General features: G+C 35.0%; 5 protein-coding genes and 2 pseudogenes across 6 annotated transcripts; 4 read left to right on the top strand and 3 right to left on the bottom strand.

Moving 5' to 3' along the window:
* Positions 1-4,758: 4,758 nt before the first annotated feature.
* On the bottom strand, positions 4,759-6,466 carry LOC144848972 (protein wntless homolog pseudogene; annotated as a pseudogene).
* Positions 6,467-7,398: 932 nt separating this feature from the next.
* LOC144848971 (uncharacterized) lies at positions 7,399-7,815 on the top strand. The gene has a single exon (XM_078705924.1). It carries the CDS (start codon positions 7,399-7,401, stop codon positions 7,813-7,815), a length of 417 nt encoding a protein of 138 aa, XP_078562050.1.
* Positions 7,816-12,140: 4,325 nt separating this feature from the next.
* On the top strand, positions 12,141-13,111 carry LOC144848038 (uncharacterized). 2 transcript variants are annotated; one of them, XM_078704706.1, is made up of 4 exons: positions 12,141-12,363; positions 12,470-12,729; positions 12,766-12,782; positions 12,868-13,111. In XM_078704706.1, exons 1-4 carry the CDS (start codon positions 12,190-12,192, stop codon positions 13,101-13,103), a joined length of 687 nt encoding a protein of 228 aa, XP_078560832.1. In that variant the 5' UTR covers positions 12,141-12,189; the 3' UTR covers positions 13,104-13,111. The 2 variants fall into 2 exon arrangements, with proteins under 2 accessions (XP_078560832.1, XP_078560830.1); XM_078704704.1 differs by having other exon boundaries at positions 12,470-12,782.
* Positions 13,112-33,820: 20,709 nt separating this feature from the next.
* Positions 33,821-37,372, bottom strand: LOC144848030 (protein wntless homolog). The gene is made up of 3 exons (XM_078704695.1): positions 36,349-37,372; positions 36,027-36,040; positions 33,821-34,689 (listed from the first exon to the last, which is right to left on the bottom strand). The coding sequence occupies exons 1-3, from the start codon at positions 37,333-37,335 to the stop codon at positions 34,020-34,022; spliced, it is 1,671 nt and encodes a 556-aa protein (XP_078560821.1). The 5' UTR covers positions 37,336-37,372; the 3' UTR covers positions 33,821-34,019.
* A 925-nt stretch (positions 37,373-38,297) lies between these two features.
* Positions 38,298-38,933, top strand: LOC144848970 (uncharacterized). The gene has a single exon (XM_078705923.1). The coding sequence runs from the start codon at positions 38,298-38,300 to the stop codon at positions 38,931-38,933; it is 636 nt and encodes a 211-aa protein (XP_078562049.1).
* Positions 38,934-51,923: 12,990 nt separating this feature from the next.
* LOC144848107 (protein wntless homolog pseudogene) lies at positions 51,924-53,772 on the bottom strand (annotated as a pseudogene).
* A 933-nt stretch (positions 53,773-54,705) lies between these two features.
* On the top strand, positions 54,706-55,347 carry LOC144848969 (uncharacterized). Its single transcript, XM_078705921.1, has one exon. It carries the CDS (start codon positions 54,706-54,708, stop codon positions 55,345-55,347), a length of 642 nt encoding a protein of 213 aa, XP_078562047.1.
* Positions 55,348-72,089: the final 16,742 nt, after the last annotated feature.

Genomic DNA, 72,089 nt, shown 5'->3' with positions numbered 1-72,089 from the left:
TAAGATGATTTAAATTTAGTTTGCATAATTGTGGATGAGCTTTCCACAGAGTTTCAGTAATTGATGTTATCTGGGACCCGGAGTCTATTAACGACCTATAGGTGACGCCATTAATTTCTACGATATCCTCATTAGGCTCTCCTATAAGAGAACTACGAAAAGAGGAAACATTATTAGAAGTATTTACCTTGTTAAGGCTTACTCGTGGTGTTGGTCCCGCGGTGCACATCTCCACCGTGGAACATTGTAGTTTAACGGAATTCTGCATCCAACGGCAATATGACCTTCTTGTCCGCACTTTCTGCACCTTATAAGTTCTTGATTTTCATCTTGTTGGGCACTTATGAAATCAGGTCTCGCTTGGGCTTATTGTTATAGACAGCAGTTGTGTAAACTGTTCTTTTAAATCGTTCACTGCTTTTGTTAAATTGTCTAGTTTCGTTTTTTCTGGACGGTCAACTTGATTTGACTGTTGTTGTACAGTTTTTGTAGTCTTGTTCTCCCGTTCCATAAGACGGAGTTCTGCTTTTACCTCTTTGAATATCATAGATCTTGGTCTCATGGGAGGAAGTCTCTGTGTTACATGCGCATCTCCTACTCCCCTCATAAACTGTTGCGTCAGCATAATGGTCGCCATCAACCATTTGATGTTGCACTCTTTCTTCCACCTCTCTCAGAAGTCCTTCTAGCTCTACGGCATATATTGAAGGAGTCTCTGCTGGATATTGGACTCTTTCATAGAATTCAGCAAGCGGATTCCCGGCAAAAAACACCTCACCAAATTGCGCTTTCAATTCCTCAAAGGCGTTCTGTGAGGTCTGTTCCGTTTGCGGAAGATTTAATTTTTTTTACAGTTTTCTTGCCCCTCCCCCTAAATACCGCACTATGGTATTAAATTGTGTCTCTATTGGCATCCGAGTATATAAAAATGGTTAATCCTATAAACAAATAGAGGACCACAGGCATTTCCCGATTACCCTATCGAGAGTAAATGTGGTGTCTATTCACATTTTAAGTCGAAAACAAATCAACACAATACTTAATAGCATTCCAAAATGCTGTAAATCAATTAAAAGTAAAAGAATCAAAAAGCTAAAAGTAATGTATACCACACTAACATAAATATTCTTGTTGGAATGTAACCAAGTACCATCCGAGTGGTAGAGAGGAGTAGATAAACATACTTGGCCCAGGGTTGTCTGTGGAATTGCAGTTGACATTACCATCAGTAGAAAGGGCATAAGCAATTTGTTCAGCCGAATCATGAAAGAGTTGATCCTGTGGATTGACTTAATTTGAATTAACAGGCTTATCCGCGAAAATGTTCTCTACAGTTGAAGCTTGTAGAAACTCAGCAGCAGCATCTGGATTAAAAGGATATATACCAGTTTCAGAAAACCCGCTTATATGTAGCAGCAATACGCATCTTTCAATATTCCGTAAAAGTTTAACCGTGTTTTTTCCTGGATTTTTCTTAAGGAACTTTTCACATGCTTTCTTGTATTCAGATTTCAATGATTGGAAAACAAATTTACCCAAAGGTTACAGATGATTTTTTTGTGTTCGGTGGAAAGGAGCACCAACAAAATACTTTCTAAACCACATGTCAAACAACTCCGTATCAATGAACAGTGATTTGCTGACACCAAAGAAAGAATCGACAGGAGCATTCTGCATTACAGAATCGCTCAGTCGCTGGCCTTTAATAATCAAGGGTGGTAAATAACCCTGCAGCATTTGCACAGGCTAGCACTATTACATTCTCACTCTGTTTCCACTTATTTTACACTGGATAGTTCTCTATCTTGATCTATCTTGAATCTTTGATAGATTGTGCACCAAACTAAGTTTGGTTTCATCGGCATTATATATCTGTGATGGCTTGTTCTTTAAATCCAAAATTTAAATCTTGCGAACTGCATCGGGATTAAATGTATATATACCCGTTGCAGAAAACCCGCTTATAGCAGCATTCGCCATAATGCATGAAACAACATACACGTCTTTCAATATTCTGCAAAAGTTTAACCGTGTTATTACTTTGCCTGGATTGTTTCTTGAAGAACTTTTCGCATGCTTTGTTGTATTCAGATTTCAATGATCGGAAAACAGATTTAGCCAATTACAATTAAATTTAGGTTACAGATAATTTTTTGTGTGCGGTGGGAGGCAATACAAATGTATGTCATTTTCTCTTGCATAATTGATGAGTTGAAGACTAATATGTGATGCATGATCATATAGTACTAGAAGGGGAATGTTCATCGGTGTGAGTAGACCTTCTTTTTGAATTGCTCATCACTTTCAAAGGTATTAGACTTGATTTATCACTTGGTATAAGTAGTGATCCATCGTTAGCAAATAAAGATCTTGGTATGATGGCCAATCCATAGTTTCCTATCGTTGTTTCAAGTTTTGGCAAGAACTCTGGTCGAGAATGCTGTATGACAAGAAATCTTGATAGTTGTCTTTCTTCACTAAGTTTAATGGCCTAATCTCCAACTGAAATCTTTGTTTTATGCATCCATGTACCAAAGCTTTTGAATTTAGCTTTCATTCGGTCTCAAATACTATACTGATGTCAATAGAAAGTCGGTTTTGACAAATTTTTATATAAATCTTCATCGATGAATTTTTCATGATGTCATTTTTTACAGATTATGGTACAACAAGTGAGGAAACTATGTTCTTTAATGGCGTAAGGTTCAAGTGATGGGTTTTTTTTCAACTCTAAAGCGTTCTTAGACACTGAGAGACATGCCTCCCTCTAGTTGGTAATGTTCTTTTGGTGTAATGATGGTGTTTAGGAAAGCCATCTCTCCAATATTTTACCATCTTTGTATGGAGCAGTTGCTATAACTGTCAATGTACTGCTCTAATACTACGTGCGTAGCAATTTCAGGATCTTTCTCCTTTGCACATCTGCTTTCAAATTTCCTGATTTCATTATCAATCGATCCAACAAATCCTGTAAAAGGTTCCAGTTTTCATTGAAAAACAAAGACCAGACTTCACTTTCATCTCGTCAAACAATCCTCCTTTATACGTTTAATAGAATTCGATCCAACTCGGCCCTAAACCGTCTCGGCCAAAGTCAAGTCGGCCCCAAGTCAAGTCGGCCTCAAGCCAACTCATTAAGCATTCTCACTAACAGTAATTCACAAACAATAATTTAAACATACTTTATCTTAAAGTAATCAATTAGTATCGTATATTGATTAATATTGATTACCTTACACATCACTACTCAAGTACAGTACACATCCATATTACATTAGACACAATATTCAATATTAAATTATGAAGCTTCACTGGTCTAACAAGGAATAATTCATAAACTGATATTCAAACGAATTAAAGCACGTATACAAATGAGAAAAATACTTGAGAAAATGCAGAGTGACTGAGTGCATGTTATTTTCAGCTCAATTTGATCAATATATCGATTGGCATACTCAAGGATGACAAACAAACTTACATACAAACATGTAATTATTATTATTTTTTCTAAAATATAAAACTTTATGCGAACAAAAAATGGTGTGCCCATATGGACATGATGGCATCATATTATCACTACCATATTTGGGAACATCACACTTTTTTTATCAAAATTAGTTTGATAGTGTTAGATAGAGCTTTATTAATTTTTCTGATTTGATAGCATGTGATTGACATACTTGCATTTTATCTCTGAGAGAACACGGATATTTGTCACAGTCAAAAACAGCAACATGCCTAATCTACATAAGCCTATACACGATTAGCTTCCGACGGAGAAGCCAGCAAGTAACATGCCTAATGTACCTAAGCCTATACACGATCTGGTTTAATAGAAAACATGGCATAATAATAAAACACAGGTAACCCAGTAACATCCCTAATAATATATAAATTTCACAGAATATAATACGTGAAACATGAAGAATGCACTAATTCATAGAATACCATACTCTGACCTTTATTCCAATCTAATTAATTTTTTGATGTATGCATACAATTTTATTACATTCTTGACACAATGAAAATATATAATACATGTTATATTTCGATTAAACATTTCAACAATAAATTATCATCATGAATAATATTTTATGAGGGCTCAATATTTCACTTGTCTGGCATACAAAGTTGTATCAAATTGTTCTTATAAGACCGGGTGTCTAGTAGGCTTAGGACACAATTGCCTTAGTAATTAATAAAGAATCTATTTGGCCAGCCTTCATGACACAGAAAGGATAAATCCTAAACAAGGCATGTATTTTATTGCTTGGTATATGCATGGACCTAGGTCCATGGTATATGTATACTACTCTGGTAACACGATATCATGTACTATAAATATCAAGTTAGGTTAAGTACACTCAATGTTATCTTAAATAAACGGTATATACAAATATTGGTGGGGGCCTTTAAAGTTACTAACTACAATTATTGAACAGCTTTCACTCAATCAAACTTACATGAAGTTTACAAACTTACATCAAGTTTACAAACTTACATCAAGTTTACAAACTTACAAGTTTATAAATAAAGAAAAATAAATATATTTGGCACTTTTTATTATGATATTTAATACTCAAGTTTTCAAGGAGAAATGTAATTATCAAGTTAGTTTTAGTCTGTGATTTGCATACATGTGTACATAATAAGTTGGACCACTTGTATGAGACACATTATACATTTTATATGGTCTTTGTATAAGAACATACAGTGCACCGTTATGCAATGAACACTCTTTCCTGATTTATTATCAAATTAGTCAATAGCGGTTTTTGTAAGGAGGTTCTTAAGCTCTGATTGGTCGGTTCTTGCTGCTGCTGATGCTGACGGTGGGTCATCAGACCCTGGCGTCGTGGATGTAGATTCCAACTGGAACTCCACATGACTTCCTTCGCTGCTGTCATCATTGTCAGAGGAGACTTGCTTGTGTGAAGGGGCATACAAAAAGATGACAGCGACCACATAGATGTTCCACATGCCATAAACACCGGTGAAGAAGGCGCTGCTAATCTGAAGTGTCTTCTCATGTCCCATTTTATAGTGATCTTCATAAACTTGACTCAAAATGAAGAAGATTACAGTGAGGGCAGCACATAACAAAGTGAACAACATGAAGAATTTGAATCTGAAAATCAAACCTTCATAATGAAGGCGTCTAGCTTTGGCCATGTGTGGAAGCGCCAGACGTTTAATACTGATGTTTCTGAATATTTGCCACACCATGAAACATAGAAACAGGAAGTAAGCACTTAAACAGATCCCAGCCATAACAAGAAATAGCATAGCCAGGTTTTTGCCTGTCTCTGTTGTCCATAAAGTAAAGAATGGATTTGAAATCTGCACTCCTCTTTCGCACATGTCAAAGACAAACATACAAAAACAACAAAAAGCAATTGTCCCGACTTGCTTCCAGTACGCACTCAATCTTGCTCGCTCAACTGTGTCCATGAGATGTTCACCAACAAATATGATCCAAGACGAGAGTAACGTGGCATAAAAGATTCCTTGACGTATGTCACTAATCAGCAACATGTATGGGATGTTGAACCAGAACGTGAACCATTCAATTGGTATATTTAGGAAGGTAATAGAAATTCCCAGAACCATAACAAACTTTTCCATAAGAACTGGCGATCGTTTTAACTTGGAGATTCTTAGCCAGAACCAGATGAGGAAAACAAGTGGAATAGGTGTCATGACAGACTTCATTGTCAGCCATACTAAAGTAAAACCACCAGTTTGATGAATCTCAATGATCCAAATATCAGTGATGCTGCCTAACTTAGTGTTGTACTTCTGTTCATTGGTTTCTTTGTTAAATTCTACCGGTAATCGAATATTGATTAGGTACTGCTTATGATGGCAGGTGCTTAATTCAAAGAACGGTAGAGGCTCACAATTATACGGGTCACCGTCAACTGGTCCTTCGTCTTCATTCGAGTGCAGCAGACATTCAAGTTTTCTTGTTTCTGTTACTCTAGTAAGTTCTTTCCAATCTTCATAATCACTATCTCTGTAACCAACACGCACAATCATTGTAATTTCTTCTGGTGCATCGGGAACAGTTAACTTGTACTGTGTTTCCAATCTGATCATGGTCAGTATGAATTGGAAGCTACGACTCATATTATACGATCTATGTGGCATTCGTAACGAAAAAACGATCTGATTCGCATCAATGTACTTCCTTGCTGCCTCTTCAAAGTTAGCTACTTTGGAACACTCTCCAGGTCCGTTGGGTATAAACCATTTATGAACGTTGTCGGCAGGGTCTACACATTTGGTGGTCAGGTGACTATTGGCATCTGTAGGTTTTGGTGCGATAAGTCCCCCGACCAAGAAACAAATTATCTGAACTATTAGCAGGATTACACAAAAACCGAACAACTTCTTGGTACTGAGATTCTCTAAAATAACACCAGCCATGATTCTAAATGAGAAAAAACAAATAATTTACTGAAAATGTATGGATATCCATAGGTGGTCGTTTTCTGCTTTGTTTAGCGGTTAGATTTAATTACTTTAATGGGCAAACAAAGTTACAGATTGTAGAAGGAAGGAACGTATTTATAACGTAATATTCCTAGATATAATAACGTTAAAATACTTTTTTTAACGTATTTTTTGGTTTTAAAAACGTTATAATATTTCGTTTTTAATACGTGAATTTGTGGAGTTTTGCAAACGTTGAAATAACGTTTTATTTGAACGTTTAAAACACAAATTTTAAACGTATATATATAACGAAATAATGATATTTAAATAACGTTAAAGCAACGTTTTTTGACGTATTGTATGGTTTTAAAAATGCTAATTTTTTGTATTAAAAACGTTAATTTGTCCAGTTTGAAACGTTTTAAATACGGTTTTTACAGGTAAATATAACCTAAAATGTCAGTTTTAAAAACATATTTTGTGTTTTGAGGGGTTTTAAAAACGTTAAAATTACATAAAGATAAGGTAATAATGATATTTAAATTAACGTCAAAATAAAGTTTTTTTGACGTATTGTTTTGGTTTTAAAAACGCTATTTTTCATATTTAAAACGTTAATTTGTAGAGTTTTAAAAACCTAAAATATCAGTTTTTAAAACATATTTCGCTTTTTATGGGGTTTTAAAAACGTTAAAATAACATTATTGTAACCATTTGTGTTATATAACCTTTAATTTTAAAAACATCATAAACACGTTTCCTTTACATTAAATAAATTCATCTGGTTCCAAATAATATTTTTTGTGGATTTTTACTTTTATGTTGAACCAAAGAAACGATAAGGAATAAATTACCTTCGTGACGTTTCGCCGACAATCTGTCAGCTGCTTCAGACTAAAGCCTGGGTTGGAATGGTCTGTCAAGTCAAAAAACAAACCAGAAGAACGCCAAAGAAAAGAAATGGAGAAGATGAAAGCTCACATAGGTATCCCATACATACACGGAATTTCTGAAAAGATTCGATGCACTTTTTCTAAGCACAAAGTGAACACTTTCTTCATTCCAAGTAATAAATTAAAGAATGGACTGGTCCACCCAAAAGATAGAATCAAAACGGAAGACATGTGCGGAGTTATATACGAAGTGAACTGTCTAAACTGTGAGAAAGTATATATAGGAGAGACCGGAAGGGCACTGAATACAAGAATTGGGGAACATAAAAAAGACGTATCAACACACAACCAAGTAGTTAGAACACGTGCAAATAGAAATTCTTCGTCCCAGGTTTTACATAAGTCAGCCATAACTGACCACGCTATAGGGAATGACCATATTCCAAATTGGAAAAAGGAACTGCATAAGAAAAAGACCACATAATATCAACAGAGACATTGGTGGGTATGACCTCCCACATACATATGATAGTTTGCTGGAAAAAGTTGAAGCAGGAGGGGGCCAGCGGAGACGCTCTACCGTCAATACCAACCAGACGGCTGGTGGCGCTGTTCAGCGTCACTTACAAAAAACCAGACCATTCCAACCCAGGCTTTAGTCTGAAGCAGCTGACAGATTGTCGGCGAAACGTCACGAAGGTAATTTATTCCTTATCGTTTCTTTGGTTCAACATAAAAGTAAAAATCCACAAAAAAAACCCGTTTCCTTTACCTTGTCGCTGTAGGCCGCGAGTTTCCTAATACTGTACTACGTTGGTACGCCGCAACGGTCGTTGGTGCCAACGATGATTGTATCAGTGATACAGCTTCTTTATTGAGAGGAGCAGCATCCAGAGAACCTGTGCACACAATACCTAAAAAAAAAATTTCCAAATGTAAATCTGACAAGAAGGAACAATTAACGGAGTGAGGCTAAGGTCAAGAAAAGACTTTAGAGCACGTAAAAACTCCCCTCTTGATAGAAAATCTGCCAAAATATTCTAGACTCCATGAATGTGTGAGGCACGGAAATGTACTGTATAATGTAACGGAGGCAAACCAGAACCAAACGGCGTATAAGTCGTAAAAACAGCAAATCTTTAGCGGATTTCTTATTGATAACAGCAACAACTGCTGAATTATCACAGAAAAACAAGATATAGCGGTTAGCTAATGCCGAGCCCCAAACTTCCATGGCGATAACTATTGGAAATAATTCAGGAACAGCAATATTCAAATCGCCGAACAAATGATTCCATCTAATAAAAAACGGATCACGGGCATTTTAGTTACCGGGTTTTTTTTTAAGGGTTATTCCATTCGAAAAAAAATAGGGGTGCATTTTGCATTAAATCGTGGATTGTATTTGACCAACAGTTGATCCAGAACAGACTGGTGACGTTTCGAATGTTCCACTTTAGCTACGGGGATTCATTATTATACATTGGATTTTTGTAGGCCTACACTTTTTATGTGCAAATATATATTTGAACATTTTATTTATATTGTGTTTTTGTAAAGTCATTTTATGTATACATTTACAATGTATGTAATATTTCATTGCAGAGTTGTAACTTGAGGCTATTGTAGAATCAAACTATAGAAAGAATATAAGAAGCAATATAAATACGTTATTTCAAGTATCAACATCCATATATTATTTTGTTTACATTTAATTTTAAATGTTATATTAGGCCTATGTAATGCGTGCTTGAGACTATGTCTAGCTAGTGCAACTTGGAAAAAAATATAAGAAGCAATAAATAATACGTTATTTCAAGTACAGTAACATCCATATATTATTTTGTTTACATTTAATTTTAACTGTTATATTAGGGCTATGCAATGCGTGCTTGAGACTATGCCTAGCTAGTGCGACTTGGAAAAAATATAAGAAGCAATAATACGTTATTTCATGTACGTAATCCATATATTATTTTATTTACATTTAATTGTACGATGCTATAGAGACTTGGCCAGTCCCAATAAAAACAATGAAAGCCATATTATAACAACAATGGAGACGTAAATGGAAAGCTTTGTCCATTATCTAGCCAATGAGTCATGAATCAACGCCCTATAATTTCTTTAGTAACGTAACCACATCTCTTCTCCTAATGTACACCATTCCCCGAAGTTCTTTACACGTTTTTATCTATTTTTACACCGGAGTCCTTCTTGACAATAATCTATAAATCGTATTTTGGTTTTATTGGTTTCACTGATTACGGAAAACCGCCGCGCAACCGTCGGCATAAATTGACTGAAGTTTTTGATTAATGACAGAGACCCGATCGTTAAAGGTGTGACCCACACGGTGTGTGACCGAAACGGCCGCCGACTGAAACGGCCGCCAACATTTTCTATGGGACGCCAATACCGCCGCAGCTACAACAAGCCAATGCAGTATTATAAACGTACAGTAAAGCCTATGAAACCACGATGGAGAAAAAAAAATAAATGAAACCAACCAATATATGTTTAAGAATAAAATCAAAGAATAAACGTATTTTTTAGTTAAGTTTTTATAAAAATAATGTTTATTATAATAATTCACCATTCTAAGCGCAATATAAATTTATTTAACGTATTCAAACAAATACTGTATCAATTATTGAAGTTGAAATAGGCAAAACAAATACAAACGTACTGTAATAATATTAATATATGTTATGTAGTAAAGCTATTTATATTGTTACTTATTAGGTCTATAGTAAATTCAATAACATATGAAATTGTGGAATAATATTCAAACATTCTAACGTGCAAATAAAGCACTTTAAATGAAGTTGTGTCCTATTGTTTTACTATTGTGTGTATCAACAACACCTTCGCGGGGCTAATTGTTTTGAATTTATGTTAGATGTTAGCGCATTAACCGCGCCTAGTCACATTATCTGTGGAGCTCCGCGTATCGGCGTCATCTAACATTACATAAAGACAATAATCTATTATTTGCACAGAAATGCCACGCACTTTTTGGTGCTTGCGTTTTCCTTTAAAATGGAGTTTTTTCCAATTGAACATTACTTTTTATCAAATTATCAACATGAACGCTTGTATTGAATGCCAACAACCTGTTATCGAGAATCAAGAAGGACTGCTATGTGAGGAGTGTGATAGATGGCAACATCGCGAGTGTGATAGTGGAGTGACGCGAGCAGAGTATTTAAGAGGAGTGGAGAATGGTTATATTGAATGGAGTTGCCGACAATGTTCTGAAAATGATCAACCGATGCCAGATGAAATCGATGTGTTTGCCGCCGACAGTTTGTTGAGCCAGAAGTACATCAGGAAGTCGAGATGGAGAATCCTTATCCACAGCCGAATCCTGTGGCAGGAAATGACGACGAGGGTGACGATATATTATGCATGGCAAAATCAAATTTTTGATAAAGTACACCACGTATATCTGTTCCGAAAACTGTTGAGTTTCTCGAAAACTGTTGAGTTTCTCGACGTTTCGATCAATATAAAACTAAAAAAACATGTTTGCAAATCATGCGCTTTAACTCAAAATGATCGTGAATTAATGATTAATAATGTGTGTATTTCTTTTTCCCTTTCATCTTTACTCTACAGGACGTGGTAAGGTGGCCGTGATCCGTCGTAAGATAAAAGCTACAGCTCTGGAACGACCTTTCGACTCAGCAGCTGAAATCGTGGACACCATAATGCGTGATGACATTTTTCCCTGTACACTTTCATTTTGTTTAAATTACAATGTACATACTTGTTTTATAACATTTTTAAAACTATCTTTACAGGTACTTGGACGTAGTCTGGGCTCCAGACGGAGTTTTGCAAAAATATAAATATTTTTGCACATATGGCGTTTCATACGTGTATTACTTGAGTTTGGATACTCCGTCTGGGGAAACACGCATAAGTCACGTGGTTTGACACCAAGAATTCTTGGTGCATAAATTATCCAGTTGACTAGTTTCAGCCGCATGCCATTGGCTACTCACTCGTACGTCGTTTTAATATTCATATTTCAGAATTTCAACGACTCAACATCTAAGACGATGCGCATGCGCTATGTTACGTTTAGACAATGTGTACTTGAGTACATTGATGAAAGTTTTTGAAGGCTAGAAATGATTTTATATGCCTAGTAAGTAGTAAACATTTGATGAGATTTTTCCCAAGAACATGAAAACTCGTCTTGATATGATAGGCTAGCTTCTCCGCCAAATCAAACATTGAATGGATCATTTATTTAATTCCCACCCAGACCCTGTCCTGTTCTGTGTGGTGGTGTAGCCCTGTTGTGTGCCCGTCGGTGGTGGTATGTACCTTATTGGCGTTTTATTTGGCAGGTCATACGTACAAGTTGAGTAGCCCTACGAAGGAGGCCTAGGCCAGGACTAAACAATCAATAAACAAAACAACTTGGCAACACGATTTTATATTTCAACAGTTGTTCAGTCTCGATCGTACATTCAGCACTGTACGCACTCGATATTTTTCATTTTGAAACAAAATGATCATTGGTTGATTCGAAATCCATATTTACATACCGCCCGCCCCATATAGCCAAATACGGTAAGATAACCTACGTCATTCTTATCGGATGTTTGCGGTCTGCAAATCGATTTCTATACGTGTTTCACAAGTCTGTATTTTCAGACAAAAATCGCGGTCGAAATGAAAACAAATAAATAAAAAAAAAAGACAATAAATACAGACTTGGGGCAAGTCTAACTTGGACGGTACGTTTAAGCTGATCAGAGATCCATTTTACCAGCTCTTCAGTATTCACAGCTTTATCAGGACGGGGACATCGTTGAAGCAAGTACCGCTACTATTTGCTGTGATGTCAGGCAAGAGGAGTGTGGACTACACGGCCGTGTTGCGCTCTGTTATGCGGATGTTGCCGGAAAACAACGTGGTGAAAGTGGTGGCAGACTATGAGGCATCCATATGGCAGTCTATTCGCCAAGTACTACCAAATGTTGAAATTGCTGGATGTCTTTTTCATTACACACAGGTATGTGATGTCTTTTATTTATTGATTTTATTTGTACAACAAATGCGTTGTTCGGCGTTTTTCGTTTAATTTTCTTAACTAACAATTTAATTTTTCTCTCTTACAGGCAATCTTTCGGAAGGTGCAGGATGTCGGTCTGCAGAGAGCGTACCGCCAACAAGCAGCAACACGACTTTTCATCAGACAACTTATGGCTCTCCCGACGCTACCAGTGGAACATGTGGAGGCTGTCTTCAGACGGATGCGACGCAACGCCGGGCAATCGCCTCAACTCCAGGAACTTCTGACTTACATGGACGACTACTGGATTAATGGTGACATCTACAGTCCAATGGATTGGGTGATATTCCGACAGCAAATTCGTACCAACAACGATTTGGAAGGTTACCACCAACGCCTCAATCACAGAGCTAAGCGAGGTAAGTTAGTTTTTTTTCTGTTCTTTGAACATCATTTGTGTTTAGTATAGTTTGTTATTTAACATTGTTTTGTTCTCTTTTACAGCGAACCTTCACTTCTACTTGCTGTGTAAGCTTCTTCACGAGGAGAGTGAGATGGTCGCCATCAATGCAGAGCTCATTTTTAGAGAGGATGAGATCCGAAGACAGTCGCGACATGCCGTCATTGCAACACAACGATTGAACGGATACTGGGACGAGTACGTAAGAGGTGCACGAACTGCAAGATCGTTGCTGTTAGCATCAAGCCGTGTCATCAGCCGAAACGCACGTAATCCTTAGAATACAAATCAAGACTTCACTAATACAACTAGTGTAATATTTAATTAACTTTGCTAATGTACAAACATATTTGATTTAAGATATTTTGAAAAATAAAGTGTAAATCAATTCTCTATAATTACTATCTACTGTATGCAAACTAACTTATTTAAGCAATCTGATTATTTTATTATTATTATTAATAATGATGAAAGTTCGTTTTGATTCATAATACATAAATAAATCAGTTGTTAATAAAGGTTACTAATTGTAATATAATATTTAATGTAATGTGAAATAAAAATAATGATCTGTTTTTAATATTAAAGCCTTGACCACCATTAATTGTAAACAATTTAAAATAACAATAATCTGAATAAAATGTCATCGTTTGTATTTTGAATAAAATCGTGTTGCGTATTGTTTAGCATTTGCTAGTGTCTGTGTGTGTATTGTTTGTAATTAAAGTCGCTATTGTTGCGTTGAATCGATTGTGTTGAGTTTGTGATGTCAACGCCCTAAGTTGTCTTCTTATCTAACGTAATTGTTATTAATTATATGTTATATGATTTAATTGCGAACATGATGATTTTCCGCAACGAAACCGCTACAATTGTTTGAAATAGTGTTACCGGTAAATAAAAAAAAGTAATGTATCTTAAAAAACTAATTCTTAAAAAAAGAATAAAATTTAATAATAAGGATATTTAAACATTTATTGAACTTAACTATATAGGTTTACTACAGTATTAGTACTAGGAAGAATTTAGATTTTAATATAATAATAGTAATTATTTATCATTTATTTTGTCCAATTCCAATTCTTTTCCTTACACTTTTACTGTATAGGCCTACATTTAAAAAATATATAAAAAACTCAATTATGTTTACACAATATTCATTATTATACGATAAACATAATAATACATAAATAATTAAAAAACGTCTAGGCCTATCTGTTAATATTTATTAAGTCACATACGTCTAAAGTCATTTCAATCTGAAAAAAAGTAAAACAATTGTATTAAACCACACGTCGTTTTGTATGACAAACGGCACACGCGGCGTTTCATACATTTAATTGCGGTTTCAATTGGCGGCCGTTTCAGTTGGCGGCCGTTTCGGCTGTAAACCACCCACACAACGGGGATGCCGTTTCAGCATTTGGCTAACTAGCACACGTTGACATTCTACACCAAGCCCAAGGAGATTAACAATGTTTTGGACAATTGAATCGTTTGAACGTTCACCAATATCATTTTCGCAGATGTGAATGTAAACAATGTCTGGTGACGTAGACAAATCGAGGAAAATTGTACACTTTATTGATAGTGTTTTGGATCTAGGCGCATGCCAGAAAATTCCGATTCCTCACAATAAACGACAAACGAATGTCCGCACAGGCTTACCTCACACGTCGTCGTTACCATTCTATTATACTAAGCCAAAGATCAAGAGAACGTACTCACTTACGTCAGGATGTTGAAAGCTTTATCTTGAATATTAAACCAATGTCCTCGTTATGGAAAAAAACCAGTTATTACGTCGATCAAAACACAATCTGCAACTTCGACTCGAGTACAGTATTTGAAAGAATCTCTAAATGTGACTCTTAAATGTGTCCAAAAGACACCCAAGACAAATAGCTGTATGTTAAAATCTGAAGACAACAATCGTTAGACGTGTTACTTCAAATGAGTCCAATGAGAGAAAGAACGCACATGTAGTAAGCACGCTATAAATTACCCACGCTACACAGAATGCAATCGCATAGCACATCCTACACAAATGCCCGCCCTCATGCGATATAATAATAAGATGATTTAAATTTAGTTTGCATAATTGTGGATGAGCTTTCCACAGAGTTTCAGTAATTGATGTTATCTGGGACCCGGAGTCTATTAACGACCTATAGGTGACGCCATTAATTTCTACGATATCCTCATTAGGCTCTCCTATAAGAGAACTACGAAAAGAGGAAACATTATTAGAAGTATTTACCTTGTTAAGGCTTACTCGTGGTGTTGGTCCCGCGGTGCACATCTCCACCGTGGAACATTGTAGTTTAACGGAATTCTGCATCCAACGGCAATATGACCTTCTTGTCCGCACTTTCTGCACCTTATAAGTTCTTGATTTTCATCTTGTTGGGCACTTATGAAATCAGGTCTCGCTTGGGCTTATTGTTATAGACAGCAGTTGTGTAAACTGTTCTTTTAAATCGTTCACTGCTTTTGTTAAATTGTCTAGTTTCGTTTTTTCTGGACGGTCAACTTGATTTGACTGTTGTTGTACAGTTTTTGTAGTCTTGTTCTCCCGTTCCATAAGACGGAGTTCTGCTTTTACCTCTTTGAATATCATAGATCTTGGTCTCATGGGAGGAAGTCTCTGTGGTACATGCGCATCTCCTACTCCCCTCATAAACTGTTGCGTCAGTATAATGGTCGCCATCAACCATTTGATGTTGCACTCTTTCTTCCACCTCTCTCAGAAGTCCTTCTAGCTCTACGGCATATATTGAAGGAGTCTCTGCTGGATATTGGACTCTTTCATAGAATTCAGCAAGCGGATTCCCGGCAAAAAACACCTCACCAAATTGCGCTTTCAATTCCTCAAAGGCGTTCTGTGAGGTCTGTTCCGTTTGCGGAAGATTTAATTTTTTTTACAGTTTTCTTGCCCCTCCCCCTAAATACCGCACTATGGTATTAAATTGTGTCTCTATTGGCATCCGAGTATATAAAAATGGTTAATCCTATAAACAAATAGAGGACCACAGGCATTTCCCGATTACCCTATCGAGAGTAAATGTGGTGTCTATTCACATTTTAAGTCGAAAACAAATCAACACAATACTTAATAGCATTCCAAAATGCTGTAAATCAATTAAAAGTAAAAGAATCAAAAAGCTAAAAGTAATGTATACCACACTAACATAAATATTCTTGTTGGAATGTAACCAAGTACCATCCGAGTGGTAGAGAGGAGTAGATAAACATACTTGGCCCAGGGTTGTCTGTGGAATTGCAGTTGACATTACCATCAGTAGAAAGGGCATAAGCAATTTGTTCAGCCGAATCATGAAAGAGTTGATCCTGTGGATTGACTTAATTTGATTTAACAGGCTTATCCGCGAAAATGTTCTCTACAGTTGAAGCTTGTAGAAACTCAGCAGCAGCATCTGGATTAAAAGGATATATACCAGTTTCAGAAAACCCGCTTATATGTAGCAGCAATACGCATCTTTCAATATTCCGTAAAAGTTTAACCGTGTTTTTTCCTGGATTTTTCTTAAGGAACATTTCACATGCTTTCTTGTATTCAGATTTCAATGATTGGAAAACAAATTTACCCAAAGGTTACAGATGATTTTTTGTGTTCGGTGGAAAGGAGCACCAACAAAAAACTTTCTAAACCACATGTCAAACAACTCCGTATCAATGAACAGTGATTTGCTGACACAAAAGAAAGAATCGACAGGAGCATTCTGCATTACAGAATCGCTCAGTCGCTGGCCTTTAATAATCAAGGGTGGTAAATAACCCTGCAGCATTTGCACAGGCTAGCACTATTACATTCTCACTCTGTTTCCACTTATTTTACACTGGATAGTTCTCTATCTTGATCTATCTTGAATCTTTGATAGATTGTGCACCAAACTAAGTTTGGTTTCATCGGCATTATATATCTGTGATGGCTTGTTCTTTAAATCCAAAATTTAAATCTTGCGAACTGCATCGGGATTAAATGTATATATACCCGTTGCAGAAAACCCGCTTATAGCAGCATTCGCCATAATGCATGAAACAACATACACGTCTTTCAATATTCTGCAAAAGTTTAACCGTGTTATTACTTTGCCTGGATTGTTTCTTGAAGAACTTTTCGCATGCTTTGTTGTATTCAGATTTCAATGATCGGAAAACAGATTTAGCCAATTACAATTAAATTTAGGTTACAGATAATTTGTTGTGTGCGGTGGGAGGCAATACAAATGTATGTCATTTTCTCTTGCATAATTGATGAGTTGAAGACTAATATGTGATGCATGATCATATAGTACTAGAAGGGGAATGTTCATCGGTATGAGTAGACCTTCTTTTTGAATTGCTCATCACTTTCAAAGGTATTAGACTTGATTTATCACTTGGTATAAGTAGTGATCCATCGTTAGCAAATAAAGATCTTGGTATGATGGCCAATCCATAGTTTCCTATCGTTGTTTCAAGTTTTGGCAAGAACTCTGGTCGAGAATGCTGTATGACAAGAAATCTTGATAGTTGTCTTTCTTCACTAAGTTTAATGGCCTAATCTCCAACTGAAATCTTTGTTTTATGCATCCATGTACCAAAGCTTTTGAATTTAGCTTTCATTCGGTCTCAAATACTATACTGATGTCAATAGAAAGTCGGTTTTGACAAATGTTTATATAAATCTTCATCGATGAATTTTTCATGATGTCATTTTTTACAGATTATGGTACAACAAGTGAGGAAACTATGTTCTTTAATGGCGTAAGGTTCAAGTGATGGGTTTTTTTTCAACTCTAAAGCGTTCTTAGACACTGAGAGACATGCCTCCCTCTAGTTGGTAATGTTCTTTTGGTGTAATGATGGTGTTTAGGAAAGCCATCTCTCCAATATTTTACCATCTTTGTATGGAGCAGTTGCTATAACTGTCAATGTACTGCTCTAATACTACGTGCGTAGCAATTTCAGGATCTTTCTCCTTTGCACATCTGCTTTCAAATTTCCTGATTTCATTATCAATCGATCCAACAAATCCTGTAAAAGGTTCCAGTTTTCATTGAAAAACAAAGACCAGACTTCACTTTCATCTCGTCAAACAATCCTCCTTTATACGTTTAATAGAATTCGATCCAACTCGGCCCTAAACCGTCTCGGCCAAAGTCAAGTCGGCCCCAAGTCAAGTCGGCCTCAAGCCAACTCATTAAGCATTCTCACTAACAGTAATTCACAAACAATAATTTAAACATACATTATCTTAAAGTAATCAATTAGTATCGTATATTGATTAATATTGATTACCTTACACATCACTACTCAAGTACAGTACACATCCATATTACATTAGACACAATATTCAATATTAAATTATGAAGCTTCACTGGTCTAACAAGGAATAATTCATAAACTGATATTCAAACGAATTAAAGCACGTATACAAATGAGAAAAATACTTGAGAAAATGCAGAGTGACTGAGTGCATGTTATTTTCAGCTCAATTTGATCAATATATCGATTGGCATACTCAAGGATGACAAACAAACTTACATACAAACATGTAATTATTATTATTTTTTCTAAAATATAAAACTTTATGCGAACAAAAAATGGTGTGCCCATATGGACATGATGGCATCATATTATCACTACCATATTTGGGAACATCACACTTTTTTTATCAAAATTAGTTTGATAGTGTTAGATAGAGCTTTATTAATTTTTCTGATTTGATAGCATGTGATTGACATACTTGCATTTTATCTCTGAGAGAACACGGATATTTGTCACAGTCAAAAACAGCAACATGCCTAATCTACATAAGCCTATACACGATTAGCTTCCGACGGAGAAGCCAGCAAGTAACATGCCTAATGTACCTAAGCCTATACACGATCTGGTTTAATAGAAAACATGGCATAATAATAAAACACAGGTAACCCAGTAACATCCCTAATAATATATAAATTTCACAAAATATAATACGTGAAACGCTATTTTTCATATTTAAAACGTTAATTTGAAGAGTTTTAAAAACCTAAAATATCAGTTTTTAAAACATATTTCGCTTTTTATGGGGTTTTAAAAACGGTAAAATAACATTATTGTAACCATTTGTGTTATATAACCTTTAATTTTAAAAACATCATAAACACGTTTCCTTTACCTTGTCGCTGTAGGCCGCGAGTTTCCTAATACTGTACTACGTTGGTACGCCGCAACGGTCGTTGGTGCCAACGATGATTGTATCAGTGATACAGCTTCTTTATTGAGAGGAGCAGCATCCAGAGAACCTGTGCACACAATACCTAAACAAAAACATTTCCAAATGTAAATCTGACAAGAAGGAACAATTAACGGAGTGAGGCTAAGGTCAAGAAAAGACTTTAGAGCACGTAAAAACTCCCCTCTTGATAGAAAATCTGCCAAAATATTCTAGACTCCATGAATGTGTGAGGCACGGAAATGTACTGTATAATGTAACGGAGGCAAACCAGAACCAAACGGCGTATAAGTCGTAAAAACAGCAAATCTTTAGCGGATTTCTTATTGATAACAGCAACAACTGCTGAATTATCACAGAAAAACAAGATATAGCGGTTAGCTAATGCCGAGCCCCAAACTTCCATGGCGATAACTATTGGAAATAATTCAGGAACAGCAATATTCAAATCGCCGAACAAATGATTCCATCTAATAAAAAACGGATCACGGGCATTTTAGTTACCGGGTTTTTTTTAAAGGGTTATTCCATTCGAAAAAAAATAGGGGTGCATTTTGCATTAAATCGTGGATTGTATTTGACCAACAGTTGATCCAGAACAGACTGGTGACGTTTCGAATGTTCCACTTTAGCTACGGGGATTCATTATTATACATTGGATTTTTGTAGGCCTACACTTTTTATGTGCAAATATATATTTGAACAATTTATTTATATTGTGTTTTTGTAAAGTCATTTTATGTATACATTTACAATGTATGTAATATTTCATTGCAGAGTTGTAACTTGAGGCTATTGTAGAATCAAACTATAGAAAGAATATAAGAAGCAATATAAATACGTTATTTCAAGTATCAACATCCATATATTATTTTGTTTACATTTAATTTTAACTGTTATATTAGGCCTATGTAATGCGTGCTTGAGACTATGTCTAGCTAGTGCAACTTGGAAAAAAATATAAGAAGCAATAAATAATACGTTATTTCAAGTACAGTAACATCCATATATTATTTTGTTTACATTTAATTTTAACTGTTATATTAGGGCTATGCAATGCGTGCTTGAGACTATGCCTAGCTAGTGCGACTTGGAAAAAATATAAGAAGCAATAATACGTTATTTCATGTACGTAATCCATATATTATTTTATTTACATTTAATTTTAACTATGTTATATTAGGCCTATGTAACACGATGCTATAGAGACTTGGCCAGTCCCAATAAAAACAATGAAAGCCATATTATAACAACAATGGAGACGTAAATGGAAAGCTTTGTCCATTATCTAGCCAATGAGTCATGAATCAACGCCCTATAATTTCTTTAGTAACGTAACCACATCTCTTCTCCTAATGTACACCATTCCCCGAAGTTCTTTACACGTTTTTATCTAATTTTACACCGGAGTCCTTCTTGACAATAATCTATAAATCGTATTTTGGTTTTATTGGTTTCACTGATTACGGAAAACCGCCGCGCAACCGTCGGCATAAATTGACTGAAGTTTTTGATTAATGACAGAGACCCGATCGTTAAAGGTGTGACCCACACAACGGGGATGCCGTTTCAGCATTTGGCTAACTAGCACACGTTGACATTCTACACCAAGCCCAAGGAGATTAACAATGTTTTGGACAATTGAATCGTTTGAACGTTCACCAATATCATTTTCGCCGATGTGAATGTAAACAATGTCTGGTGACGTAGACAAATCGAGGAAAATTGTACACTTTATTGATAGTGTTTTGGATCTAGGCGCATGCCAGAAAATTCCGATTCCTCACAATAAACGACAAACGAATGTCCGCACAGGCTTACCTCACACGTCGTCGTTACCATTCTATTATACTAAGCCAAAGATCAAGAGAACGTACTCACTTACGTCAGGATGTTGAAAGCTTTATCTTGAATATTAAACCAATGTCCTCGTTATGGAAAAAAACCAGTTATTACGTCGATCAAAACACAATCTGCAACTTCGACTCGAGTACAGTATTTGAAAGAATCTCTAAAATAATGTGACTCTTAAATGTGTCCAAAAGACACCCAAGACAAATAGCTGTATGTTAAAATCTGAAGACAACAATCGTTAGACGTGTTACTTCAAATGAGTCCAATGAGAGAAAGAACGCACATGTAGTAAGCACGCTATAAATTACCCACGCTACACAGAATGCAATCGCATAGCACATCCTACACAAATGCCCGCCCTCATGCGATATAATAATAAGATGATTTAAATTTAGTTTGCATAATTGTGGATGAGCTTTCCACAGAGTTTCAGTAATTGATGTTATCTGGGACCCGGAGTCTATTAACGACCTATAGGTGACGCCATTAATTTCTACGATATCCTCATTAGGCTCTCCTATAAGAGAACTACGAAAAGAGGAAACATTATTAGAAGTATTTACCTTGTTAAGGCTTACTCGTGGTGTTGGTCCCGCGGTGCACATCTCCACCGTGGAACATTGTAGTTTAACGGAATTCTGCATCCAACGGCAATATGACCTTCTTGTCCGCACTTTCTGCACCTTATAAGTTCTTGATTTTCATCTTGTTGGGCACTTATGAAATCAGGTCTCGCTTGGGCTTATTGTTATAGACAGCAGTTGTGTAAACTGTTCTTTTAAATCGTTCACTGCTTTTGTTAAATTGTCTAGTTTCGTTTTTTCTGGACGGTCAACTTGATTTGACTGTTGTTGTACAGTTTTTGTAGTCTTGTTCTCCCGTTCCATAAGACGGAGTTCTGCTTTTACCTCTTTGAATATCATAGATCTTGGTCTCATGGGAGGAAGTCTCTGTGTTACATGCGCATCTCCTACTCCCCTCATAAACTGTTGCGTCAGCATAATGGTCGCCATCAACCATTTGATGTTGCACTCTTTCTTCCACCTCTCTCAGAAGTCCTTCTAGCTCTACGGCATATATTGAAGGAGTCTCTGCTGGATATTGGACTCTTTCATAGAATTCAGCAAGCGGATTCCCGGCAAAAAACACCTCACCAAATTGCGCTTTCAATTCCTCAAAGGCGTTCTGTGAGGTCTGTTCCGTTTGCGGAAGATTTAATTTTTTTTACAGTTTTCTTGCCCCTCCCCCTAAATACCGCACTATGGTATTAAATTGTGTCTCTATTGGCATCCGAGTATATAAAAATGGTTAATCCTATAAACAAATAGAGGACCACAGGCATTTCCCGATTACCCTATCGAGAGTAAATGTGGTGTCTATTCACATTTTAAGTCGAAAACAAATCAACACAATACTTAATAGCATTCCAAAATGCTGTAAATCAATTAAAAGTAAAAGAATCAAAAAGCTAAAAGTAATGTATACCACACTAACATAAATATTCTTGTTGGAATGTAACCAAGTACCATCCGAGTGGTAGAGAGGAGTAGATAAACATACTTGGCCCAGGGTTGTCTGTGGAATTGCAGTTGACATTACCATCAGTAGAAAGGGCATAAGCAATTTGTTCAGCCGAATCATGAAAGGGTTGATCCTGTGGATTGACTTAATTTGAATTAACAGGCTTATCCGCGAAAATGTTCTCTACAGTTGAAGCTTGTAGAAACTCAGCAGCAGCATCTGGATTAAAAGGATATATACCAGTTTCAGAAAACCCGCTTATATGTAGCAGCAATACGCATCTTTCAATATTCCGTAAAAGTTTAACCGTGTTTTTTTCTGGATTTTTCTTAAGGAACATTTCACATGCTTTCTTGTATTCAGATTTCAATGATTGGAAAACAAATTTACCCAAAGGTTACAGATGATTTTTTGTGTTCGGTGGAAAGGAGCACCAACAAAAAACTTTCTAAACCACATGTCAAACAACTCCGTATCAATGAACAGTGATTTGCTGACACAAAAGAAAGAATCGACAGGAGCATTCTGCATTACAGAATCGCTCAGTCGCTGGCCTTTAATAATCAAGGGTGGTAAATAACCCTGCAGCATTTGCACAGGCTAGCACTATTACATTCTCACTCTGTTTCCACTTATTTTACACTGGATAGTTCTCTATCTTGATCTATCTTGAATCTTTGATAGATTGTGCACCAAACTAAGTTTGGTTTCATCGGCATTATATATCTGTGATGGCTTGTTCTTTAAATCCAAAATTTAAATCTTGCGAACTGCATCGGGATTAAATGTATATATACCCGTTGCAGAAAACCCGCTTATAGCAGCATTCGCCATAATGCATGAAACAACATACACGTCTTTCAATATTCTGCAAAAGTTTAACCGTGTTATTACTTTGCCTGGATTGTTTCTTGAAGAACTTTTCGCATGCTTTGTTGTATTCAGATTTCAATGATCGGAAAACAGATTTAGCCAATTACAATTAAATTTAGGTTACAGATAATTTGTTGTGTGCGGTGGGAGGCAATACAAATGTATGTCATTTTCTCTTGCATAATTGATGAGTTGAAGACTAATATGTGATGCATGATCATATAGTACTAGAAGGGGAATGTTCATCGGTGTGAGTAGACCTTCTTTTTGAATTGCTCATCACTTTCAAAGGTATTAGACTTGATTTATCACTTGGTATAAGTAGTGATCCATCGTTAGCAAATAAAGATCTTGGTATGATGGCCAATCCATAGTTTCCTATCGTTGTTTCAAGTTTTGGCAAGAACTCTGGTCGAGAATGCTGTATGACAAGAAATCTTGATAGTTGTCTTTCTTCACTAAGTTTAATGGCCTAATCTCCAACTGAAATCTTTGTTTTATGCATCCATGTACCAAAGCTTTTGAATTTAGCTTTCATTCGGTCTCAAATACTATACTGATGTCAATAGAAAGTCGGTTTTGACAAATGTTTATATAAATCTTCATCGATGAATTTTTGATGATGTCATTTTTTACAGATTATGGTACAACAAGTGAGGAAACTATGTTCTTTAATGGCGTAAGGTTCAAGTGATGGGTTTTTTTTCAACTCTAAAGCGTTCTTAGACACTGAGAGACATGCCTCCCTCTAGTTGGTAATGTTCTTTTGGTGTAATGATGGTGTTTAGGAAAGCCATCTCTCCAATATTTTACCATCTTTGTATGGAGCAGTTGCTATAACTGTCAATGTACTGCTCTAATACTACGTGCGTAGCAATTGCAGGATCTTTCTCCTTTGCACATCTGCTTTCAAATTTCCTGATTTCATTATCAATCGATCCAACAAATCCTGTAAAAGGTTCCAGTTTTCATTGAAAAACAAAGACCAGACTTCACTTTCATCTCGTCAAACAATCCTCCTTTATACGTTTAATAGAATTCGATCCAACTCGGCCCTAAACCGTCTCGGCCAAAGTCAAGTCGGCCCCAAGTCAAGTCGGCCTCAAGCCAACTCATTAAGCATTCTCACTAACAGTAATTCACAAACAATAATTTAAACATACATTATCTTAAAGTAATCAATTAGTATCGTATATTGATTAATATTGATTACCTTACACATCACTACTCAAGTACAGTACACATCCATATTACATTAGACACAATATTCAATATTAAATTATGAAGCTTCACTGGTCTAACAAGGAATAATTCATAAACTGATATTCAAACGAATTAAAGCACGTATACAAATGAGAAAAATACTTGAGAAAATGCAGAGTGACTGAGTGCATGTTATTTTCAGCTCAATTTGATCAATATATCGATTGGCATACTCAAGGATGACAAACAAACTTACATACAAACATGTAATTATTATTATTTTTTCTAAAATATAAAACTTTATGCGAACAAAAAATGGTGTGCCCATATGGACATGATGGCATCATATTATCACTACCATATTTGGGAACATCACACTTTTTTTATCAAAATTAGTTTGATAGTGTTAGATAGAGCTTTATTAATTTTTCTGATTTGATAGCATGTGATTGACATACTTGCATTTTATCTCTGAGAGAACACGGATATTTGTCACAGTCAAAAACAGCAACATGCCTAATCTACATAAGCCTATACACGATTAGCTTCCGACGGAGAAGCCAGCAAGTAACATGCCTAATGTACCTAAGCCTATACACGATCTGGTTTAATAGAAAACATGGCATAATAATAAAACACAGGTAACCCAGTAACATCCCTAATAATATATAAATTTCACAAAATATAATACGTGAAACGCTATTTTTCATATTTAAAACGTTAATTTGAAGAGTTTTAAAAACCTAAAATATCAGTTGTTAAAACATATTTCGCTTTTTATGGGGTTTTAAAAACGGTAAAATAACATTATTGTAACCATTTGTGTTATATAACCTTTAATTTTAAAAACATCATAAACACGTTTCCTTTACCTTGTCGCTGTAGGCCGCGAGTTTCCTAATACTGTACTACGTTGGTACGCCGCAACGGTCGTTGGTGCCAACGATGATTGTATCAGTGATACAGCTTCTTTATTGAGAGGAGCAGCATCCAGAGAACCTGTGCACACAATACCTAAACAAAAAAATTTCCAAATGTAAATCTGACAAGAAGGAACAATTAACGGAGTGAGCTAAGGTCAAGAAAAGACTTTAGAGCACGTAAAAACTCCCCTCTTGATAGAAAATCTGCCAAAATATTCTAGACTCCATGAATGTGTGAGGCACGGAAATGTACTGTATAATGTAACGGAGGCAAACCAGAACCAAACGGCGTATAAGTCGTAAAAACAGCAAATCTTTAGCGGATTTCTTATTGATAACAGCAACAACTGCTGAATTATCACAGAAAAACAAGATATAGCGGTTAGCTAATGCCGAGCCCCAAACTTCCATGGCGATAACTATTGGAAATAATTCAGGAACAGCAATATTCAAATCGCCGAACAAATGATTCCATCTAATAAAAAACGGATCACGGGCATTTTAGTTACCGGGTTTTTTTTAAAGGGTTATTCCATTCGAAAAAAAATAGGGGTGCATTTTGCATTAAATCGTGGATTGTATTTGACCAACAGTTGATCCAGAACAGACTGGTGACGTTTCGAATGTTCCACTTTAGCTACGGGGATTCATTATTATACATTGGATTTTTGTAGGCCTACACTTTTTATGTGCAAATATATATTTGAACATTTTATTTATATTGTGTTTTTGTAAAGTCATTTTATGTATACATTTACAATGTATGTAATATTTCATTGCAGAGTTGTAACTTGAGGCTATTGTAGAATCAAACTATAGAAAGAATATAAGAAGCAATATAAATACGTTATTTCAAGTATCAACATCCATATATTATTTTGTTTACATTTAATTTTAACTGTTATATTAGGCCTATGTAATGCGTGCTTGAGACTATGTCTAGCTAGTGCAACTTGGAAAAAAATATAAGAAGCAATAAATAATACGTTATTTCAAGTACAGTAACATCCATATATTATTTTGTTTACATTTAATTTTAACTGTTATATTAGGGCTATGCAATGCGTGCTTGAGACTATGCCTAGCTAGTGCGACTTGGAAAAAATATAAGAAGCAATAATACGTTATTTCATGTACGTAATCCATATATTATTTTATTTACATTTAATTTTAACTATGTTATATTAGGCCTATGTAACACGATGCTATAGAGACTTGGCCAGTCCCAATAAAAACAATGAAAGCCATATTATAACAACAATGGAGACGTAAATGGAAAGCTTTGTCCATTATCTAGCCAATGAGTCATGAATCAACGCCCTATAATTTCTTTAGTAACGTAACCACATCTCTTCTCCTAATGTACACCATTCCCCGAAGTTCTTTACACGTTTTTATCTATTTTTACACCGGAGTCCTTCTTGACAATAATCTATAAATCGTATTTTGGTTTTATTGGTTTCACTGATTACGGAAAACCGCCGCGCAACCGTCGGCATAAATTGACTGAAGTTTTTGATTAATGACAGAGACCCGATCGTTAAAGGTGTGACCCACACAACGGGGATGCCGTTTCAGCATTTGGCTAACTAGCACACGTTGACATTCGGATTAGGCCAAGTTGAGCCGCCGACAAGTTGAGCCGCCGCCAGAAAAACGTTATTTTCTATGGAACGCCAAATGCTAACTTTCGCCGGTGCTCGTTGTTTTATAATATTATAATTTACGACGTAACAAGTTTAATTAATAGTGATGTTGGACACATTTATAAGTGAAAGTACTGTATGTAAAGTAGGTCTGTCTAATTGCTAAAATTAAATATTATTAAACTTGTGTCATCGAATACTAATGTTTGTCACATAAATTTAAAAAAATCCCTGTACTATAGTACAGAGATTTTTTTTAAAGTAATACTGTGTAACCAAAATTAAAATAACGGGATTAAAAATCGTGATTGTTTCATTATATTTACATTAAATTAAATTTATTCTGTAAATAAGATAATAGATAAGTAATATACTGTATAGATATATTTATTTTCAATTATATATTTTATAAATTGTAATGTTCTCTGAAAGCAATAAATATTACGTAATAAAATTTCATACGGTGAAAAAAATATATTTATGTTCAGTTAAGGTTTCCTAGGCTAAAGTACAAGTACTGTAGCTAGAAATTACATGTAATGTCATTACAGTATTTATATTAAAGCTCAGGTACAGGCATGAATTTTAAATATAAAATTTGGTTAATTGTACATAAATCACAATATATTTTGATTTTATTAACTGTTAAAACCTTGAAAAACAATAAAGTTTGTATACGTTACTTTTTTGCACGTTTGTATTTTGCATTTTAAAAAACGCCAACAGGTCTACTACTGTGAGCCTACTGCTTGACGGCGTAATCATTACACGGAATATAGTAAAAGACGCGGTGGGCGTTTCATAGAAACTAGCGGCGGCTCAACTTGTCGGCGGCCCAAACGGTCATATCCCTGACATTCTACACCAAGCCCAAGGAGATTAACAATGTTTTGGACAATTGAATCGTTTGAACGTTCACCAATATCATTTTCGCCGATGTGAATGTAAACAATGTCTGGTGACGTAGACAAATCGAGGAAAATTGTACACTTTATTGATAGTGTTTTGGATCTAGGCGCATGCCAGAAAATTCCGATTCCTCACAATAAACGACAAACGAATGTCCGCACAGGCTTACCTCACACGTCGTCGTTACCATTCTATTATACTAAGCCAAAGATCAAGAGAACGTACTCACTTACGTCAGGATGTTGAAAGCTTTATCTTGAATATTAAACCAATGTCCTCGTTATGGAAAAAAACCAGTTATTACGTCGATCAAAACACAATCTGCAACTTCGACTCGAGTACAGTATTTGAAAGAATCTCTAAATGTGACTCTTAAATGTGTCCAAAAGACACCCAAGACAAATAGCTGTATGTTAAAATCTGAAGACAACAATCGTTAGACGTGTTACTTCAAATGAGTCCAATGAGAGAAAGAACGCACATGTAGTAAGCACGCTATAAATTACCCACGCTACACAGAATGCAATCGCATAGCACATCCTACACAAATGCCCGCCCTCATGCGATATAATAATAAGATGATTTAAATTTAGTTTGCATAATTGTGGATAAGCTTTCCACAGAGTTTCAGTAATTGATGTTATCTGGGACCCGGAGTCTATTAACGACCTATAGGTGACGCCATTAATTTCTACGATATCCTCATTAGGCTCTCCTATAAGAGAACTACGAAAAGAGGAAACATTATTAGAAGTATTTACCTTGTTAAGGCTTACTCGTGGTGTTGGTCCCGCGGTGCACATCTCCACCGTGGAACATTGTAGTTTAACGGAATTCTGCATCCAACGGCAATATGACCTTCTTGTCCGCACTTTCTGCACCTTATAAGTTCTTGATTTTCATCTTGTTGGGCACTTATGAAATCAGGTCTCGCTTGGGCTTATTGTTATAGACAGCAGTTGTGTAAACTGTTCTTTTAAATCGTTCACTGCTTTTGTTAAATTGTCTAGTTTCGTTTTTTCTGGACGGTCAACTTGATTTGACTGTTGTTGTACAGTTTTTGTAGTCTTGTTCTCCCGTTCCATAAGACGGAGTTCTGCTTTTACCTCTTTGAATATCATAGATCTTGGTCTCATGGGAGGAAGTCTCTGTGTTACATGCGCATCTCCTACTCCCCTCATAAACTGTTGCGTCAGCATAATGGTCGCCATCAACCATTTGATGTTGCACTCTTTCTTCCACCTCTCTCAGAAGTCCTTCTAGCTCTACGGCATATATTGAAGGAGTCTCTGCTGGATATTGGACTCTTTCATAGAATTCAGCAAGCGGATTCCCGGCAAAAAACACCTCACCAAATTGCGCTTTCAATTCCTCAAAGGCGTTCTGTGAGGTCTGTTCCGTTTGCGGAAGATTTAATTTGTTTTACAGTTTTCTTGCCCCTCCCCCTAAATACCGCACTATGGTATTAAATTGTGTCTCTATTGGCATCCGAGTATATAAAAATGGTTAATCCTATAAACAAATAGAGGACCACAGGCATTTCCCGATTACCCTATCGAGAGTAAATGTGGTGTCTATTCACATTTTAAGTCGAAAACAAATCAACACAATACTTAATAGCATTCCAAAATGCTGTAAATCAATTAAAAGTAAAAGAATCAAAAAGCTAAAAGTAATGTATACCACACTAACATAAATATTCTTGTTGGAATGTAACCAAGTACCATCCGAGTGGTAGAGAGGAGTAGATAAACATACTTGGCCCAGGGTTGTCTGTGGAATTGCAGTTGACATTACCATCAGTAGAAAGGGCATAAGCAATTTGTTCAGCCGAATCATGAAAGAGTTGATCCTGTGGATTGACTTAATTTGATTTAACAGGCTTATCCGCGAAAATGTTCTCTACAGTTGAAGCTTGTAGAAACTCAGCAGCAGCATCTGGATTAAAAGGATATATACCAGTTTCAGAAAACCCGCTTATATGTAGCAGCAATACGCATCTTTCAATATTCCGTAAAAGTTTAACCGTGTTTTTTCCTGGATTTTTCTTAAGGAACTTTTCACATGCTTTCTTGTATTCAGATTTCAATGATTGGAAAACAAATTTACCCAAAGGTTACAGATGATTTTTTGTGTTCGGTGGAAAGGAGCACCAACAAAATACTTTCTAAACCACATGTCAAACAACTCCGTATCAATGAACAGTGATTTGCTGACACCAAAGAAAGAATCGACAGGAGCATTCTGCATTACAGAATCGCTCAGTCGCTGGCCTTTAATAATCAAGGGTGGTAAATAACCCTGCAGCATTTGCACAGGCTAGCACTATTACATTCTCACTCTGTTTCCACTTATTTTACACTGGATAGTTCTCTATCTTGATCTATCTTGAATCTTTGATAGATTGTGCACCAAACTAAGTTTGGTTTCATCGGCATTATATATCTGTGATGGCTTGTTCTTTAAATCCAAAATTTAAATCTTGCGAACTGCATCGGGATTAAATGTATATATACCCGTTGCAGAAAACCCGCTTATAGCAGCATTCGCCATAATGCATGAAACAACATACACGTCTTTCAATATTCTGCAAAAGTTTAACCGTGTTATTACTTTGCCTGGATTGTTTCTTGAAGAACTTTTCGCATGCTTTGTTGTATTCAGATTTCAATGATCGGAAAACAGATTTAGCCAATTACAATTAAATTTAGGTTACAGATAATTTTTTGTGTGCGGTGGGAGGCAATACAAATGTATGTCATTTTCTCTTGCATAATTGATGAGTTGAAGACTAATATGTGATGCATGATCATATAGTACTAGAAGGGGAATGTTCATCGGTGTGAGTAGACCTTCTTTTTGAATTGCTCATCACTTTCAAAGGTATTAGACTTGATTTATCACTTGGTATAAGTAGTGATCCATCGTTAGCAAATAAAGATCTTGGTATGATGGCCAATCCATAGTTTCCTATCGTTGTTTCAAGTTTTGGCAAGAACTCTGGTCGAGAATGCTGTATGACAAGAAATCTTGATAGTTGTCTTTCTTCACTAAGTTTAATGGCCTAATCTCCAACTGAAATCTTTGTTTTATGCATCCATGTACCAAAGCTTTTGAATTTAGCTTTCATTCGGTCTCAAATACTATACTGATGTCAATAGAAAGTCGGTTTTGACAAATGTTTATATAAATCTTCATCGATGAATTTTTCATGATGTCATTTTTTACAGATTATGGTACAACAAGTGAGGAAACTATGTTCTTTAATGGCGTAAGGTTCAAGTGATGGGTTTTTTTTCAACTCTAAAGCGTTCTTAGACACTGAGAGACATGCCTCCCTCTAGTTGGTAATGTTCTTTTGGTGTAATGATGGTGTTTAGGAAAGCCATCTCTCCAATATTTTACCATCTTTGTATGGAGCAGTTGCTATAACTGTCAATGTACTGCTCTAATACTACGTGCGTAGCAATTTCAGGATCTTTCTCCTTTGCACATCTGCTTTCAAATTTCCTGATTTCATTATCAATCGATCCAACAAATCCTGTAAAAGGTTCCAGTTTTCATTGAAAAACAAAGACCAGACTTCACTTTCATCTCGTCAAACAATCCTCCTTTATACGTTTAATAGAATTCGATCCAACTCGGCCCTAAACCGTCTCGGCCAAAGTCAAGTCGGCCCCAAGTCAAGTCGGCCTCAAGCCAACTCATTAAGCATTCTCACTAACAGTAATTCACAAACAATAATTTAAACATACATTATCTTAAAGTAATCAATTAGTATCGTATATTGATTAATATTGATTACCTTACACATCACTACTCAAGTACAGTACACATCCATATTACATTAGACACAATATTCAATATTAAATTATGAAGCTTCACTGGTCTAACAAGGAATAATTCATAAACTGATATTCAAATGAATTAAAGCACGTATACAAATGAGAAAAATACTTGAGAAAATGCAGAGTGACTGAGTGCATGTTATTTTCAGCTCAATTTGATCAATATATCGATTGGCATACTCAAGGATGACAAACAAACTTACATACAAACATGTAATTATTATTATTTTTTCTAAAATATAAAACTTTATGCGAACAAAAAATGGTGTGCCCATATGGACATGATGGCATCATATTATCACTACCATATTTGGGAACATCACACTTTTTTTATCAAAATTAGTTTGATAGTGTTAGATAGAGCTTTATTAATTTTTCTGATTTGATAGCATGTGATTGACATACTTGCATTTTATCTCTGAGAGAACACGGATATTTGTCACAGTCAAAAACAGCAACATGCCTAATCTACATAAGCCTATACACGATTAGCTTCCGACGGAGAAGCCAGCAAGTAACATGCCTAATGTACCTAAGCCTATACACGATCTGGTTTAATAGAAAACATGGCATAATAATAAAACACAGGTAACCCAGTAACATCCCTAATAATATATAAATTTCCCAGAATATAATACGTGAAACATGAAGAATGCACTAATTCATAGAATACCATACTCTGACCTTTATTCCAATCTAATTAATTTTTTTATGTATGCATACAATTTTATTACATTCTTGACACAATGAAAATATATAATACATGTTATATTTCGATTAAACATTTCAACAATAAATTATCATCATGAATAATATTTTATGAGGGCTCAATATTTCACTTGTCTGGCATACAAAGTTGTATCAAATTGTTCTTATAAGACCGGGTGTCTAGTAGGCTTAGGACACAATTGCCTTAGTAATTAATAAAAAATCTATTTGGCCAGCCTTCATGACACAGAAAGGATAAATCCTAAACAAGGCATGTATTTTATTGCTTGGTATATGCATGGACCTAGGTTCATTGTATATGTATACTACTCTGGTAACACGATATCATGTACTATAAATATCAAGTTAGGTTAACTACACTCAATGTTATCTTAAATAAACGTTATATACAAATATTGGTGGGGGCCTTTAAAGTTACTAACTACAATTATTGAACAGCTTTCACTCAATCAAACTTACATCAAGTTTACAAACTTACATCAAGTTTACAAACTTACATCAAGTTTACAAACTTACATCAAGTTTACAAACTTGGCATAATAATAAAACACAGGTAACCCAGTAACATCCCTAATAATATATAAATTTCACAGAATATAATACGTGAAACATGAAGAATGCACTAATTCATAGAATACCATACTCTGACCTTTATTCCAATCTAATTAATTTTTTTATGTATGCATACAATTTTATTACATTCTTGACACAATGAAAATATATAATACATGTTATATTTCGATTAAACATTTCAACAATAAATTATCATCATGAATAATATTTTATGAGGGCTCAATATTTCACTTGTCTGGCATACAAAGTTGTATCAAATTGTTCTTATAAGACCGGGTGTCTAGTAGGCTTAGGACACAATTGCCTTAGTAATTAATAAAGAATCTATTTGGCCAGCCTTCATGACACAGAAAGGATAAATCCTAAACAAGGCATGTCTTTTATTGCTTGGTATATGCATGGACCTAGGTCCATGGTATATGTATACTACTCTGGTAACACGATATCATGTACTATAAATATCAAGTTAGGTTAAGTACACTCAATGTTATCTTAAATAAACGGTATATACAAATATTGGTGGGGGCCTTTAAAGTTACTAACTACAATTATTGAACAGCTTTCACTCAATCAAACTTACATGAAGTTTACAAACTTACATGAAGTTTACAAACTTACATCAAGTTTACAAACTTACATCAAGTTTACAAACTTACAAGTTTATAAATAAAGAAAAATAAATATATTTGGCACTTTTTATTATGATATTTAATACTCAAGTTTTCAAGGAGAAATGTAATTATCAAGTTAGTTTTAGTCTGTGATTTGCATACATGTGTACATAATAAGTTGGACCACTTGTATGAGACACATTATACATTTTATATGGTCTTTGTATAAGAACATACAGTGTACCGTTATGCAATGAACACTCTTTCCTGATTTATTATCAAATTAGTCAATAGCGGTTTTTGTAAGGAGGTTCTTAAGCTCTGATTGGTCGGTTCTTGCTGCTGCTGATGCTGACGGTGGGTCATCAGACCCTGGCGTCGTGGATGTAGATTCCAACTGGAACTCCACATGACTTCCTTCGCTGCTGTCATCATTGTCAGAGGAGACTTGCTTGTGTGAAGGGGCATACAAAAAGATGACAGCGACCACATAGATGTTCCACATGCCATAAACACCGGTGAAGAAGGCGCTGCTAATCTGAAGTGTCTTCTCATGTCCCATTTTATAGTGATCTTCATAAACTTGACTCAAAATGAAGAAGATTACAGTGAGGGCAGCACATAACAAAGTGAACAACATGAAGAATTTGAATCTGAAAATCAAACCTTCATAATGAAGGCGTCTAGCTTTGGCCATGTGTGGAAGCGCCAGACGTTTAATACTGATGTTTCTGAATATTTGCCACACCATGAAACATAGAAACAGGAAGTAAGCACTTAAACAGATCCCAGCCACAACAAGAAATAGCATAGCCAGGTTTTTGCCTGTCTCTGTTGTCCATAAAGTAAAGAATGGATTTGAAATCTGTACTCCTCTTTCGCACATGTCAAAGACAAACATACAAAAACAACAAAAAGCAATTGTCCCGACTTGCTTCCAGTACGCACTCAGTCTTGCTCGCTCAACTCTGCCCTGATTTACGAAAGGGCATTATCTCAATTTTTTTCAAAATTGAGATTTTTGTCTTACATGACTTTTGAGGGTATAATCTATCATTTAAACTTAACAGCTACTAAAAAATTTTTCTATAAATATTAAAAATATTTAAAAAATTAAAATCAGTTTGGGCATTATCTTTATTCATACCTACAAAAAATTCAGCAGAAAGCATTATCTTAAAAAAACAATAGACAACAGGAAATGATCGCTTGACTGCACACTGAAGCAGTAACAATTATCCAATCAGAGGTCGACTTGATGCATGCTAATTAGCACGCTCAAACTATGTTTGTAGATGTTAACTAAAATAAATTGAATCTTTTAATCAAAATATTGTATTTGACAACACTAAAATTAATTTATGCGGATACCAAACTAAAATGGAAGAACATGACTACAAAGGACATTTTCAAGTGCCTATTGAATGAGTAGGCCTAAGTTTATTACTTTTTATTACTTATGTCTTCGTTATTATCCTTGAAAATGTTGAAAATGTAAAAAAGTCCAATGGTCATTTGTAGTGTTTTCCAATTGATATTTAAATCAATGTCAAGCAACTTTTGTTATAAAACAATGGCATTGGGAAATTTGTATTTTAGTCTTTTGAATTACATTTTGATTGAATAGAGCTTTTTGGGTGTGGCTGTAAGTAAGCGTAGTCATTACATTGAATTCCATTACATTGATTATTCCTTTACATTGACTATTCTATTACATATTAATATAAGTTGCATAATATTAATAAATTTGTACTTTTTATAGACAACAAAATGTCTCATACCGACTTCTACGCATACTAAAAATTCATGATGTTTAAGAAGTACTATTTTAAAAAGTTGAAACAAAATTAAACCGGAAATGTGAATATATGGATACCAGTTATATGTCTAGAGAGTTTTTAAAGAAAAACAGGAATTCCACAAATTAAAAAAGACAACATAATAAAGAAATTGATTCCACAAACAGAACATTTTTGGAAAAATCTACCTATCTAACTTCAAACGTAGGCAATCTGTTAGAAAACGAATAAATATATCAAATACAAAACTTGTAAATATAATGCATAAAGCAATAATCTGTATCAAGAGAGAAAATGCGATAAATCACTGTACATCGAGTTTTTATAAATGGTTGTTTTTGTCATCAAATTTCATGATATCCTTCCAAAGCGAGCCCCACAATCCCGCCCCTCTAAACCCATCCCCACCCCCCACAAACACCCTCCCCACCCCTCGCCCAACAGCCACATGTTACTCTCTCTCATTACCTTTAACCTATCCCTAATGCAACATATTTGTCTTGTGCTATTAGATGTTTTGTAGCGTACATTCTATGTAAATATAGAGATAATGCCTTTTGTTAAATTATCTATTGTTATTAGTTAGTATGAATAATTTACAAGAAGGAATTAACTCAATTTTGACCCCCTAAAAAATAAATTATTAAAATAAAATTCATGTTACATATTTTCTATATATGTACTAATACCTATTATAACTGAAAAACCATTAATTTGTCTTTAGATTTTTAAAGATAAACTCAAACACGTTTTGCTTATTTACTCAAAACTACATTTTTTGAGATAATGCCCTTTCGTAAATCAGGGCAGAACTGTGTCCATGAGATGTTCACCAACAAATATGATCCAAGACGAGAGTAACGTGGCATAAAAGATTCCTTGACGTATGTCACTAATCAGCAACATGTATGGGATGTTGAACCAGAACGTGAACCATTCAATTGGTATATTTAGGAAGGTAATAGAAATTCCCAGAACCATAACAAACTTTTCCATAAGAACTGGCGATCGATTTAACTTGGAGATTCTTAGCCAGAACCAGATAAGGAAAACAAGTGGAATAGGTGTCATGACAGACTTCATTGTCAGCCATACTAAAGTAAAACCACCAGTTTGATGAATCTCAATGATCCAAATATCAGTGATGCTGCCTAACTTAGTGTTGTACTTCTGTTCATTGGTTTCTTTGTTAAATTCTACCGGTAATCGAATATTGATTAGGTACTGCTTATGATGGCAGGTGCTTAATTCAAAGAACGGTAGAGGCTCACAATTATACGGGTCACCGTCAACTGGTCCTTCGTCTTCATTCGAGTGCAGCAGACATTCAAGTTTTCTTGTTTCTGTTACTCTAGTAAGTTCTTTCCAATCTTCATAATCACTATCTCTGTAACCAACACGCACAATCATTGTAATTTCTTCTGGTGCATCGGGAACAGTTAACTTGTACTGTGTTTCCAATCTGATCATGGTCAGTATGAATTGGAAGCTACGACTCATATTATACGATCTATGTGGCATTCGTAACGAAAAAACGATCTGATTCGCATCAATGTACTTCCTTGCTGCCTCTTCAAAGTTAGCTACTTTGGAACACTCTCCAGGTCCGTTGGGTATAAACCATTTATGAACGTTGTCGGCAGGGTCTACACATTTGGTGGTCAGGTGACTATTGGCATCTGTAGGTTTTGGTGCGATAAGTCCCCCGACCAAGAAACAAATTATCTGAACTATTAGCAGGATTACACAAAAACCGAACAACTTCTTGGTACTGAGATTCTCTAAAATAACACCAGCCATGATTCTAAATGAGAAAAAACAAATAATTTACTGAAAATGTATGGATATCCATAGGTGGTCGTTTTCTGCTTTGTTTAGCGGTTAGATTTAATTACTTTAATGGGCAAACAAAGTTACAGATTGTAGAAGGAAGGAACGTATTTATAACGTAATATTCCTAGATATAATAACGTTAAAATACTTTTTTTAACGTATTTTTTGGTTTTAAAAACGTTATAATATTTCGTTTTTAATACGTGAATTTGTGGAGTTTTGCAAACGTTGAAATAACGTTTTATTTGAACGTTTAAAACACAAATTTTAAACGTATATATAACGAAATAATGATATTTAAATAACGTTAAAGCAACGTTTTTTGACGTATTGTATGGTTTTAAAAATGCTAATTTTTTGTATTAAAAACGTTAATTTGTCCAGTTTGAAACGTTTTAAATACGGTTTTTACAGGTAAATATAACCTAAAATGTCAGTTTTAAAAACATATTTTGTGTTTTGAGGGGTTTTAAAAACGTTAAAATTACATAAAGATAAGGTAATAATGATATTTAAATTAACGTCAAAATAAAGTTTTTTTGACGTATTGTTTTAAAAACGCTATTTTTCATATTTAAAACGTTAATTTGTAGAGTTTTAAAAACCTAAAATATCAGTTTTTAAAACATATTTCGCTTTTTATGGGGTTTTAAAAACGTTAAAATAACATTATTGTAACCATTTGTGTTATATAACCTTTAATTTTAAAAACATCATAAACACGTTTCCTTTACATTAAATAAATTCATCTGGTTCCAAATAATATTTTTTTGTGGATTTTTACTTTTATGTTGAACCAAAGAAACGATAAGGAATAAATTACCTTCGTGACGTTTCGCCGACAATCTGTCAGCTGCTTCAGACTAAAGCCTGGGTTGGAATGGTCTGTCAAGTCAAAAAACAAACCAGAAGAACGCCAAAGAAAAGAAATGGAGAAGATGAAAGCTCACATAGGTATCCCATACATACACGGAATTTCTGAAAAGATTCGACGCACTTTTTCTAAGCACAAAGTGAACACTTTCTTCATTCCAAGTAATAAATTAAAGAATGGACTGGTCCACCCAAAAGATAGAATAAAAACGAAAGACATGTGCGGAGTTATATACGAAGTGAACTGTCTAAACTGTGAGAAAGTATATATAGGAGAGACCGGAAGGGCACTGAATACAAGAATTGGGGAACATAAAAAAGACGTATCAACACACAACCAAGTAGTTAGAACACGTGCAAATAGAAATTCTTCGTCCCAGGTTTTACATAAGTCAGCCATAACTGACCACGCTATAGGGAATGACCATATTCCAAATTGGAATGCGAGAGTTATTGAAAAAGAAGCACAGACAGACAAAAGAAAGATAAAAGAATCTATCTGCATAAGAAAAAGACCACATAATAGAGACATTGGTGGGTATGACCTCCCACATACATATGATAGTTTGCTGGAAAAAGTTGAAGCAGGAGGGGGCCAGCGGAGACGCTCTACCGTCAATACCAACCAGACGGCTGGTGGCGCTGTTCAGCGTCACTTTCAAAAAACCAGACCATTCCAACCCAGGCTTTAGTCTGAAGCAGCTGACAGATTGTCGGCGAAACGTCACGAAGGTAATTTATTCCTTATCGTTTCTTTGGTTCAACATAAAAGTAAAAATCCACAAAAAAAAAACAAAAAAAAAACGTTTCCTTTACCTTGTCGCTGTAGGCCGCGAGTTTCCTAATACTGTACTACGTTGGTACGCCGCAACGGTCGTTGGTGCCAACGATGATTGTATCAGTGATACAGCTTCTTTATTGAGAGGAGCAGCATCCAGAGAACCTGTGCACACAATACCTAAAAAAAAAATTTCCAAATGTAAATCTGACAAGAAGGAACAATTAACGGAGTGAGGCTAAGGTCAAGAAAAGACTTTAGAGCACGTAAAAACTCCCCTCTTGATAGAAAATCTGCCAAAATATTCTAGACTCCATGAATGTGTGAGGCACGGAAATGTACTGTATAATGTAACGGAGGCAAACCAGAACCAAACGGCGTATAAGTCGTAAAAACAGCAAATCTTTAGCGGATTTCTTATTGATAACAGCAACAACTGCTGAATTATCACAGAAAAACAAGATATAGCGGTTAGCTAATGCCGAGCCCCAAACTTCCATGGCGATAACTATTGGAAATAATTCAGGAACAGCAATATTCAAATCGCCGAACAAATGATTCCATCTAATAAAAAACGGATCACGGGCATTTTAGTTACCGGGTTTTTTTTTAAGGGTTATTCCATTCGAAAAAAAATAGGGGTGCATTTTGCATTAAATCGTGGATTGTATTTGACCAACAGTTGATCCAGAACAGACTGGTGACGTTTCGAATGTTCCACTTTAGCTACGGGGATTCATTATTATACATTGGATTTTTGTAGGCCTACACTTTTTATGTGCAAATATATATTTGAACATTTTATTTATATTGTGTTTTTGTAAAGTCATTTTATGTATACATTTACAATGTATGTAATATTTCATTGCAGAGTTGTAACTTGAGGCTATTGTAGAATCAAACTACAGAAAGAATATAAGAAGCAATATAAATACGTTATTTCAAGTATCAACATCCATATATTATTTTGTTTACATTTAATTGTAACTGTTATATTAGGCCTATGTAATGCGTGCTTGAGACTATGTCTAGCTAGTGCAAATTGGAAAAAAATATAAGAAGCAATAAATAATACGTTATTTCAAGTACAGTAACATCCATATATTATTTTGTTTACATTTAATTTTAACTGTTATATTAGGGCTATGCAATGCGTGCTTGAGACTATGCCTAGCTAGTGCGACTTGGAAAAAATATAAGAAGCAATAATACGTTATTTCATGTACGTAATCCATATATTATTTTATTTACATTTAATTTTAACTATGTTATATTAGGCCTATGTAACACGATGCTATAGAGACTTGGCCAGTCCCAATAAAAACAATGAAAGCCATATTATAACAACAATGGAGACGTAAATGGAAAGCTTTGTCCATTATCTAGCCAATGAGTCATGAATCAACGCCCTATAATTTCTTTAGTAACGTAACCACATCTCTTCTCCTAATGTACACCATTCCCCGAAGTTCTTTACACGTTTTTATCTATTTTTACACCGGAGTCCTTCTTGACAATAATCTATAAATCGTATTTTGGTTTTATTGGTTTCACTGATTACGGAAAACCGCCGCGCAACCGTCGGCATAAATTGACTGAAGTTTTTGATTAATGACAGAGACCCGATCGTTAAAGGTGTGACCCACACAACGGGGATGCCGTTTCAGCATTTGGCTAACTAGCACACGTTGACATTCTACACCAAGCCCAAGGAGATTAACAATGTTTTGGACAATTGAATCGTTTGAACGTTCACCAATATCATTTTCGCCGATGTGAATGTAAACAATGTCTGGTGACGTAGACAAATCGAGGAAAATTGTACACTTTATTGATAGTGTTTTGGATCTAGGCGCATGCCAGAAAATTCCGATTCCTCACAATAAACGACAAACGAATGTCCGCACAGGCTTACCTCACACGTCGTCGTTACCATTCTATTATACTAAGCCAAAGATCAAGAGAACGTACTCACTTACGTCAGGATGTTGAAAGCTTTATCTTGAATATTAAAACAATGTCCTCGTTATGGAAAAAAACCAGTTAATACGTCGATCAAAACACAATCTGCAACTTCGACTCGAGTACAGTATTTGAAAGAATCTCTAAATGTGACTCTTAAATGTGTCCAAAAGACACCCAAGACAAATAGCTGTATGTTAAAATCTGAAGACAACAATCGTTAGACGTGTTACTTCAAATGAGTCCAATGAGAGAAAGAACGCACATGTAGTAAGCACGCTATAAATTACCCACGCTACACAGAATGCAATCACATAGCACATCCTACACAAATGCCCGCCCTCATGCGATATAATAATAAGATGATTTAAATTTAGTTTGCATAATTGTGGATGAGCTTTCCACAGAGTTTCAGTAATTGATGTTATCTGGGACCCGGAGTTTATTAACGACCTATAGGTGACGCCATTAATTTCTACGATATCCTCATTAGGCTCTCCTATAATAGAACTACGAAAAGAGGAAACATTATTAGAAGTATTTACCTTGTTAAGGCTTACTCGTGGTGTTGGTCCCGCGGTGCACATCTCCACCGTGGAACATTGTAGTTTAACGGAATTCTGCATCCAACGGCAATATGACCTTCTTGTCCGCACTTTCTGCACCTTATAAGTTCTTGATTTTCATCTTGTTGGGCACTTATGAAATCAGGTCTCGCTTGGGCTTATTGTTATAGACAGCAGTTGTGTAAACTGTTCTTTTAAATCGTTCACTGCTTTTGTTAAATTGTCTAGTTTCGTTTTTTCTGGACGGTCAACTTGATTTGACTGTTGTTGTACAGTTTTTGTAGTCTTGTTCTCCCGTTCCATAAGACGGAGTTCTGCTTTTACCTCTTTGAATATCATAGATCTTGGTCTCATGGGAGGAAGTCTCTGTGTTACATGCGCATCTCCTACTCCCCTCATAAACTGTTGCGTCAGCATAATGGTCGCCATCAACCATTTGATGTTGCACTCTTTCTTCCACCTCTCTCAGAAGTCCTTCTAGCTCTACGGCATATATTGAAGGAGTCTCTGCTGGATATTGGACTCTTTCATAGAATTCAGCAAGCGGATTCCCGGCAAAAAACACCTCACCAAATTGCGCTTTCAATTCCTCAAAGGCGTTCTGTGAGGTCTGTTCCGTTTGCGGAAAATTTAATTTTTTTTACAGTTTTCTTGCCCCTCCCCCTAAATACCGCACTATGGTATTAAATTGTGTCTCTATTGGCATCCGAGTATATAAAAATGGTTAATCCTATAAACAAATAGAGGACCACAGGCATTTCCCGATTACCCTATCGAGAGTAAATGTGGTGTCTATTCACATTTTAAGTCGAAAACAAATCAACACAATACTTAATAGCATTCCAAAATGCTGTAAATCAATTAAAAGTAAAAGAATCAAAAAGCTAAAAGTAATGTATACCACACTAACATAAATATTCTTGTTGGAATGTAACCAAGTACCATCCGAGTGGTAGAGAGGAGTAGATAAACATACTTGGCCCAGGGTTGTCTGTGGAATTGCAGTTGACATTACCATCAGTAGAAAGGGCATAAGCAATTTGTTCAGCCGAATCATGAAAGAGTTGATCCTGTGGATTGACTTAATTTGAATTAACAGGCTTATCCGCGAAAATGTTCTCTACAGTTGAAGCTTGTAGAAACTCAGCAGCAGCATCTGGATTAAAAGGATATATACCAGTTTCAGAAAACCCGCTTATATGTAGCAGCAATACGCATCTTTCAATATTCCGTAAAAGTTTAACCGTGTTTTTTCCTGGATTTTTCTTAAGGAACTTTTCACATGCTTTCTTGTATTCAGATTTCAATGATTGGAAAACAAATTTACCCAAAGGTTACAGATGATTTTTTGTGTTCGGTGGAAAGGAGCACCAACAAAAAACTTTCTAAACCACATGTCAAACAACTCCGTATCAATGAACAGTGATTTGCTGACACCAAAGAAAGAATCGACAGGAGCATTCTGCATTACAGAATCGCTCAGTCGCTGGCCTTTAATAATCAAGGGTGGTAAATAACCCTGCAGCATTTGCACAGGCTAGCACTATTACATTCTCACTCTGTTTCCACTTAGTTTACACTGGATAGTTCTCTATCTTGATCTATCTTGAATCTTTGATAGATTGTGCACCAAACTAAGTTTGGTTTCATCGGCATTATATATCTGTGATGGCTTGTTCTTTAAATCCAAAATTTAAATCTTGCGAACTGCATCGGGATTAAATGTATATATACCCGTTGCAGAAAACCCGCTTATAGCAGCATTCGCCATAATGCATGAAACAACATACACGTCTTTCAATATTCTGCAAAAGTTTAACCGTGTTATTACTTTGCCTGGATTGTTTCTTGAAGAACTTTTCGCATGCTTTGTTGTATTCAGATTTCAATGATCGGAAAACAGATTTAGCCAATTACAATTAAATTTAGGTTACAGATAATTTGTTGTGTGCGGTGGGAGGCAATACAAATGTATGTCATTTTCTCTTGCATAATTGATGAGTTGAAGACTAATATGTGATGCATGATCATATAGTACTAGAAGGGGAATGTTCATCGGTGTGAGTAGACCTTCTTTTTGAATTGCTCATCACTTTCAAAGGTATTAGACTTGATTTATCACTTGGTATAAGTAGTGATCCATCGTTAGCAAATAAAGATCTTGGTATGATGGCCAATCCATAGTTTCCTATCGTTGTTTCAAGTTTTGGCAAGAACTCTGGTCGAGAATGCTGTATGACAAGAAATCTTGATAGTTGTCTTTCTTCACTAAGTTTAATGGCCTAATCTCCAACTGAAATCTTTGTTTTATGCATCCATGTACCAAAGCTTTTGAATTTAGCTTTCATTCGGTCTCAAATACTATACTGATGTCAATAAAAAGTCGGTTTTGACAAATGTTTATATAAATCTTCATCGATGAATTTTGGATGATGTCATTTTTTACAGATTATGGTACAACAAGTGAGGAAACTATGTTCTTTAATGGCGTAAGGTTCAAGTGATGGGTTTTTTTTCAACTCTAAAGCGTTCTTAGACACTGAGAGACATGCCTCCCTCTAGTTGGTAATGTTCTTTTGGTGTAATGATGGTGTTTAGGAAAGCCATCTCTCCAATATTTTACCATCTTTGTATGGAGCAGTTGCTATAACTGTCAATGTACTGCTCTAATACTACGTGCGTAGCAATTTCAGGATCTTTCTCCTTTGCACATCTGCTTTCAAATTTCCTGATTTCATTATCAATCGATCCAACAAATCCTGTAAAAGGTTCCAGTTTTCATTGAAAAACAAAGACCAGACTTCACTTTCATCTCGTCAAACAATCCTCCTTTATACGTTTAATAGAATTCGATCCAACTCGGCCCTAAACCGTCTCGGCCAAAGTCAAGTCGGCCCCAAGTCAAGTCGGCCTCAAGCCAACTCATTAAGCATTCTCACTAACAGTAATTCACAAACAATAATTTAAACATACATTATCTTAAAGTAATCAATTAGTATCGTATATTGATTAATATTGATTACCTTACACATCACTACTCAAGTACAGTACACATCCATATTACATTAGACACAATATTCAATATTAAATTATGAAGCTTCACTGGTCTAACAAGGAATAATTCATAAACTGATATTCAAACGAATTAAAGCACGTATACAAATGAGAAAAATACTTGAGAAAATGCAGAGTGACTGAGTGCATGTTATTTTCAGCTCAATTTGATCAATATATCGATTGGCATACTCAAGGATGACAAACAAACTTACATACAAACATGTAATTATTATTATTTTTTCTAAAATATAAAACTTTATGCGAACAAAAAATGGTGTGCCCATATGGACATGATGGCATCATATTATCACTACCATATTTGGGAACATCACACTTTTTTTATCAAAATTAGTTTGATAGTGTTAGATAGAGCTTTATTAATTTTTCTGATTTGATAGCATGTGATTGACATACTTGCATTTTATCTCTGAGAGAACACGGATATTTGTCACAGTCAAAAACAGCAACATGCCTAATCTACATAAGCCTATACACGATTAGCTTCCGACGGAGAAGCCAGCAAGTAACATGCCTAATGTACCTAAGCCTATACACGATCTGGTTTAATAGAAAACATGGCATAATAATAAAACACAGGTAACCCAGTAACATCCCTAATAATATATAAATTTCACAAAATATAATAAGTGAAACGCTATTTTTCATATTTAAAACGTTAATTTGTAGAGTTTTAAAAACCTACAATATCAGTTTTTAAAACATATTTCGCTTTTTATGGGGTTTTAAAAACGGTAAAATAACATTATTGTAACCATTTGTGTTATATAACCTTTAATTTTAAAAACATCATAAACACGTTTCCTTTACCTTGTCGCTGTAGGCCGCGAGTTTCCTAATACTGTACTACGTTGGTACGCCGCAACGGTCGTTGGTGCCAACGATGATTGTATCAGTGATACAGCTTCTTTATTGAGAGGAGCAGCATCCAGAGAACCTGTGCACACAATACCTAAAAAAAAAAAATTTCCAAATGTAAATCTGACAAGAAGGAACAATTAACGGAGTGAGGCTAAGGTCAAGAAAAGACTTTAGAGCACGTAAAAACTCCCCTCTTGATAGAAAATCTGCCAAAATATTCTAGACTCCATGAATGTGTGAGGCACGGAAATGTACTGTATAATGTAACGGAGGAAAACCAGAACCAAACGGCGTATAAGTCGTAAAAACAGCAAATCTTTAGCGGATTTCTTATTGATAACAGCAACAACTGCTGAATTATCACAGAAAAACAAGATATAGCGGTTAGCTAATGCCGAGCCCCAAACTTCCATGGCGATAACTAACAGTTGACCCAGAACAGACTGGTGACGTTTCGAATGTTCCACTTTAGCTACGGGGATTCATTATTATACATTGGATTTTTGTAGGCCTACACTTTTTATGTGCAAATATATATTTGAACATTTTATTTATATTGTGTTTTTGTAAAGTCATTTTATGTATACATTTATAATGTATGTAATATTTCATTGCAGAGTTGTAACTTGAGGCTATTGTAGAATCAAACTATAGAAAGAATATAAGAAGCAATATAAATACGTTATTTCAAGTATCAACATCCATATATTATTTTGTTTACATTTAATTTTAACTGTTATATTAGGGCTATGCAATGCGTGCTTGAGACTATGCCTAGCTAGTGCGACTTGGAAAAAATATAAGAAGCAATAATACGTTATTTCATGTACGTAATCCATATATTATTTTATTTACATTTAATTTTAACTATGTTATATTAGGCCTATGTAACACGATGCTATAGAGACTTGGCCAGTCCCAATAAAAACAATGAAAGCCATATTATAACAACAATGGAGACGTAAATGGAAAGCTTTGTCCATTATCTAGCCAATGAGTCATGAATCAACGCCCTATAATTTCTTTAGTAACGTAACCACATCTCTTCTCCTATAGTACACCATTCCCCGAAGTTCTTTACATGTTTTTATCTATTTTTACACCGGAGTCCTTCTTGACAATAATCTATAAATCGTATTTTGGTTTTATTGGTTTCACTGATTACGGAAAACCGCCGCGCAACCGTCGGCATAAATTGACTGAAGTTTTTGATTAATGACAGAGACCCGATCGTTAAAGGTGTGACCCACACACCAATGTGAATGTAAACAATGTCTGGTGACGTAGACAAATCGAGGAAAATTGTACACTTTATTGATAGTGTTTTGGATCTAGGCGCATGCCAGAAAATTCCGATTCCTCACAATAAAATTGTAATCTTTTGACAAACGAATGTCCGCACAGGCTTACCTCACACGTCGTCGTTACCATTCTATTATACTAAGCCAAAGATCAAGAGAACGTACTCACTTACGTCAGGATGTTGAAAGCTTTATCTTGAATATTAAACCAATGTCCTCGTTATGGAAAAAAACCAGTTAATACGTCGATAAAAACACAATCTGCAACTTCGACTCGAGTACAGTATTTGAAAGAATCTCTAAATGTGACTCTTAAATGTGTCCAAAAGGACAAAAGACACCCAAGACAAAATAGCTGTATGTTAAAATCTGAAGACAACAATCGTTAGACGTGTTACTTCAAATGAGTCCAATGAGAGAAAGAACGCACATGTAGTAAGCACGCTATAAATTACCCACGCTACACAGAAGTCAATCGCATAGCACATCCTACACAAATGCCCGCCCTCATGCGATATAATAATAAGATGATTTAAATTTAGTTTGCATAATTGTGGATGACCTTTCCACAGAGTTTCAGTAATTGATGTTACCTGGGACCCGGAGTCTATTAACGACCTATAAGTGATGCCATTAATTTCTACGATATCCTCATTAGGCTCTCCTATAAGAGAACTACGAAAAGAGGAAACATTATTAGAAGTATTTACCTTGTTAAGGCTTACTCGTGGTGTTGGTCCCGCGGTGCACATCTCCACCGTGGAACATTGTAGTTTAACGGAATTCTGCATCCAACGGCAATATGACCTTCTTGTCCGCACTTTCTGCACCTTATAAGTTCTTGATTTTCATCTTGTTGGGCACTTATGAAATCAGGTCTCGCTTGGGCTTATTGTTATAGACAGCAGTTGTGTAAACTGTTCTTTTAAATCGTTCACTGCTTTTGTTAAATTGTCTAGTTTCGTTTTTTCTGGACGGTCAACTTGATTTGACTGTTGTTGTACAGTTTTTGTAGTCTTGTTCTCCCGTTCCATAAGACGGAGTTCTGCTTTTACCTCTTTGAATATCATAGATCTTGGTCTCATGGGAGGAAGTCTCTGTGTTACATGCGCATCTCCTACTCCCCTCATAAACTGTTGCGTCAGCATAATGGTCGCCATCAACCATTTGATGTTGCACTCTTTCTTCCACCTCTCTCAGAAGTCCTTCTAGCTCTACGGCATATATTGAAGGAGTCTCTGCTGGATATTGGACTCTTTCATAGAATTCAGCAAGCGGATTCCCGGCAAAAAACACCTCACCAAATTGCGCTTTCAATTCCTCAAAGGCGTTCTGTGAGGTCTGTTCCGTTTGCGGAAGATTTAATTTTTTTTACAGTTTTCTTGCCCCTCCCCCTAAATACCGCACTCTGGTATTAAATTGTGTCTCTATTGGCATCCGAGTATATAAAAATGGTTAATCCTATAAACAAATAGAGGACCACAGGCATTTCCCGATTACCCTATCGAGAGTAAATGTGGTGTCTATTCACATTTTAAGTCGAAAACAAATCAACACAATACTTAATAGCATTCCAAAATGCTGTAAATCAATTAAAAGTAAAAGAATCAAAAAGCTAAAAGTAATGTATACCACACTAACATAAATATTCTTGTTGGAATGTAACCAAGTACCATCCGAGTGGTAGAGAGGAGTAGATAAACATACTTGGCCCAGGGTTGTCTGTGGAATTGCAGTTGACATTACCATCAGTAGAAAGGGCATAAGCAATTTGTTCAGCCGAATCATGAAAGAGTTGATCCTGTGGATTGACTTAATTTGAATTAACAGGCTTATCCGCGAAAATGTTCTCTACAGTTGAAGCTTGTAGAAACTCAGCAGCAGCATCTGGATTAAAAGGATATATACCAGTTTCAGAAAACCCGCTTATATGTAGCAGCAATACGCATCTTTCAATATTCCGTAAAAGTTTAACCGTGTTTTTTCCTGGATTTTTCTTAAGGAACTTTTCACATGCTTTCTTGTATTCAGATTTCAATGATTGGAAAACAAATTTACCCAAAGGTTACAGATGATTTCTTGTGTTCGGTGGAAAGGAGCACCAACAAAAAACTTTCTAAACCACATGTCAAACAACTCCGTATCAATGAACAGTGATTTGCTGACACCAAAGAAAGAATCGAGAGGAGCATTCTGCATTACAGAATCGCTCAGTCGCTGGCCTTTAATAATCAAGGGTGGTAAATAACCCTGCAGCATTTGCACAGGCTAGCACTATTACATTCTCACTCTGTTTCCACTTATTTTACACTGGATAGTTCTCTATCTTGATCTATCTTGAATCTTTGATAGATTGTGCACCAAACTAAGTTTGGTTTCATCGGCATTATATATCTGTGATGGCTTGTTCTTTAAATCCAAAATTTAAATCTTGCGAACTGCATCGGGATTAAATGTATATATACCCGTTGCAGAAAACCCGCTTATAGCAGCATTCGCCATAATGCATGAAACAACATACACGTCTTTCAATATTCTGCAAAAGTTTAACCGTGTTATTACTTTGCCTGGATTGTTTCTTGAAGAACTTTTCGCATGCTTTGTTGTATTCAGATTTCAATGATCGGAAAACAGATTTAGCCAATTACAATTAAATTTAGGTTACAGATAATTTGTTGTGTGCGGTGGGAGGCAATACAAATGTATGTCATTTTCTCTTGCATAATTGATGAGTTGAAGACTAATATGTGATGCATGATCATATAGTACTAGAAGGGGAATGTTCATCGGTGTGAGTAAACCTTCTTTTTGAATTGCTCATCACTTTCAAAGGTATTAGACTTGATTTATCACTTGGTATAAGTAGTGATCCATCGTTAGCAAATAAAGATCTTGGTATGATGGCCAATCCATAGTTTCCTATCGTTGTTTCAAGTTTTGGCAAGAACTCTGGTCGAGAATGCTGTATGACAAGAAATCTTGATAGTTGTCTTTCTTCACTAAGTTTAATGGCCTAATCTCCAACTGAAATCTTTGTTTTATGCATCCATGTACCAAAGCTTTTGAATTTAGCTTTCATTCGGTCTCAAATACTATACTGATGTCAATAGAAAGTCGGTTTTGACAAATGTTTATATAAATCTTCATCGATGAATTTTTCATGATGTCATTTTTTACAGATTATGGTACAACAAGTGAGGAAACTATGTTCTTTAATGGCGTAAGGTTCAAGTGATGGGTTTTTTTTCAACTCTAAAGCGTTCTTAGACACTGAGAGACATGCCTCCCTCTAGTTGGTAATGTTCTTTTGGTGTAATGATGGTGTTTAGGAAAGCCATCTCTCCAATATTTTACCATCTTTGTATGGAGCAGTTGCTATAACTGTCAATGTACTGCTCTAATACTACGTGCGTAGCAATTTCAGGATCTTTCTCCTTTGCACATCTGCTTTCAAATTTCCTGATTTCATTATCAATCGATCCAACAAATCCTGTAAAAGGTTCCAGTTTTCATTGAAAAACAAAGACCAGACTTCACTTTCATCTCGTCAAACAATCCTCCTTTATACGTTTAATAGAATTCGATCCAACTCGGCCCTAAACCGTCTCGGCCAAAGTCAAGTCGGCCCCAAGTCAAGTCGGCCTCAAGCCAACTCATTAAGCATTCTCACTAACAGTAATTCACAAACAATAATTTAAACATACATTATCTTAAAGTAATCAATTAGTATCGTATATTGATTAATATTGATTACTTTACACATCACTACTCAAGTACAGTACACATCCATATTACATTAGACACAATATTCAATATTAAATTATGAAGCTTCACTGGTCTAACAAGGAATAATTCATAAACTGATATTCAAACGAATTAAAGCACGTATACAAATGAGAAAAATACTTGAGAAAATGCAGAGTGACTGAGTGCATGTTATTTTCAGCTCAATTTGATCAATATATCGATTGGCATACTCAAGGATGACAAACAAACTTACATACAAACATGTAATTATTATTATTTGTTCTAAAATATAAAACTTTATGCGAACAAAAAATGGTGTGCCCATATGGACATGATGGCATCATATTATCACTACCATATTTGGGAACATCACACTTTTTTTATCAAAATTAGTTTGATAGTGTTAGATAGAGCTTTATTAATTTTTCTGATTTGATAGCATGTGATTGACATACTTGCATTTTATCTCTGAGAGAACACGGATATTTGTCACAGTCAAAAACAGCAACATGCCTAATCTACATAAGCCTATACACGATTAGCTTCCGACGGAGAAGCCAGCAAGTAACATGCCTAATGTACTTAAGCCTATACACGATCTGGTTTAATAGAAAACATGGCATAATAATAAAACACAGGTAACCCAGTAACATCCCTAATAATATATAAATTTCCCAGAATATAATACGTGAAACATGAAGAATGCACTAATTCATAGAATACCATACTCTGACCTTTATTCCAATCTAATTAATTTTTTTATGTATGCATACAATTTTATTACATTCTTGACACAATGAAAATATATAATACATGTTATATTTCGATTAAACATTTCAACAATAAATTATCATCATGAATAATATTTTATGAGGGCTCAATATTTCACTTGTCTGGCATAAAAAGTTGTATCAAATTGTTCTTATAAGACCGGGTGTCTAGTAGGCTTAGGACACAATTGCCTTAGTAATTAATAAAGAATCTATTTGGCCAGCCTTCATGACACAGAAAGGATAAATCCTAAACAAGGCATGTATTTTATTGCTTGGTATATGCATGGACCTAGGTTCATGGTATATGTATACTACTCTGGTAACACGATATCATGTACTATAAATATCAAGTTAGGTTAACTACACTCAATGTCATCTTAAATAAACGTTATATACAAATATTGGTGGGGGCCTTTAAAGTTACTAACTACAATTATTGAACAGCTTTCACTCAATCAAACTTACATCAAGTTTACAAACTTACATCAAGTTTACAAACTTACATCAAGTTTACAAACTTACAAGTTTATAAATAAAGAAAAATAAATATATTTGGCACTTTTTATTATGATATTTAAAACTCAAGTTTTCAAGGAGAAATGTAATTATCAAGTTAGTTTTAGTCTGTGATTTGCATACATGTGTACATAATAAGTTGGACCACTTGTATGAGACACATTATACATTTTATATGGTCTTTGTATAAGAACATACAGTGTACCGTTATGCAATGAACACTCTTTCCTGATTTATTATCAAATTAGTCAATAGCGGTTTTTGTAAGGAGGTTCTTAAGCTCTGATTGGTCGGTTCTTGCTGCTGCTGATGCTGACGGTGGGTCATCAGACCCTGGCGTCGTGGATGTAGATTCCAACTGGAACTCCACATGACTTCCTTCGCTGCTGTCATCATTGTCAGAGGAGACTTGCTTGTGTGAAGGGGCATACAAAAAGATGACAGCGACCACATAGATGTTCCACATGCCATAAACACCGGTGAAGAAGGCGCTGCTAATCTGAAGTGTCTTCTCATGTCCCATTTTATAGTGATCTTCATAAACTTGACTCAAAATGAAGAAGATTACAGTGAGGGCAGCACATAACAAAGTGAACAACATGAAGAATTTGAATCTGAAAATCAAACCTTCATAATGAAGGCGTCTAGCTTTGGCCATGTGTGGAAGCGCCAGACGTTTAATACTGATGTTTCTGAATATTTGCCACACCATGAAACATAGAAACAGGAAGTAAGCACTTAAACAGATCCCAGCCATAACAAGAAATAGCATAGCCAGGTTTTTGCCTGTCTCTGTTGTCCATAAAGTAAAGAATGGATTTGAAATCTGCACTCCTCTTTCGCACATGTCAAAGACAAACATACAAAAACAACAAAAAGCAATTGTCCCGACTTGCTTCCAGTACGCACTCAATCTTGCTCGCTCAACTGTGTCCATGAGATGTTCACCAACAAATATGATCCAAGACGAGAGTAACGTGGCATAAAAGATTCCTTGACGTATGTCACTAATCAGCAACATGTATGGGATGTTGAACCAGAACGTGAACCATTCAATTGGTATATTTAGGAAGGTAATAGAAATTCCCAGAACCATAACAAACTTTTCCATAAGAACTGGCGATCGATTTAACTTGGAGATTCTTAGCCAGAACCAGATGAGGAAAACAAGTGGAATAGGTGTCATGACAGACTTCATTGTCAGCCATACTAAAGTAAAACCACCAGTTTGATGAATCTCAATGATCCAAATATCAGTGATGCTGCCTAACTTAGTGTTGTACTTCTGTTCATTGGTTTCTTTGTTAAATTCTACCGGTAATCGAATATTGATTAGGTACTGCTTATGATGGCAGGTGCTTAATTCAAAGAACGGTAGAGGCTCACAATTATACGGGTCACCGTCAACTGGTCCTTCGTCTTCATTCGAGTGCAGCAGACATTCAAGTTTTCTTGTTTCTGTTACTCTAGTAAGTTCTTTCCAATCTTCATAATCACTATCTCTGTAACCAACACGCACAATCATTGTAATTTCTTCTGGTGCATCGGGAACAGTTAACTTGTACTGTGTTTCCAATCTGATCATGGTCAGTATGAATTGGAAGCTACGACTCATATTATACGATCTATGTGGCATTCGTAACGAAAAAACGATCTGATTCGCATCAATGTACTTCCTTGCTGCCTCTTCAAAGTTAGCTACTTTGGAACACTCTCCAGGTCCGTTGGGTATAAACCATTTATGAACGTTGTCGGCAGGGTCTACACATTTGGTGGTCAGGTGACTATTGGCATCTGTAGGTTTTGGTGCGATAAGTCCCCCGACCAAGAAACAAATTATCTGAACTATTAGCAGGATTACACAAAAACCGAACAACTTCTTGGTACTGAGATTCTCTAAAATAACACCAGCCATGATTCTAAATGAGAAAAAACAAATAATTTACTGAAAATGTATGGATATCCATAGGTGGTCGTTTTCTGCTTTGTTTAGCGGTTAGATTTAATTACTTTAATGGGCAAACAAAGTTACAGATTGTAGAAGGAAGGAACGTATTTATAACGTAATATTCCTAGATATAATAACGTTAAAATACTTTTTTTAACGTATTTTTTGGTTTTAAAAACGTTATAATATTTCGTTTTTAATACGTGAATTTGTGGAGTTTTGCAAACGTTGAAATAACGTTTTATTTGAACGTTTAAAACACAAATTTTAAACGTATATATATAACGAAATAATGATATTTAAATAACGTTAAAGCAACGTTTTTTGACGTATTGTATGGTTTTAAAAATGCTAATTTTTTGTATTAAAAACGTTAATTTGTCCAGTTTGAAACGTTTTAAATACGGTTTTTACAGGTAAATATAACCTAAAATGTCAGTTTTAAAAACATATTTTGTGTTTTGAGGGGTTTTAAAAACGTTAAAATTACATAAAGATAAGGTAATAATGATATTTAAATTAACGTCAAAATAAAGTTTTTTTGACGTATTGTTTTGGTTTTAAAAACGCTATTTTTCATATTTAAAACGTTAATTTGTAGAGTTTTAAAAACCTAAAATATCAGTTTTTAAAACATATTTCGCTTTTTATGGGGTTTTAAAAACGTTAAAATAACATTATTGTAACCATTTGTGTTATATAACCTTTAATTTTAAAAACATCATAAACACGTTTCCTTTACATTAAATAAATTCATCTGGTTCCAAATAATATTTTTTTGTGGATTTTTACTTTTATGTTGAACCAAAGAAACGATAAGGAATAAATTACCTTCGTGACGTTTCGCCGACAATCTGTCAGCTGCTTCAGACTAAAGCCTGGGTTGGAATGGTCTGTCAAGTCAAAAAACAAACCAGAAGAACGCCAAAGAAAAGAAATGGAGAAGATGAAAGCTCACATAGGTATCCCATACATACACGGAATTTCTGAAAAGATTCGACGCACTTTTTCTAAGCACAAAGTGAACACTTTCTTCATTCCAAGTAATAAATTAAAGAATGGACTGGTCCACCCAAAAGATAGAATAAAAACGGAAGACATGTGCGGAGTTATATACGAAGTGAACTGTCTAAACTGTGAGAAAGTATATATAGGAGAGACCGGAAGGGCACTGAATACAAGAATTGGGGAACATAAAAAAGACGTATCAACACACAACCAAGTAGTTAGAACACGTGCAAATAGAAATTCTTCGTCCCAGGTTTTACATAAGTCAGCCATAACTGACCACGCTATAGGGAATGACCATATTCCAAATTGGAATGCGAGAGTTATTGAAAAAGAAGCACAGACAGACAAAAGAAAGATAAAAGAATCTATCTGCATAAGAAAAAGACCACATAATATCAACAGAGACATTGGTGGGTATGACCTCCCACATACATATGATAGTTTGCTGGAAAAAGTTGAAGCAGGAGGGGGCCAGCGGAGACGCTCTACCGTCAATACCAACCAGACGGCTGGTGGCGCTGTTCAGCGTCACTTACAAAAAACCAGACCATTCCAACCCAGGCTTTAGTCTGAAGCAGCTGACAGATTGTCGGCGAAACGTCACGAAGGTAATTTATTCCTTATCGTTTCTTTGGTTCAACATAAAAGTAAAAATCCACAAAAAAAAAACAAAAAAAAAACGTTTCCTTTACCTTGTCGCTGTAGGCCGCGAGTTTCCTAATACTGTACTACGTTGGTACGCCGCAACGGTCGTTGGTGCCAACGATGATTGTATCAGTGATACAGCTTCTTTATTGAGAGGAGCAGCATCCAGAGAACCTGTGCACACAATACCTAAAAAAAAAAATTTCCAAATGTAAATCTGACAAGAAGGAACAATTAACGGAGTGAGGCTAAGGTCAAGAAAAGACTTTAGAGCACGTAAAAACTCCCCTCTTGATAGAAAATCTGCCAAAATATTCTAGACTCCATGAATGTGTGAGGCACGGAAATGTACTGTATAATGTAACGGAGGCAAACCAGAACCAAACGGCGTATAAGTCGTAAAAACAGCAAATCGTTAGCGGATTTCTTATTGATAACAGCAACAACTGCTGAATTATCACAGAAAAACAAGATATAGCGGTTAGCTAATGCCGAGCCCCAAACTTCCATGGCGATAACTATTGGAAATAATTCAGGAACAGCAATATTCAAATCGCCGAACAAATGATTCCATCTAATAAAAAACGGATCACGGGCATTTTAGTTACCGGGTTTTTTTTTAAGGGTTATTCCATTCGAAAAAAAATAGGGGTGCATTTTGCATTAAATCGTGGATTGTATTTGACCAACAGTTGATCCAGAACAGACTGGTGACGTTTCGAATGTTCCACTTTAGCTACGGGGATTCATTATTATACATTGCATTTTTGTAGGCCTACACTTTTTATGTGCAAATATATATTTGAACATTTTATTTATATTGTGTTTTTGTAAAGTCATTTTATGTATACATTTACAATGTATGTAATATTTCATTGCAGAGTTGTAACTTGAGGCTATTGTAGAATCAAACTATAGAAAGAATATAAGAAGCAATATAAATACGTTATTTCAAGTATCAACATCCATATATTATTTTGTTTACATTTAATTTTAACTGTTATATTAGGCCTATGTAATGCGTGCTTGAGACTATGTCTAGCTAGTGCAACTTGGAAAAAAATATAAGAAGCAATAAATAATACGTTATTTCAAGTACAGTAACATCCATATATTATTTTGTTTACATTTAATTTTAACTGTTATATTAGGGCTATGCAATGCGTGCTTGAGACTATGCCTAGCTAGTGCGACTTGGAAAAAATATAAGAAGCAATAATACGTTATTTCATGTACGTAATCCATATATTATTTTATTTACATTTAATTTTAACTATGTTATATTAGGCCTATGTAACACGATGCTATAGAGACTTGGCCAGTCCCAATAAAAACAATGAAAGCCATATTATAACAACAATGGAGACGTAAATGGAAAGCTTTGTCCATTATCTAGCCAATGAGTCATGAATCAACGCCCTATAATTTCTTTAGTAACGTAACCACATCTCTTCTCCTAATGTACACCATTCCCCGAAGTTCTTTACACGTTTTTATCTATTTTTACACCGGAGTCCTTCTTGACAATAATCTATAAATCGTATTTTGGTTTTATTGGTTTCACTGATTACGGAAAACCGCCGCGCAACCGTCGGCATAAATTGACTGAAGTTTTTGATTAATGACAGAGACCCGATCGTTAAAGGTGTGACCCACACAACGGGGATGCCGTTTCAGCATTTGGCTAACTAGCACACGTTGACATTCTACACCAAGCCCAAGGAGATTAACAATGTTTTGGACAATTGAATCGTTTGAACGTTCACCAATATCATTTTCGCCGATGTGAATGTAAACAATGTCTGGTGACGTAGACAAATCGAGGAAAATTGTACACTTTATTGATAGTGTTTTGGATCTAGGCGCATGCCAGAAAATTCCGATTCCTCACAATAAACGACAAACGAATGTCCGCACAGGCTTACCTCACACGTCGTCGTTACCATTCTATTATACTAAGCCAAAGATCAAGAGAACGTACTCACTTACGTCAGGATGTTGAAAGCTTTATCTTGAATATTAAACCAATGTCCTCGTTATGGAAAAAAACCAGTTAATACGTCGATCAAAACACAATCTGCAACTTCGACTCGAGTACAGTATTTGAAAGAATCTCTAAATGTGACTCTTAAATGTGTCCAAAAGACACCCAAGACAAATAGCTGTATGTTAAAATCTGAAGACAACAATCGTTAGACGTGTTACTTCAAATGAGTCCAATGAGAGAAAGAACGCACATGTAGTAAGCACGCTATAAATTACCCACGCTACACAGAATGCAATCGCATAGCACATCCTACACAAATGCCCGCCCTCATGCGATATAATAATAAGATGATTTAAATTTAGTTTGCATAATTGTGGATGAGCTTTCCACAGAGTTTCAGTAATTGATGTTATCTGGGACCCGGAGTCTATTAACGACCTATAGGTGATGCCATTAATTTCTACGATATCCTCATTAGGCTCTCCTATAAGAGAACTACGAAAAGAGGAAACATTATTAGAAGTATTTACCTTGTTAAGGCTTACTCGTGGTGTTGGTCCCGCGGTGCACATCTCCACCGTGGAACATTGTAGTTTAACGGAATTCTGCATCCAACGGCAATATGACCTTCTTGTCCGCACTTTCTGCACCTTATAAGTTCTTGATTTTCATCTTGTTGGGCACTTATGAAATCAGGTCTCGCTTGGGCTTATTGTTATAGACAGCAGTTGTGTAAACTGTTCTTTTAAATCGTTCACTGCTTTTGTTAAATTGTCTAGTTTCGTTTTTTCTGGACGGTCAACTTGATTTGACTGTTGTTGTACAGTTTTTGTAGTCTTGTTCTCCCGTTCCATAAGACGGAGTTCTGCTTTTACCTCTTTGAATATCATAGATCTTGGTCTCATGGGAGGAAGTCTCTGTGTTACATGCGCATCTCCTACTCCCCTCATAAACTGTTGCGTCAGCATAATGGTCGCCATCAACCATTTGATGTTGCACTCTTTCTTCCACCTCTCTCAGAAGTCCTTCTAGCTCTACGGCATATATTGAAGGAGTCTCTGCTGGATATTGGACTCTTTCATAGAATTCAGCAAGCGGATTCCCGGCAAAAAACACCTCACCAAATTGCGCTTTCAATTCCTCAAAGGCGTTCTGTGAGGTCTGTTCCGTTTGCGGAAGATTTAATTTTTTTTACAGTTTTCTTGCCCCTCCCCCTAAATACCGCACTATGGTATTAAATTGTGTCTCTATTGGCATCCGAGTATATAAAAATGGTTAATCCTATAAACAAATAGAGGACCACAGGCATTTCCCGATTACCCTATCGAGAGTAAATGTGGTGTCTATTCACATTTTAAGTCGAAAACAAATCAACACAATACTTAATAGCATTCCAAAATGCTGTAAATCAATTAAAAGTAAAAGAATCAAAAAGCTAAAAGTAATGTATACCACACTAACATAAATATTCTTGTTGGAATGTAACCAAGTACCATCCGAGTGGTAGAGAGGAGTAGATAAACATACTTGGCCCAGGGTTGTCTGTGGAATTGCAGTTGACATTACCATCAGTAGAAAGGGCATAAGCAATTTGTTCAGCCGAATCATGAAAGAGTTGATCCTGTGGATTGACTTAATTTGAATTAACAGGCTTATCCGCGAAAATGTTCTCTACAGTTGAAGCTTGTAGAAACTCAGCAGCAGCATCTGGATTAAAAGGATATATACCAGTTTCAGAAAACCCGCTTATATGTAGCAGCAATACGCATCTTTCAATATTCCGTAAAAGTTTAACCGTGTTTTTTCCTGGATTTTTCTTAAGGAACTTTTCACATGCTTTCTTGTATTCAGATTTCAATGATTGGAAAACAAATTTACCCAAAGGTTACAGATGATTTTTTGTGTTCGGTGGAAAGGAGCACCAACAAAAAACTTTCTAAACCACATGTCAAACAACTCCGTATCAATGAACAGTGATTTGCTGACACCAAAGAAAGAATCGACAGGAGCATTCTGCATTACAGAATCGCTCAGTCGCTGGCCTTTAATAATCAAGGGTGGTAAATAACCCTGCAGCATTTGCACAGGCTAGCACTATTACATTCTCACTCTGTTTCCACTTATTTTACACTGGATAGTTCTCTATCTTGATCTATCTTGAATCTTTGCTAGATTGTGCACCAAACTAAGTTTGGTTTCATCGGCATTATATATCTGTGATGGCTTGTTCTTTAAATCCAAAATTTAAATCTTGCGAACTGCATCGGGATTAAATGTATATATACCCGTTGCAGAAAACCCGCTTATAGCAGCATTCGCCATAATGCATGAAACAACATACACGTCTTTCAATATTCTGCAAAAGTTTAACCGTGTTATTACTTTGCCTGGATTGTTTCTTGAAGAACTTTTCGCATGCTTTGTTGTATTCAGATTTCAATGATCGGAAAACAGATTTAGCCAATTACAATTAAATTTAGGTTACAGATAATTTGTTGTGTGCGGTGGGAGGCAATACAAATGTATGTCATTTTCTCTTGCATAATTGATGAGTTGAAGACTAATATGTGATGCATGATCATATAGTACTAGAAGGGGAATGTTCATCGGTGTGAGTAGACCTTCTTTTTGAATTGCTCATCACTTTCAAAGGTATTAGACTTGATTTATCACTTGGTTTAAGTAGTGATCCATCGTTAGCAAATAAAGATCTTGGTATGATGGCCAATCCATAGTTTCCTATCGTTGTTTCAAGTTTTGGCAAGAACTCTGGTCGAGAATGCTGTATGACAAGAAATCTTGATAGTTGTCTTTCTTCACTAAGTTTAATGGCCTAATCTCCAACTGAAATCTTTGTTTTATGCATCCATGTACCAAAGCTTTTGAATTTAGCTTTCATTCGGTCTCAAATACTATACTGATGTCAATAAAAAGTCGGTTTTGACAAATGTTTATATAAATCTTCATCGATGAATTTTTCATGATGTCATTTTTTACAGATTATGGTACAACAAGTGAGGAAACTATGTTCTTTAATGGCGTAAGGTTCAAGTGATGGGTTTTTTTTTCAACTCTAAAGCGTTCTTAGACACTGAGAGACATGCCTCCCTCTAGTTGGTAATGTTCTTTTGGTGTAATGATGGTGTTTAGGAAAGCCATCTCTCCAATATTTTACCATCTTTGTATGGAGCAGTTGCTATAACTGTCAATGTACTGCTCTAATACTACGTGCGTAGCAATTTCAGGATCTTTCTCCTTTGCACATCTGCTTTCAAATTTCCTGATTTCATTATCAATCGATCCAACAAATCCTGTAAAAGGTTCCAGTTTTCATTGAAAAACAAAGACCAGACTTCACTTTCATCTCGTCAAACAATCCTCCTTTATACGTTTAATAGAATTCGATCCAACTCGACCCTAAACCGTCTCGGCCAAAGTCAAGTCGGCCCCAAGTCAAGTCGGCCTCAAGCCAACTCATTAAGCATTCTCACTAACAGTAATTCACAAACAATAATTTAAACATACATTATCTTAAAGTAATCAATTAGTATCGTATATTGATTAATATTGATTACCTTACACATCACTACTCAAGTACAGTACACATCCATATTACATTAGACACAATATTCAATATTAAATTATGAAGCTTCACTGGTCTAACAAGGAATAATTCATAAACTGATATTCAAACGAATTAAAGCACGTATACAAATGAGAAAAATACTTGAGAAAATGCAGAGTGACTGAGTGCATGTTATTTTCAGCTCAATTTGATCAATATATCGATTGGCATACTCAAGGATGACAAACAAACTTACATACAAACATGTAATTATTATTATTTTTTCTAAAATATAAAACTTTATGCGAACAAAAAATGGTGTGCCCATATGGACATGATGGCATCATATTATCACTACCATATTTGGGAACATCACACTTTTTTTATCAAAATTAGTTTGATAGTGTTAGATAGAGCTTTATTAATTTTTCTGATTTGATAGCATGTGATTGACATACTTGCATTTTATCTCTGAGAGAACACGGATATTTGTCACAGTCAAAAACAGCAACATGCCTAATCTACATAAGCCTATACACGATTAGCTTCCGACGGAGAAGCCAGCAAGTAACATGCCTAATGTACCTAAGCCTATACACGATCTGGTTTAATAGAAAACATGGCATAATAATAAAACACAGGTAACCCAGTAACATCCCTAATAATATATAAATTTCACAAAATATAATACGTGAAACGCTATTTTTCATATTTAAAACGTTAATTTGTAGAGTTTTAAAAACCTACAATATCAGTTTTTAAAACATATTTCGCTTTTTATGGGGTTTTAAAAACGTTAAAATAACATTATTGTAACCATTTGTGTTATATAACCTTTAATTTTAAAAACATCATAAACACGTTTCCTTTACCTTGTCGCTGTAGGCCGCGAGTTTCCTAATACTGTACTACGTTGGTACGCCGCAACGGTCGTTGGTGCCAACGATGATTGTATCAGTGATACAGCTTCTTTATTGAGAGGAGCAGCATCCAGAGAACCTGTGCACACAATACCTAAAAAAAAAAATTTCCAAATGTAAATCTGACAAGAAGGAACAATTAACGGAGTGAGGCTAAGGTCAAGAAAAGACTTTAGAGCACGTAAAAACTCCCCTCTTGATAGAAAATCTGCCAAAATATTCTAGACTCCATGAATGTGTGAGGCACGGAAATGTACTGTATAATGTAACGGAGGCAAACCAGAACCAAACGGCGTATAAGTCGTAAAAACAGCAAATCTTTAGCGGATTTCTTATTGATAACAGCAACAACTGCTGAATTATCACAGAAAAACAAGATATAGCGGTTAGCTAATGCCGAGCCCCAAACTTCCATGGCGATAACTATTGGAAATAATTCAGGAACAGCAATATTCAAATCGCCGAACAAATGATTCCATCTAATAAAAAACGGATCACGGGCATTTTAGTTACCGGGTTTTTTTTTAAGGGTTATTCCATTCGAAAAAAATAGGGGTGCATTTTGCATTAAATCGTGGATTGTATTTGACCAACAGTTGACCCAGAACAGACTGGTGACGTTTCGAATGTTCCACTTTAGCTACGGGGATTCATTATTATACATTGGATTTTTGTAGGCCTACACTTTTTATGTGCAAATATATATTTGAACATTTTATTTATATTGTGTTTTTGTAAAGTCATTTTATGTATACATTTATAATGTATGTAATATTTCATTGCAGAGTTGTAACTTGAGGCTATTGTAGAATCAAACTATAGAAAGAATATAAGAAGCAATATAAATACGTTATTTCAAGTATCAACATCCATATATTATTTTGTTTACATTTAATTTGAACTGTTATATTAGGCCTATGTAATGCGTGCTTGAGACTATGTCTAGCTAGTGCAACTTGGAAAAAAATATAAGAAGCAATAAATAATACGTTATTTCAAGTACAGTAACATCCATATATTATTTTGTTTACATTTAATTTTAACTGTTATATTAGGGCTATGCAATGCGTGCTTGAGACTATGCCTAGCTAGTGCGACTTGGAAAAAATATAAGAAGCAATAATACGTTATTTCATGTACGTAATCCATATATTATTTTATTTACATTTAATTTTAACTATGTTATATTAGGCCTATGTAACACGATGCTATAGAGACTTGGCCAGTCCCAATAAAAACAATGAAAGCCATATTATAACAACAATGGAGACGTAAATGGAAAGCTTTGTCCATTATCTAGCCAATGAGTCATGAATCAACGCCCTATAATTTCTTTAGTAACGTAACCACATCTCTTCTCCTATAGTACACCATTCCCCGAAGTTCTTTACACGTTTTTATCTATTTTTACACCGGAGTCCTTCTTGACAATAATCTATAAATCGTATTTTGGTTTTATTGGTTTCACTGATTACGGAAAACCGCCGCGCAACCGTCGGCATAAATTGACTGAAGTTTTTGATTAATGACAGAGACCCGATCGTTAAAGGTGTGACCCACACACCGATGTGAATGTAAACAATGTCTGGTGACGTAGACAAATCGAGGAAAATTGTACACTTTATTGATAGTGTTTTGGATCTAGGCGCATGCCAGAAAATTCCGATTCCTCACAATAAAATTGTAATCTTTTGACAAACGAATGTCCGCACAGGCTTACCTCACACGTCGTCGTTACCATTCTATTATACTAAGCCAAAGATCAAGAGAACGTACTCACTTACGTCAGGATGTTGAAAGCTTTATCTTGAATATTAAACCAATGTCCTCGTTATGGAAAAAAACAGTTAATACGTCGATAAAAACACAATCTGCAACTTCGACTCGAGTACAGTATTTGAAAGAATCTCTAAATGTGACTCTTAAATGTGTCCAAAAGGACAAAAGACACCCAAGACAAAATAGCTGTATGTTAAAATCTGAAGACAACAATCGTTAGACGTGTTACTTCAAATGAGTCCAATGAGAGAAAGAACGCACATGTAGTAAGCACGCTATAAATTACCCACGCTACACAGAATGCAATCGCATAGCACATCCTACACAAATGCCCGCCCTCATGCGATATAATAATAAGATGATTTAAATTTAGTTTGCATAATTGTGGATGACCTTTCCACAAAGTTTCAGTAATTGATGTTACCTGGGACCCGGAGTCTATTAACGACCTATAAGTGATGCCATTAATTTCTACGATATCCTCATTAGGCTCTCCTATAAGAGAACTACGAAAAGAGGAAACATTATTAGAAGTATTTACCTTTTTAAGGCTTACTCGTGGTGTTGGTCCCGCGGTGCACATCTCCACCGTGGAACATTGTAGTTTAACGGAATTCTGCATCCAACGGCAATATGACCTTCTTGTCCGCACTTTCTGCACCTTATAAGTTCTTGATTTTCATCTTGTTGGGCACTTATGAAATCAGGTCTCGCTTGGGCTTATTGTTATAGACAGCAGTTGTGTAAACTGTTCTTTTAAATCGTTCACTGCTTTTGTTAAATTGTCTAGTTTCGTTTTTTCTGGACGGTCAACTTGATTTGACTGTTGTTGTACAGTTTTTGTAGTCTTGTTCTCCCGTTCCATAAGACGGAGTTCTGCTTTTACCTCTTTGAATATCATAGTCGACCCGCGTAGAATTGAAATTGAGTTGAAAATCTACAGTTGAAATCATACATTTTGTTAAAAATCTCTTTATAATATCTTCCAAATATAGAAATATGGAACAATATCGTAATAGTGAAAACTAATGTTATCAAATTTACATTTCGCGGTACATCTGAGATAGATCAGGTAGGTATCCAAGGCAGAGATGTGTACTGAAGTTTTTCCATTGTGCTCGCCTATGTCAGAAGTAACCATAATTTATATATAGATTTTAATTTAAATTAAATTTATTCAAAAAGCCTTCATAAATGGAGAGAATACATTGGAAGTGCAATGCAAAAAGCAAAAACAAGATACAAAACGGAAACAATTCAATACTAAGAAAAAGTTACTCTACGATAATTACTGTAACTAGAGGGTTCGCTCGCGCACCCTCTAGTGGGTGTAACCGAATGGTCCTCGAAAACATGACCAACGCCTCTGGAAATTGAAGCCCGGGTGACACCTATGCATATGACTGATGAGTAATGTATATTTATTTTGTGATGTTTCATGGTGGTCCATAAATTAGGTACGCCAAAAATATCGCTTCCAGGGTAATATAGCAAATTAGAGTTTAAAAAATGTACGAATAGAGAACAATATAGGCTAGTTATTATATTCGGTCTTGTGTGTGTGAAATTTGAACTTGTACTGAAAATAAGTTTGGTAAGATGCGAAATGTATACCAATTATGATTGATTACGTCCCCTGTTAGTAATGATGTATGGACATTTGACAGCAATCGGTGGTTAGGAACGTAAAGGGGAAAAGTTACTCAATAGATTTATTTATTTGTAAACAAAATGTACATTAATTCTCCCTGTAATGATGTAAAAACTTTCAACAATTGGTATTACAACAATTGGTATTAATGCAAATAATATAATTGTAAAGAACAGTATACGTATATTATAATATTATATATATTATCTGAACGTTACACACACGTTAATAGGGGTCATCAATCACTGAAACAGTCTCTAACGTGACCGTACCAAGAGACCAAAAGCATAGTTTATCAACGTGGGTGACAGTGAGCGGGGCGTTAACATTTGTATCCCAATATATCATGACATGCAGCATCTTGTTAATTTTGGAACAAAATGATCAAATAACAACTTTCGTAGCCTACTTATATTTCGGTCGTAGTAGACACCATTTATAATTATAAATAGAGCAAGCAACAGAAATAATCGATAAACAGTAAAGGTGTTTCCCTGGTAGGCCTTGCCTCCTAGAGTAACATTGAATCGCACCTAAATTTGATAAAATGATTAATAAATAGCATAAATAATTAGTAAAATTACTAAAACAAATTGTATTTCACGTAAAGTAAAGGCCTTTATAATTGATATTTGAATATCTAAAACAAATAAATTGTAGTTCACGATTCAGTTGAATCACTAAAATCACATTGTAGTTCACATAAAAGTAAAGGCCTTCAATAAAAGTTAAATTACTAAAACAAATTGTAGTTCACGTAAAGTAAATGCCTTTAATCAATATAATTGATTAGTTGAATATCTAAAACAAATTAATTTCAGTAGTTCACGATACGTTGAACCGCTAAAATATTTTTTTATTTAATATTGAATGGCGCCACCAACGGCCATTTTGCCGGAAGTGACGTACCCGGAAGCCAGTTGAACAACAGCGCGAGTGTGTGAAATAACCCTGTTATATCCACAAATTTCGATAGGTAACGCTAAATTTTGTCGTTGTAAAACACAAAAGTGGAACAATAGCGTCGATGTGAAAACTAATGTTATCAAATCTACGTTTCGCGGTACATCTGAGATAGATAAGGTAGGTATCAGAATTATGTCAGAATTAACCATAATTTATATATAGATGAAACAAAATATAGCTGAGCTAAGATCATTTGGAAAAAAAAATTAGCTGCTATTTTAACAAGTTTCATGACTTTCAGGTAGGGACTTAATAGACCAAAATACAATAAAACACTTGCATGGACTGTACCATTTTTCGGAACAATTTTTTTGACAACACATATTTAACTTTAAATAAATTTTAGAGTTGGTCAGGCGAATCTTGAAATAGTCTATATAAATTCGAAGTTAGTGTTTATTCATAAGAAAAAGCAAGTATTTTTTAATATACTAATCAAGTTCTACTATTCTACACACATTTTTCATGTAGGCTAGTGGGCCTACTAGACAGGCCTAAAAGTGAACCTTTTTACCATGTTATTATCTTTAATCTTTAATTAGATTTGATTTTCAGCGGTTATTTGATAGTAAAAATAGAACAAGATGACGTAAAAGTTACAGATTCAGACGATAACCATCGTAGCAAACTGTTGCATGACGTCAGTCGAATACAATAAACCACAGACGTGTCTGTATTAGGAACATCAAGAAAGTAGATCTTATAGGCTTCAACTGTATGTCGATGAGTTTCGGCGCGAGGTAGCGCTTTTTAGCGTTACATTTACATATTGACAATTGACAATGCTGTAATGCCAAAGGACATGATACATCTGAATGCCTTGTTACCTAATGGTGTTCCACTACTGTCTTTAGATGTTCTCCAGCTGTTATGTATGTACATCGCACCTTGATACCTTGATATGTAAATTAGGCTAGTCACGGTTTGTAGTAGTCACTGTTCATTGTATGAGAGCGGTGCACAATAGGCGATACGTTGTATTAACGTTGTTGTACACCTTTAATGCTCCGTGTGGAGACATAATCATATATAAGTGAGCCCTAGTATCAGGTATTATTATTATTATTATTATTATATTATATAATAATTTGTATTTATTATTTACCGATGAATTAGTTAGGTTTGATAGACATAATGATGATAGTATGCCCATGTCTAGTCAAAATCAGACCTAAAGAATGTTCAATGTTTAGTAAATAAGGCGTGCAGAATAACTAAACAGATCATTAGATTTGATGATGTTTGTAACGTCAAAATTTATGATAAGGTCATTGCCATAATGAAAGATGAGAGTCATCCACTCTATAGTGATTTTCAATAGTTGAGATCTGGAAGGCGTTTGAGGGCTACACGTTGTAGAACAAAACGCTTCCTTAATTCTTTTGTTCCGTACTCAATTAGACATTTTAATAATCGTTGTTAAGTCGTTGAATTTTGTTGCTATGTAATTTTATTGTATTAACCTTTTAACTTTCAGCAATTGTATGTCACATGAATTTCCGTATGGACAAATAAAATGATGAACTATGAACTATTTTCCGGCGAATTATGTGTGATAAGTCGTAGTATACGTTAGGAACGTGCTTAATGGCGCCGTATCAGGTAAGCATGTGGTACACATAGGGATTATTTTTTTTCTATTTCGTGGGGCCAACCCACTTTTATTTCATTCTTCATATTACACATTGTAGTTATATATAGAAATTGTATAAAATGTCATTAAAATAAAGTTTTAAATATAATATATATATATATAAATAAAAATTAAAATAATAATGAAACAATTAAAAATTAATACATGTAATTTTAAGAAATACAAGTTAATAATTTTAATTTAATTTTTTTTAATTTCCTTTTGTCAATTGTTAAATGCAATCAATAGACTTCAATTGAAGTTTGTCCTAACATAATTCTAATTTTAGAGAATAACGTACGTACAATTTGAAGCAACATTTAATAATACTACATAACCTATTGTATGGAGCACAAAAACAAAACGCTTTCTATCCAGGTAAGTAATCTACGGAAAAAATAAGAATTGTGTCAGTCGAACACAATTCTATTTTGATACTAGAGAGGGCGTAATTTCAACCTCTTGAATTTGGTCGCCACGAGGTCCAGACCTCCACAATTTTGAAGTAAGCTATCTTATTGGACAGTCGGGCCTAGAGGTTGGACAACTGAGCCAATTCCAGACGGTACTGTTTGTGTTCAGGCCAGAGGTATTCTTAGTGGATATCGGGTCCAATGACCTTTGTAGGTCTGACAAACTCCAATTAGCGTTGCCAGTCAATTGAATTAATGGATATAGTAACAGCAGATATAATACTATTGTGGGGACCCAAGGAAATAGTTCTGTGTTCAACACTTTACCGATCAAATCACATCTTACCCTTAACGGACTACAATCAGAAAGTTTTTCAATTCAATGGAATTTTAAAGGATTTGATATCCTTCCATCCTACCATGTGCATGCAGGTTTCTGGCAAACGCCTGTACGCACTTGGTCACGTGATGGTGTACACCCAAATACAGTAGCGGGCCGAAAAAAATACGTAGCCTCACTTCGCACAGCTCTGTTACAGGCGGCTGCCAGAATAGACAAACGGTCCTAAACGTACACTAAATAAAAATAAAATATATAAATAAAAAAAATAAATAACATTGCCTTGTATTACATACAGGTATATCACTTGTGAGGATATCTCACACTGCTACATTACTATGTAGATGATACATTACTTGCACATTGCCTTGTATTACATACAGGTAAATCATTTGTGAGGACATCTCACACTGCTACATTACTATGTAGATGATACATTACTTGCATATTGCCTTGTATTACATACAGGTAAATCACTTGTGAGGACATCTCACACTGCTACCCCAGTGGGCAAAAATTGGTTGAATTAACGTTAATTCAACGTTATCTGCAAACGTTGAAATAACGTTGAAAAAGTGGTTGAAAATGAAAGTTTGCCTCAACGTAAATGTCAACGTTGAATCAACATAGAAATTATCAACGTTGAAACAACGTTAAAATAGGTAACATTGAAATAACGTTGAAAAACTGGTTGAAAATGAAAGTTTGCCTCAACGTAAATGTCAACATTGAATCAACATAGAAATTATCAACGTTGAAACAACGTTAAAATAAGTGACGTTGAAATAACGTTGAAAAAATGGTTGAAAATGAAAGTTTGCCTCAACTTAAATGTCAACGTTGAATCAACATAGAAATTATCAACGTTATTAAAATAGGTAGCGTTGAAATAACGTTGAAAAAATGGTTGAAAATGAAAGTTTGCCTCAACGTAAATGTTAACGTTGAATTAACATAGAAATTATCAACGTTGAAACAACGTTAAAATAGGTAACGTTGAAATAACGTTGAAAAAATGGTTGAAAATGAAAGTTTGCCTCAACGTAAATGTCAACGTTGAATCAACATAGAAATTATCAACGTTGAAACAACGTTAAAATAAGTAACGTTGAAATAACGTTTAAAAAATGGTTGAAAATGAAGTTTGCCTCAACAAAAATGTCAACGTTGATTCAACATAGATTATCAACGTTGAAACAACGTCAAAATGTCTACGTTGAAATTATCAATGTTGATTCAATGTTGAAATTATTAACGTTGAAACAACGTAATAATTAAGTTGAAATGAAAATTTGCATCAACGTAAATTTCAACATAGATTTAACGTTGAAATTATCAACGTTGATTCAATGTTGAAATATTAAAGTTAATTCAACATTATCCGCAAACGTTGAAATAACGCTGAAAAACTGTAGAAAAAATAACGTTTAATCAACGTATACAGATCAACATTGATTTAGTGTAAACACATTTTTACCGTTGATTCAACATAGAAATTATCAACAATAATTTAACATAGCAATGGTTTAGTTAATAGAAGAACAGCTTATAGTAACACAACCAAAATAAATCAAGCTGAAATCTGGCATATTTTCAATGGTAATTGATTTGTTGAATTACTATATCCAATTTGAATCAACGGTTTTAAAGTAGTTGGTAGTAGTAAGTAGTATAATATCCCGTATAGTCCGATGAATAATTCATAAATTAATTAATGAATATATTAATATTAATTATGAGGGTACTATTTATGAATAATTAATATTTTAAAGGGTATTATTTATGAATAAATTAATAAAGTAATTAATTATGAGGGGTAGTTTTTATGAATAATTAATATTTTAAAGGGTATTATTATGAATAAATGAATAAATTAATTAATTATGAAGGGTAGTTTTTATGAATAATTAATAATTTAAAGGGTATTATTTATGAATAAATGAATTAATTAATTAGGTATGAGGGGGGTAGTTTTATGAATATTTAATAATTAAAATGGTATTATTTATGAATAAATGAATAAATTAATTTGTTTAGCGATCTCAGTCCAATGAATAAGTAATGAGATGTTTTAATATTCATAAATATTAATATATTTTTATTAATATGAGGGTGTTTTAATGAATAATTAGTAAATGAGTGCTAGTTTTTATGTATATTTTATAAACGTAATACATGTATTACATAATGTTTAAATACATATTTACATTTAAATATTAAAGATAATGTGCTTACCTTCATTGAGAAGTCCGATGTACAGTTAATTAGTAAATGCGTTGGTATTTATTCTCTAAATTAAGTATTATATATGTAAATTGTATTTAAATATTAAAAATAACGTGTTTACCTTCATTGAGAAGTCTGATGTACAGTTTAATGAATAAAATCTACAAGTTCAATCAGCTTTGATTACTGTATTTTATGTTTGTATAAGGACAAAATCATAACATCAATCCGCTGCCTTTCCATGGAATTAGTTTACAGGATGTGAAAGCGTGGACAGGTTATTTTTTCAAATCCTGTGATTTTAGCGGGTATGTGACGTCATCCGGCAATGAACCAATAAGATTCCTTATAAACATAATGCTAATGAAATTAGAATTCTGAATAAGTAATGAGATGTTTTAATATTCATGAATATTAATATATTTTTATTAATTTGTTTTTTATCTATTTGTTTTTTTCGTTTAGTTACATAACCGCATTATTTTTAAGGGTATTCCTTCAATATATAAGTGTAACGAATTGTTTGTTATTCATTCTCTTTCAGTATCTACATAGATAGTTTGAAAAAAGGTTATTTACCGAACTTTATTTCTCATCGTTATAGTATTATTACTGATATAATTAACGAAATGGCTGATTCGGATTTTTCTTCTTCTCAACTACGAGATTTGTTGGAAAGCCTAGACGAGGAGGTGATGGACACTTTGGATGTTGCTGAGAACGATATGCTGATTGAGAATTTTAATATTAGCGACGTTACACATTCAAATCTAATTGGTATGCCGAATGTAGATGTAGCTGTAGATGATGATGTTTCTGTTACCCGTCATAATTCTCAAGCAAGAATTGATGCATGTGAGGAAGCGATTCAGGCCATACTGAGCCTGAATCCTTCCAATGTTGCTGTGGAATTGGACAAAGAAGAAGAAGAAGATGTTTCTGTTACCCGTCATAATTCTCAAGCAAGAATTGCGGCTTGCGAGGAAGCGATTCAGGCAATTCTTAGTCTGAATCCTTCCAATATTGCTGTGGATTTGGAGATAGACGAAGAAGATTTACCCGATGTTGATGTTTTGGAACATCTTTTAAACTCATCAAATAATCTAGATGATATCGAATATCATGATGTTTCCTTTGAGACAGACATTGATCCCTTGGAGATAGCATTCGCCAATGCTATGGAAG

Source organism: Antedon bifida, chromosome 7 (genome assembly GCF_963402885.1).
Source record: "Antedon bifida chromosome 7, ecAntBifi1.1, whole genome shotgun sequence".
In the NCBI taxonomy this organism is placed as follows: Eukaryota; Metazoa; Echinodermata; class Crinoidea; order Comatulida; family Antedonidae; genus Antedon; species Antedon bifida.
The sequence above is the reverse complement of the archived record's forward strand: the minus strand, read 5'-3'. Positions and strand labels throughout refer to the sequence as shown.

What these genes read in the sequence shown, in the direction of transcription:
- LOC144848971 (XM_078705924.1), top strand. Translation starts at nt 7,399, where the DNA reads ATGGAGAAGATGAAAGCTCACATAGGTATCCCATACATACACGGAATT.
- LOC144848038 (XM_078704704.1), top strand. Translation starts at nt 12,190, where the DNA reads ATGTCAGGCAAGAGGAGTGTGGACTACACGGCCGTGTTGCGCTCTGTT. An exon ending in GTCTTTTTCATTACACACAG is followed by an intron (nt 12,364 to 12,469) that starts GTATGTGATGTC and finishes TCTCTCTTACAG; the next exon opens with GCAATCTTTCGGAAGGTGCA. An exon ending in CAATCACAGAGCTAAGCGAG is followed by an intron (nt 12,783 to 12,867) that starts GTAAGTTAGTTT and finishes TCTCTTTTACAG; the next exon opens with CGAACCTTCACTTCTACTTG.
- LOC144848030 (XM_078704695.1), bottom strand. Translation starts at nt 37,335, where the DNA reads ATGGCTGGTGTTATTTTAGAGAATCTCAGTACCAAGAAGTTGTTCGGT.
- LOC144848970 (XM_078705923.1), top strand. Translation starts at nt 38,298, where the DNA reads ATGGAGAAGATGAAAGCTCACATAGGTATCCCATACATACACGGAATT.
- LOC144848969 (XM_078705921.1), top strand. Translation starts at nt 54,706, where the DNA reads ATGGAGAAGATGAAAGCTCACATAGGTATCCCATACATACACGGAATT.